Genomic DNA, 72089 nt, shown 5'->3' with positions numbered 1-72089 from the left:
CAAACAATTTAAGAATGGACAAAGGACTAGACTAGATATTTCTCCAAAGATAATATACCAATGACCAAAAAATATGAAAAGATTCTCACATTACTAATTATTAGAGAAGTGCAAATCAAAAGCACCAAGAGATACCATCTCACACCCACTAGAATGTCTACTAAAGGGAAAAGAAAACAGAAAATAATATGTGTAGGCAAGGACATGGACAAATTAGAATTTTTGCTCACTGTTGGTGGGAATGTAAAATGGTGCAGCTTCCATGGAAAACAGTATGAAACTCCCCCAAAAATTAAAAATAGAATTACCATATGGTCCAGCAATCCTACTTCTGGGTTTATAACCAAAAGAAATGAAAGCAGAATCTCAAGGAGATATTTGCACAGCTATGTTCATAGCAGATTATTCACAATAGCTAAGAGGTGAAAGCAGGCCACATGGAACTGACAAATGAGGGGATGAACACAATGTGGTACTTACACACACACACACACACACACAGGAATATTATTTAGTCTTAAAAAGTAAAGGAAGGAAATCTTGTCATACACTATAGCATGGATGAAACTTCGGGATGTCATGCTAAGTGAAATAAGCTAGTCACAAAAAAACAAATACCATGTTATTCCAAATTCTTATGAGACACCTAAAGTAGTCAAACTGATAAAACAGAAAATAGGATGGTGGGAGTGAGGGGAATAATGGTGGAGATGCTGTGTAGGGGTTAGAGAGTCTCAGTCCCGCTAAATGGAAAGACTGACTACACACAATGTGAATATACTGAACACTACTAACCCATAGACTTAAAACAGTGAAGATGGTTAAAATTATCAAATTGTATATTTTTAACATGTGTAGTTTACTGCATGTCAATTATACCTCAATAAAGCTATTTTAAAAATATATTGGTCAGTGTACATTTAGTAAGTGATTAAAAATACACACTCCAAAGTCAGGCTGCCAGGCCCTAAATCCCCACTTTGCCACCTACCAGCGGTCTGACCTTGCACAAGTCATTTAATAATTCTATCCTGTAGCTTTCTCTTCTGTAAAATAGATTGATAATAGGACCACCTTACAAAATTGTTCTTGGAATCAGATGAACTAATATATGTAAAGCAAGATCTAGTACATTGTGCTAAATAAATGTGGTGACCTAAAAGTCTTACTCTTGATGTAGTCCTCCATACAAATATTAACAGGGATTATCTCTAAGTGGTTGTTCTATTGGAGATTTTAATTATTTTCTTCTCCACTTTTCTGAATTTTAAAATCTTTTAATTATGTATATAATTTTTATACTAAGCAATATAATTTTTAAAATAAATACAAAATAAGTCAGATGATCCATCTAGCTTAGAAGTTTCTCTCTCCTGGTAATAGTAAGGAAGTAATTTCTGAACAAATGTGGGTTAGTTATTATATTTCAGAAATCCTTCTAAAATTTTTAGCACTATTTATTATTGAAAAAAAAGAGAAAGACACTATTATATGTGTATGAGAAAAACAGAGTTAACACTAACAGCCTATGATTGCTGTTATAAAAATTATCACTTATAATCCCCTAAATTTTTTAGTAGTATCATTAACTATTATTTCCTAATCAAATGTAGGCTGGGTAACAATAACACAAATAAATGCAAGACTGCAGAAGTATTTTATATAGATGCCATAACCCATTATTTTTGCAACACTGGGAAAAGCCATGATAGACTTGGTGTTGATCCTGCTTTCCCCCTGGACAGAGTGAGTTCTGGCCTGCGCTATCTTTCATTACTGTGATGATGGCCATATCCAGATGCTAAATACTCAGGGGACACTCCAGTATAGTGTTAAAGACTCTGAACACTTCATTCCCCTAAGAATGTAGCATTCCAAGAGAAAACAGGCCTCCTTCTGACTCGAGTAACATTGTGAAGGTGTGTGATACATCAGGCATCAGAATGAGAACCCACAAATTCTTTAAGGAGTTCTGTCCCTTAGTGAGTCCCGGCTCCTCTCCTTTGAACACAGAAATGGTCATATATTTTAAAAAATAATAACAAAGCTTGTAAATACACTTCAGTAGAAACAACTACAAAATATGTTCAAACATAAAGTGTTACAATAAGGTACGATGCATTAACAAGCTGTTCTAAGTGGGAATCAGAGAATAGTTAAGATAAAAATAATAATCAAGGGGAACCTGAGTGGCTCAGTGGGTTAAGCTTCTACCTTTGGCTTGGGTCACGATCTCAGGGTCCTGGGATCGAGCCCCACATCGGGCTCTCTGCTCAGCAGGGAGCCTGCTTCCCCCTCTCTCTGCCTGCCTCTCTGCCTACTTGTGCTCTCTCTCTCTCTCTGTCAAATAAATAAATCTTTTAAAAAATATAAAAAAACTAACAATCAACAGATGTGAAATGTCTTAACCTTATGAGGGGATTTATTTTGAATGGACGAGCAGAAATATTTTGTCCTTAGGGTGTTTCTTTTTTTCTATTCCTTTCTCTTCTTTCTATCCTCTCTTCCTCTCTTTCTTCTTACCTTAGTTTTCATTTCCACATACTCACAAAACACAAAGCATTAGGGTTTAAATGTCCCATTTACTTGAAACATCAACTCTACAGAAAGACAAACTTTTAACGATCTATAATAATGAATGTTATCTATATGAAAGAAAACAAATTAACGGCTTGTTTTTCCAATAAATTTGGCTCTACACTAGAATTATTTTTCCATGAAAAAAAAAGAGTTATTTTAACTAAAGCTATTTAAAAATTGTTTCTAAAATAACCAGTGCCTAAATCTGCCAACAGAATGCAAAACAGTCTGCTTCAGAGCAACAGAAATATATAAACTATGACTGCTAGTATGAATTAAAACTTATGAAATTTATTTTGCTAAGGCAATTATGTAACTCCTCTTGTTTTTTGTTTCTTTTTACTTTTTACTGAGGTGGAACTTCCATGAAGTATAAAATTTAAGTGTACACCTTGATGAATTTTTACATGTTATAGTCATGATCTACCAACCAGATCAAGATAGAGAACCCTTAAAAGACAATGTCTCTGTCAATGTTACGTGTATAAATCTTCCCTGTGGATGCTGTTAAAAATGTAGGTTACTAGGTCACACTCCTAGAAAGTCATTATCAATAGGCCTGGGAGAGCTCCCTTGAAGCTGAATATTGAGTAAGCACATCTACTTAGACAAACTCTGCACTTGAAGAAAGCCATACTTGACTCTTTGACTCTAGAAGTTTCAACCCTCTCAACTTGGAGGATTTTATTAGGAAATCTAGGTCATTTTCTACTGAGTAAGAATATATAGGACTTTTAATATCCTGTGTAGTCTTAACTTGTGTGGTTTTTTCTTTCTTTCTTTGAGCCTGTCTCCCAAATGAAGTCTCCAGTCCATGGCAAAATGAAAATTTCAAAGTCTCTATTGAGTTTTTCATGAAGTTAAATATGTTTTAAATGTTGTCTTTTATTTTGTGATTACATTCTTCTTACATTCAGGACTTTGAGATGTCATTTATTTTATGAAATAATTCTAACAGTAAAATAGTAGCGTTCACTTTTAATTTAGAAAAATAAAGAGTTAGAAACTCTGTCTACCAATTTCAAAACTTTGGACTACCAAGCCTTCAGGTCTACTCCTGAAATGTGAACTGACTGCCATCAGGGGAGACAGAGTGCCACAGCCTGTACAACTTTCAAAGTAGGGGAATTTTCTCTACCAGAGTATGTCAAATTTTTTACTGTTCCAAAAAAATGGCATTAACATCTTTTCTCTATTAGATAAGTAATATATCTCCTCTGTAGAAAACTTTAAAGACTGGGGGAAAATCCCACCAAACTATTGTTAATATATTGATTTGTTTTTTCCAATGTTTTTCAATGCACAATTTTTAAACAAGCATATATGTATAAATATATAATGATCTTGCCCTTACCACCACCTGATATTTTTCTTCAGGATTTTCCAAAGTCATTAAAAATCCCTTCAATGAAGTTTTGCCTCTGGAATATTCTACCTTATGAAAGCATCATAATTTAATTACTCCTCATTTTAAATTTTAAACATAGAGATTGTTTCCACTTTAAAAAAATGGAAATATCACTATGATTAACATTTTTGTACCTACCTTAAACCTTCCTTTTAAAACATTTCCTTAAGATAGATTGTTAAAAGAAATTGATATGGAGGATATAAGCATTTTTAATACTTTTGATATCTATTACCACTCAACTATCTATTGCTGTATAACAAAATATCCACAACCAAGTGGTTTGAAATAACAACTATTTATTATTTCTGTACATAATATTGGCTGGGTTCACTCATCAAGTTGCATTCAGCTGAAAGTTCAGTTGAAGTGGGAATACCTGAGCTGACTTCATTCACATGTCTGGCACGTTGCTAGGGTAGTTGGAATAGCTAGGGGCTGGCTTGGCCTCTCTCTGTCTATGTAGTCTCTCATCATTTATTAGTCTTTCCTGAACTTATATGGCAGATAGATTCCATGAGAGTTAAAGTGGATATTATTAGGTTTCATAAGACCTAGATCTAGAAGTCAAAACAAGTCATGGCACTAGTTCAGGTTTAGGGGGAAGAGAAACAGACTCCATTTTTTTTTTTTTTAAGATTTTATTTATTTATCAGAGAGAGAGAGGGAGCGCGAGCGAGCACAGGCAGACAGAGTGGCAGGCAGAGGCAGAGGGAGAAGCAGGCTCCCTGCCGAGCAAGGAGCCCGATGTGGGACTCGATCCCAGGACGCCGGGACCATAACCTGAGCCAAAGGCAGCTGCCTAACCAACGAAGCCACCCAGGCATCCCCAGACTCCATTTTTTATTTTTTATTTATTTATTTATTTATTTATTTATTTTTAAAGATTTTATTTATTTATTTGACAGAGAGAGATCACAAGTAGGCAGAGAGGCAGGCAGAGAGAGAGAGGAGGAAGCAGGCTCCCTGCTGAGCAGAGAACCTGATGCGGGACTCGATCCCAGGACCCTGAGATCATGACCTGAGCCGAAGGCAGCGGCTTAACCCACTGAGCCACCCAGGCGCCCCCAGACTCCATTTTTTAATGAGGAAACTACAAAATCACACTGCAGAAGGGCATGTGAGATGGGAGGCGTTGTCGTGGCCAGCTTTGGAAACAAGTGACCACATAATGCTATTACTTTATAAAGTACCAATTTATTATAAAAAGTGTAGGCAAAACACTCCTCCATCAGACTGGCATGAATTAAAAAGTGTCAGCAAGGAAGTATAGCAGTAGTAACTCTCCTATATTCCTGGTATGGATATAATCTTGAATGTCCACTCCAGAGAACAATGTGGGATTGTCAAAGGCCAGAAGTATATGCCATGAAGAAATGCGTGCACTGATAGATCAGAATGCATGTATAAGAAAGATCCTAGCAGCATTACTCATAATTCATTACAACCCCAGACTGAAAACAACCCTAAAGTTCATTGATTTTAGAATAGACTTTAAGAAAATGTAGAATATTACAAGAGCAACAAAAATGAACAGATTTATATTCAGTAAGATGGATGGATCCTTCAAACATAATGTTGAATATAAAATACAAGTCATAAAAAGATTTATGGAATTTGATTTCACTTATGTAAAGTTCTAAAGCAAATGGAAACTATTTTTAGGGACACATTTACAAGTGAATATAACTATAAAGAGCAGAAAAGTATTACCATATTAAAGCCAAAGGATGAGTTTGGCTTGGTAAGCATGGCGGAGGGTGGGCACAATGATCCAGGCAGAGGAAACAGCTGGACCAGGTGACAGGAAGGAGTTGACTGAATTTGAGAAATTTAAAGGAAATCAGTGACCAAAAGGAACAGGAATTTAGAGTCCATTTTAAGGATTTTCAGACTTCATGCTAAAAACAATGAAAAGCCATTGAGTGGTTTTACGCAGAGGACAAACTTATTAGATTTTCACAAAGAGTCAATTTTGTCTGTCATATGTAAAATAGATGAGAGAAAGTTAAGAGTAGATACAGGAATAGAGTTAGGAATCTATCTTAAAGAGCTTCGGGTGAGAGATTATATGGCTTCGAGGGGTGCAGTGACAGTGGATTAGGAAAGAATTGGAGCTGAAATGGGCTTGGAAGGTGGAATCAATAGGACTTGATGACTGGAGAGTTGGGAAAACAGTGATTTGGCGTGACTCCTGTTTCCTAGCATGATCAATAAGGGGCCATTGATGAGGAAAGGGAACAGTAGTAGACATCTGGATCTTGACTTCGGATTCCGGGGAGACATACAAGTGCAGATGCTACCCAAGCAGTGAATAAATAAATGATCTGAAGCTCAGAAGAAGTACCTGAGCCAGAGAGAAATTCGATTTTTTTTTCCTTTTCATGTACCATTGCAATAAATGAAATAGGGCATAGCTACTACCAAGTAGTAGGTAAAGTGACTCAGAAAGGACAAGTAGAAGCAAGAAGTAGTGAAACTATTAAAATTATCTATGTGCAAGGCAATGGATGTGATGTTGGACACACAGAGGTAAGATATGATCCCTAGGTTACTGCCAAGGGGACAGGACAGACACTTTAGCAGACCATATACATCTTACCTGGTAAATGACAAGAAGCACAAGATGCTCTAAGATCCAAGAGGAAGGTAATGAAATCTGGAAAGTCGAATAAGAATTAGCCGGAAGAAGAAAGTTGGGAAAGGCAAGCACGGCAGCACTGAGGCTTGAAGCGATGTCATATGTGTGTGATTGCAGCAGGCCAGTGGTATAAACACACGGAGTCTGAAGGTTGTGCAGCAGGTCAGACAAGAGAGAAAGGCCCCAATTATGGAGTCTTGCGTGCCTTGCCAAGGAGCTGGGGATTTAATTGGTAGGAATAAGAAATGAGCTGCTATATGCATGGGGAGTGATGATATGGAAAAGGGAAAGTACACATTTGATAAACATTTAGCACCGCTCTTTAATTCAAAGAGCCCGTGTGGAAGTCATATCTACTTCATCTCAGAATTCTCTCAGCTTTAGATGCAGCTGACGGATTCGGGGGGAGATGGTGGAACCCCAAGTTTTTAAATCTTTAAATTCCTACCAAAAAAAAAAAAAAAAGAAGGAAAGAAAAGAAAAAGCGAGGAAACAAAAACAAAACAAAACAAAAGAAACAACAACAACAAAAAACACAGCAACTAGGTGGTAAAGCCAAAAGGCCTGGGCAAAATTTATGACAAAGCTAGGGCACCCCAAATAAAAGCCAATGGAGCCAAATCCCTTCTCAGGGTCAGGGCGGGAGGAAGAAAGAAGCCAGCAGGCGGCGGCTGTGAAAAGGCCAGACGTCTGCTATAGGCGCTCGCAGGGGAGCTCAGGTAGGCGCAAGCAGGTGCCGGCAGGTGAGCTCCGTCACCTCCGCTGCCTACGCGGCAGTTCCAGGTTCAGCAGCCAGTGGTGCGCAGCTCGCCTGGGAACCAGCGCTTTGCCTGTTCCAGTTGGGGCAGCACTCCAGTCCGAAGAAGGGCGGGGGCCGGGGCAGGAGAGCTCCCTGCGACTCCAAAACCTTCGACTCTCCAGGGCTCTGATCTGGCGCCGGGCTCCACACTGAGGAGAAGCTGCGGCGTGTAGAATAAATCTCGGCAACAGCTGGACAACAGGGACAAAGGACAGAAAAGGCCCAGAGGGGGAGGAAACTTGGTCAGAGAATTCCAGACAGCAAGCCACCAAGGCTTTGACCACTACTCAAGAGCAGAAGAGGGAGCATGCGGAAGTTAGAAAAGATTTTCCTCCACTGGCCTCGCTGCAAATGTTCAGAAAAAAATTAATTTCCCATAGAAATGAGCACGAGGAGAGTATCGAGGGAAAATCCCATATAAAAATATAAGAAATAGGAATAAGGAGCAAACTGACATTCCTACAGACAAGCAAAGCAGGCCAGAAAGATGTGCCAACAAAACAGCTCCAAACTGTAACCAACATTTCAAAACAAGCCTAAAAGACATTGAGAAAGTGATTCAAGATGTGAGAGAACATCATCAATCAGAATTAGAAAAGCTCAGCATTGAGATGACAGAACTCAGAAAAGAATTAGATGATTAATCTGTAAATTAAAAAGAAATATGTTAATGCTTTAAAAAAGAAAGTGAAAAAGGAAATTTCTAATTAAAAAAAATTATTTTAAAAAATTAAAAAGAAATGAAGAAAGAGATTTAAAAAAAAAAAAACTGTCAAGTTAGGACACAGATCTTCTCCAGCAGCTATAGACTGGAAGCTCTGATTTTTATCTGTTGTTGCTTTACAACCTTCCTCTTAGCCATCTTTGTATCCGGGGGCCCCACTCAATTCTTGTCACAAAACAGGTACAGAATACTTTTGCTAAGTAAATGGAGCTTAATGCCTACAACAACTCCCTCATTCTTGATCTCTAGGACTCAGAGAAGCCTTAAAAGATTGATACTTGAAAGTATCACTAACCCAGCGCCCTTCTACCATGGTATTGAGTTCATTTTTCACTGTCACACAGGAGAATAAAAAGGGGAGATTTCTTTTTTAGAGCTCAAATACCAGGAATCAAGGCATTTTCACATTCTTTTCTTTTTCAATAGTCCTACCTCTCGTTGTGCCCACTGTATCCTGGTATATAAGCTCTTTGAATCACGTAAGAAATTTTCCGGACACAAACGCATTCCACCTAAATAACACATACTAATTCATTCAGAGATCCACTCAGCAAAGTTATTAAGCAACAAATAGTTTTAAGACAGTAATGAACAAGACCACAGATTAGGTTCCTGCCTTCTTGAAATCACCTTGAGGTGAGAAAGATTTAAACAAGTAAACAAATAAACAATGTCATTATAGATGGTGATAAGCACTGTAGGGAAATAGACAAGGTGTTGAAATGCTGGAGAAAGCTGTTCTAAATGAGAAAGTCAGGGAAACCTTCATAACGACATCCATAGTCTCTTATCATCTGGTTAGTTTTATAATATTAAAATATTTAAATGCTTTCCAATGAATCCCTCTTATTATTCTCCTTCGGGGCTACCTACAGGACTCCCCCCACCCCCCAACTTTTCTTTATTTCCTCCAAAAGGTACATGGGTATAGACATAAATATGCCTCATTCCTGACCTTGTAGAACTCATAGTTCAGTGGAAGGGACAGACATGTAAACAGATGAAGTAAATACATATGACAAAGTGTATACCGTAAGTATAAACAGTGTTACTGTTCTTCTACTTAACTCTTCTGCTTGGGGAGCTGGAGTCCCTGGAAAACTGTATTTCCTTGTTTGGGTTTCAGGCTGAAAATTCTGCCTGGCTCCCTACAGCATCTCAATATTTACTTTTTATTTTTTGGCTAGATCAGCAGTAACTGGACTGGCATGCAGTACTAGCTTAGTTCCTTCATAGCCAGTAGATTCCAGCATTGCCTGAGATATGTAACTTAGAGTAACATGGGAACTTAATTTAAAAGTTGCTTTCTTAGGGGCGCCTAACCCACTGGCTCAGTGGGTTAAAGCCTCTGCCTTCAGCTCAGGTCATGATCTCAGGGTCCTGGGATCAAGCCCTGCATTGGGCTCTCTGCTCAAGCGGGGAGCCTGCTTCCTCCTCTCTCTCTCTGCCTGCCTCTCTGCCTACTTGTGATCTCTGTCAAATAAATAAATAAACAAATCTTAAAAAAAAAAAAAAGTTGCTTTCTTAAAGAGTCCACATTTTTTGCAGCAAGATTTCCAAATAAATGCTAAATAGGACTTTTAGCCAGATAATTGGAGCTGGTTGTTATCATATGAGAGAATGTGTTTATCAGAAGCCTGTACTGCATTTCAGTACCTATTTCTATCAGTTAATATGTTAACCAACCACATTGGTCTGGTAATCAGGCAATAAGCATTTATTTGGACTGCAGGAATTTTTAAAGACAGATAATACCAACACAGAATATTCTATGAAAGACACACCGAATTAGAAGTATTTGAACAGATATACAGGTATTTTAATTGTGTTTTGAAGCGGCTAATGGTTTATATTAGCTTGTCAACTTTTAGATTCATCCCAATTCTTTCAGATTCCTCTGAAATACTCCCAACAACTGGTAATAGCTACTTGCCTCAAGAATGGGGTAGCCACATTCCAGGTCCTGGTGTTGGAGACAGATAAGAGCAGTGATGGTTCCCTTTGCCTAATATCCTTCACTGTTCTTATTTCAAGGTCTCAGAGTAGAATAGAATTAGCTGTCAATCCCAGCTTTATATGAGGTGATAAGTGAAGAAAGAAGGGGATTCAAGTCCTCCAAAGGCGCCTTCTCTCTCTGATACTTTAACGAAGATGACGGCAGGACAGAGGCTTCTGGAAATTCTCACACAGGCATTGGGTGGAATTAGTACATAAGGAGTTGCAAAAAGGTTCCTCCAGTGCAAGAGAATAAGGTCAAGAAAAAGTTATCTTCTGCAGATACACACTCCAAGAAGCAGTAATTATTTTCGGGGGGGGGGGGGAAGGCTTAACACCTAGATGCAAGATACGTCTGTGCTTTCAATCTAATTAAACTAGTCCATTAATTCCTCATTTACATTTCTATCATTGCACTGACCACGCTGAAGTATAACTACTGGTTTATGTCTATGTCCCGTCTACCTATGAGTTCCTTTAAATAGAAACAGCATTTTAGTCTTTTTTTTTAAACCCATAGAATCCAGCGCTGTGTCTGATACAAAATAGGAACAAATGTGTTTTGAATAAATGAACTGGAACTATAACTAAAGAAGGCAGACAGTAAAATGCAATAGGCGGGGTGCCTGGGTGGCTCAGCTGGTTAAGCACCTGCCTTCGGCTCAGGTCATGATCTCTGGGTCCTGGGATGGAGCCCCTCATTGGGCTTCCTGCTTAGCACAGAGTCTGCTTCTCTCTCTCTCTTCCTCGTCCCCTTCCCACTGCTCATTCTCTATTTCTCTCTCTCCCTCAAATAAACAAAATCTTTAAAAAAAATGCAATAGGCATCTGTATGCAGTATATAAAAGGGGTAACTGGATTACAAATAATGTTATTTATTTATTTATAAATATCCAAGAGAGCTATTAAATAAGAGCTTTTAAATCACAAAAGGATCTTAAAAAATATGTGTCCCCTATAGTAGTGATAGGTATTTATTAAACTATTCCAAAATATGGCTGAATTTCTTCCAAGAACATGTAGGTCTGGATATCCAGTCTCTACACACATTTATTCATTTCCATAGCAGCTACTGAGTACTTGTTATGTGCCAGGTACTAAGACAGGAATGCGGACTACAAAGACAGATATTCATGGTCCTTATACTCAAGTCCTTATACACACGTAGTCTTTAGTATAGAAGGAGGAAAAAAAAAAATGTAAAAAAAAAAAAGTGAGCTAGACTGTTATAGGCTGAGATAAAATTTTGTTGCCAGTAGAAAGGGCGCAGAGAGACTGATTACTTCAGATATGCCCCGCTAGTGGGAAACACAGAATGGGAAAGATGATGATTCATTGGAGTCTTAAAAAGTGAAAAGTTAGGGGCATCTGGGCAGCTCAGTGGGTTAAAAAGTCTCTGCCTTCGGCTCAGGTCATGATCTCAGGGTTCTGGGATGGAGCCCCGCATCGGGTTCTTTACTTCTCTGCTCGACAGGGAGCCTGCTTCCCCCTCTCTCTCTACCTGCCTCTATGACTACTTGTGATCTCTGAAAAAAAAATTATATATATATATATGGGGCAGAAAGGCAACTCTTCATTTGGTTAATCTTCATTCATATATATATATATGAATGAAGTGAAAAGGTGGACAATGAGGTGGGAGGGGGCAGAAGGGCATTTTAGTTTGAATGACCTGCTGGAGAGAAAGTAATGAAACAATGACATGTCTGGTTCCACATAGATTTTAGAAGGTTTTTTTTCCTTATTTCTGTAGAAAGTAGAAGATTCCATTGAGATCTTTTTTTTTTTTTTTAAAGATTTTATTTATTTATTTGTCAGAGAGAGAGGAGCGAGAGTGAGCACAGGCAGACAGAGTGGCAGGCAGAGGCAGAGGGAGAAGCAGTCTCCCTGCCAAGCAAGGAGCCCGATGTGGGACTTGATCCCAGGACGCTGGGATCATGATCTGAGCTGAAGGCAGCTGCTTAACCAACTGAGCCACCCACGCGTCCCTCCATTGAGATCTTGATTGGGATTGCATTGAATCTATAGATGGCTTTGGCAGTATTGATATTTTAGCAATATTAATTCTTTTTTTGTTGGGGGAGAAGGCCAGAGGAGAGGGAGAGACTCTTATGCAGGCTCCACATTCTGTGCAAGCCCAACATGGGGCTTGATCTCACGACCCTGAGATTATGACCTGAGTTTAAAGCAAAAGTCGGAAGCTTAACTGAGCCACCTAGATGCCCCAATATTCTTTTATTCTGTCAACATGAGGCACATTTCCATTTATTTGTATCTTCTTTGATTTCTTTCACCAATGTACTATAGTTTTCAGAGTAGTGATTTTTCACCTTGTTGGTTAAATTTACTCCCGAGAATTTTATTTTTGATGCTACTGTCAATATGATTGATTTCTTTCTTTTCTGGAAAATTTGTTGTTAGTGTATAGGAACACTACTGATTTTTATGTTAATTTTGTATCCTGCAACTTTACTGAATTCACTGATTAGACCTTAGAGTTTTGGGTTGAGTCTTAGGGATTTTCTCTATATAAAACCATGTCATCTGCAAAGAGAGGCAATTTTACTTCTTCTTTTCCAATTGATATCTATTATTTCTTTTCCTTGCTTGATTGCTCTAGGTAGAACTTCCAGGACTATGTTGAATAGGAGTGGTGAGAGTGGACACACGTCTTGTTCCTGATCTGAGAGGAAAAGCTTTCAGCCTTTCACCACTTTGATGTTAGTTCTCAGCTTGTCATGCATGCCCTTTCTTATACTGAGATGTGCTCCTCTATAGCAAAATTATTAAGAGCTTTTATCATAAATGGTTGTTGAATTTTGTCAAATAATTATATTGGAAAAAAAAAAGGCTTAAAAAACACTTAGATGTGGATGTGTAATACATACACTTTGCCTATTGAGATGATAAGATTATTTTTTTATTCTATTAGTGTGCTGTATCCCACTGATTGGCTTGCATATGTTGGACCATCCTTGCATCCTAGGGATAAATCCCACTGAGCATAGTGAATGATCCTTTTAATATGCTGCTGAATTCAGTTTGCTAGTATTTTATTGAGAGTATTTCCATCTATATTGGCCTGTAGTTTTGTCATATCCTTTTCTGGTTTTGTTATCAGGATAACACTGGCCTCATAAAATGAGTTTGGGAGTGTTCCTTCCTCTTTGCTATTTTGGAAACGTTGGTGTTAATTCTTATTTAAATAGTAAAAACCACCAGTGATCCCTGGGCTTCTCTTCATTGGGAGATTTTTTGTTACTGATTCAATCTCCTTACAAGTAATTGTCTATTCAGATTTTCTGTTTCTTCCTGATTCAGTCTTGATAAGTTGTATGTTTCTAAGAATTTGCTTTCCATTTCCTGTAGGTTGTCCAGTTTGTTTGTGTTTAGTTGTTCTAGGAGCCTCTTATGATCCTCAGTGTTTCTGTTGTACCAGTTGTGATGTCTTTTTCATTTATAATTTTGTTGATCTGCATCCCTTGTTTTTGTTCGTTGGTTAGGTTAGCTAGAGTTATCAATTTTGTTTATCTTTTCAAAGAAACAACTCTTCATTTGGTTAATCTTTTTATTAATGTTTGTTCTTGAATTCATTTATTTCTGTTCTGTTCTTTATTATTTTCTTTCTTATACTAACTTTGGGCTTGTTCTTCTTTAGTTCCTCTTTCGGTGTAGGGTTAGGTTGTTTATTTGGGATCTTTCTTGCTTCTCAATGTAGAAAAACAATAAGCTTGGTGGTTTGAGCAGAACTTAGCATGGAAAGGCACAAGGTTCTAAAGAGATAAGTTTCTAAAGAACTTGATATAGTAAGCTAAGAAGTTTTGACTTTTACTATATGAAATAGGAAGTGCGAAGTGTATTAGTGTATTAGGGCTGCCGTAACAAAGTACCACAGATTGGGTGGCTTAATAACAGGCTAGAAGTCCAAATTCAAGGTGTTGGCAGAGTTCTTTAAAGGTCTCTCTTCTTGGCTTATAGATGGCCATTTTCTCTCTGACTCTTCACCTGGTCTTTCCTCTGTATATGTATGTATCTTACTCTCCTCGTCTTATGTGGACATGAGTCATGTTTGATTAGGGTTCACCAAATGACCTAATTTTAATTTAATTATCCCTTTTAATTGTTATTTTTTAATTTATTTTTAATTAATTTATTTATTAAGGAGAGAGAGAGAGTATGTGTGTGTGTGTGCTGAGCAGGGAGCCAGCCACAGCACTAGACTCCAGGACCCTGGGATCATGACCTGAACTGAAGGCAAATGCTTAACCAACTGAGCCATCCAGGTGCCCTAATGACCCACTTTAAAGACCCTATCTCTAAATACAGTTACATTCTAAGCTGCAATGGGTTAGGACTTCAACATATGAATTTTGATAGTTGGGGGGCACAATTCAGTTCATAGCAAAGTTAGATGTATATTTATGTCATCCAGACAGTATAGGGAGGACAGGTTAGGTAAGTGCAGGATCTGGGGCAATGAGAACCTCTGAAAGACTTTCCAGTAATCTATATGCGAGATGATCAGGGACTGAACTAGAAAGGCAGAGGAAGAGGATGTGTTCAAGGGAGATTTGAAAAGAGTTATCAGGAAAACTGGTCTGCAAGCTAGAATTCGAACTTAATAGCAAAATCCTCAGTGCCCTTGACATTTTTGCCAAGGTCCCTTAAGGCAGAACTCATGTTCTGCCATTCAACATCACACATGGCACCCTCTAGGCATAAAGACCTTTCCAATGTGATCTTTGATCATGTTAAGCTTTTTTTCAAGGCCAAGCCTATGTTCCTGCTTATCTCTCTGTCTGAAACATTCTTTCCTCTTTTCTTAGCTACATCTATTCAGGTAGAGGTAGTCAAACAGTACCTTCCCCATGAAGCTCCAACTTCCTCTGGCAGCAAATCATTCCCTCCCTTGGACCCCCAAGAACCCTTTGCGCATGGACTCTCTCACACTATGCCAAGATTATTTTACATTTTGCACACCTGCTACCACCCATTAACTGTAAGCTCCATGTGGGCTGATATTGGTTTCTTTTTTTTGTTTCCCTGGACTTGGTAAAAGCCAATGGAAAGTATTTAATCAATATCTAATAAATGAATGAGAATCAAATACCCCTGAGTACCAGGTAAGGTCTTGCCTGTTCTTCTGTAATATATCTTTTTATCTAAAACACTAGGAAGAGAATAAAGCAAGAAAGTCAGATTTTCCATATTTGGGGCTAAATCTCTTATAAAAAGAAACAAGATATTTTCATAAACCAGCAAAGAAAATTCCAGGGGAAAAGCCAGGCAAATCAACAGAGTTTCCAATCTGTCACCACTTTAATCCAACTTGTAAATCACTTCTAGTTTAATTTTAAAGGACAAAACAACACTGTCTTCATTTTTTTTTAACCTTTTTTTTTTTTTTTTTTTTTTTAAAATTTAAGAACTTAATGAGTGGCTCCCACTTCCTATCTGATCAAATCCAAGTTTCCCAGTCTGGTTTTAAAGACCTTCTATAGTCTGGCTGCACTTCACTATCTAATCCACAGTCCACACAACTGTCAGAATTATTTTCCTGAAACACAGAATTATTCATTTTCATACTCAAAAACACTTTAAGCTTCCTCATGACCTCAGATAAATTTCAGATTCCTCATATAAGCTTTCTACTATTTGACCCCTGTCTTATTTTCTGGCATATCCTCCCCTAGTCTTCAATCTTCAGCTACCTTCCCAAGCAGTCTTTTTGAAATATTTCTGCCATTTTCCTGTTTTTGTTTCTCTACATACAAGTTCAAATTGTTCCTCAATCACCTGCAAGGCTCTCTTCCATAGCTGTTGTAAAAAGTCAGCAGTCCAAATACAAAAGATATCCATCCCACCAAGATTTCTCCATTCTCTCGACTCCCATTGAGAATCAGTCTCTGGGATCAGCCTGATTGGGATCCATGATCTTTTCATATTCCCTACAGTTTCTGCTAATACTCTATCCTTCCATTACGGTTATATACAGAACTATTATATCATTTCAATCAGTATGCATACAACTTTTAAAACACCCTCCCTAGACTGCACATCTATAGCTCTTTTTCACTGCCTTCCGTTCTAGTAAAATTCCTCAAAGGATATGTTTATATATGTTGTTTCACTTTTTCTCCCATCTTTTGAGCTTGCACAAAGTAACTTTCATCTGCTTCTCACTGAAACTGCTTTTATCAAGATCAATAATAACCTGCATATTTTTGAAAGCCAAAGGACAATACTCAGTTGTCTTCTTGAACCAACAGCACCAATTGACATAGTTCTCTTTGCTGCTTGAACCACTCTCTTCCTTTGGGGCCCGGGACACCACTTTCTTGCTTCTCCTCTTCTCCCCACCACCTGGCCCATCTTTCTCTAGCTTTTTTGCTTGACTTAAGTTGTCCCAACCTTTATAAATTGAAATGCCTAAGATTTAGCCTTCCTTCCAAACACTCTCATACTCTGATCTTGTCCAGTCACATGTTTATAAATTTCACCAATACGTTAACAAGATCTAGTTTTCTGTCTCCAGCTTTTTTTACCTATCTCCTAAATTCCAAATTCCTATACACCAAGGCCTAATCAGTTGTATTTAGATGTCAAATAGGCATCCAAAACATAGTATGTCCAAAACTAAACTCTTGACTTCTCTAAAACATGCATCTCTCACGCCCTTCCTCATTTTAGTAAATGGCCTCTCAGTTCTTCTAGACCTTGGTGTCATCTTTGACCGTCCTTTTTCCCATCTAATCCATTAGCAAATTTTGATAGCTCTGCATTTAAAGATTTTTATTTATTTATTTGACTGATAGCTCTGCATTTAAAATATATTCAGAATTTTGTTACTGTGCACAACTTTTTCAATGTTATCACTCTTGTCTAAGCCACCATCATCTCGAGCTTGAATTATTTCAATAGTCTCTTAACTGGTTTCTCTCTATATATGCATTCAGTTTTGCTTCAGTACTTTTATATTTAATATTCCTTTACCTGGAATCTTTCTCCTCTAGAGAGCCACAGGTTCCCTACTTCCTTCAGGTCTCTTTTCACATTCTACTTTACCAGAGAGGCCTTTCCTAATCACATTATATAAACTGGAAGTCTTTCTCCACAATTGTCTAACTTCAGCCTTGCATATTGTTCTTCATAGTATTCATCACCACTGGACAAAGTATGTATTTATCTGTTTGTATCCATCTCCTCCCCTTTGAATATAAACTTATTTAGAGAAGGTGCTCTGTTTTTATATTCCCAGGGCCTAGAACATTGTATTTGATTTATACAGAATGAATAAATAATTGCCACCTATTGGTTTGAAAGCTCCTATATAGCTTTTACTGATTATATATTCCCATTAATACCTTTCATATGGTAAAATTTCAAAATGTTAATCAAACTGAATTGCATCTTATTTCTCTCTACTTCTCAAAAATGTCCTCTTTCCTTTTTTGGCAAGTTTCCATACTGTACCTGCTTGCTTTCTTCTTCTGCTCCAGCTCACTTCTGCTGGAAGCCTTGGCTGCTATTTCTTTAACTTCCTCTTTTCCTGTCTATATTCTATTACAACCTTACTTTCTGGGCTTCCAGGAAACTTTGTACCTAATTTATAATTTAAATTTTATCATGTAAGTATGTATGCATGGGCAAAAGCATAATATATATAAGGTTATGTATTGTCCATGGTTTTAGGCATCCACTAGGGGTCTTGGAACGTACCTGCTATGGATAAGGGGGGAAGGTCTACTGTACAAGGTTACATTCATGGTAAGTGGTAACAACTATATCAACTGATCAAGAATAGTATCTCAATTTGTATACTACACATCACCATTTGGATATCTAATAGGGATCTTATTCTGTCTGAAACAGAATTCCTGATTTTAGTACCCATACCTATTCCTTTATCATTTTCTCCTCATCTACGAGTGGGAACCCAGTTTCTTATGCCCAAAGTCTAGGAATTTTTTTTAACCGAAACTTCATTCTGAGATAGTAGATTCACAGGCACTTGTAAGATCCTGCGTATCCTTTATGCAATTTCCCCCAGTGTTAACATCTTGCAAAATGATAGTACAGTCTGGCAGTTCCTCGGGTGATTAAATATAGTTGCCAGATATCCCACCAATTCCATCTTTGGATATATAACATGAAAACTGAAAACATATGTCCACACAAAAATCTGTACACAGATGTTTACAGCAGCATTATCCATAGTAGCCAAAAGAGAGAACAACCCAATGTCCACTAGTGGATGAATGGGTAAATCGTATGCAGTATAGCCATATAATATTATTTGGCCAGGAAAAGAAATGAAATGCTACAACTTGAATGAATTTTGAAAATATTATGCAAAGTGAAAAAAGTCAGACAGACAAGGACACATATTATATGATTCCATTCACATGAAGGTCCTAAATAGGGAAGTCTATACAGAAGAAAAATATTGTTGCTTAGAGCTGGGGCAGAGTGAACAAGAAGAGATGAGATGAAGATGAGGTCAGTGAGAGATAACAAGGCCTGGATAGTCTCAAGCATATTTAAGTTTTAAAAGTCATGCTGGCTGCTTTGTGAGAATAAATCACAGGTGGAAAAGAGGGGAAGCAAGGTAATTAGTGAAGAAGCTACTCTAAAAATCAATGCAAGATAGGATGATGGTTTGGACTAGGGACTTTGGAACTGGTGTGTGAACTGATTGGTTCCAGATATCCTTCAGATGTTAAAGCCAAAGGGTTTGTTGGTGAATTCAGTGCACAGTGTAACAGAAAGAAAAAAGTCAAAGATGACTCCAAGGTTTTGGGTATGAGCAACTGGACAGATGGAACTAGCATTCACTGAGATGGAGAAGAGTACAAAAATAGCAGGTTTTGATGACCTACATGGGGGAGTTTGGTTTTGGACATGTTAATATTGAGATATTGAGTAGCCTGCTAGATATATGTGCCTCTGCGGTTAATATTCTGTATTGGCTTATAATTTGGAAGTTGTCAATGTACAAACTACACTTAAAGCCCCCAGGTAGAATGATATCACCGAGGGTATTGACTTACGTAGAGAAGAGGTCCAAGAGCCTGAGGCAGTCCAAAATGAAGAGGCCTGAAAGATGAAAATGGACTAGCAAAGAAGACTTCAGAGCACTTAAAATAAAATCCATGCTCCTTACCTTAATCATGACCTTGCCCTTCTCAACGTCTTTCATCTCACAGGATATTTAGCTTTTGGAATATACCAAGTCCTTTCCTGTCTCGTGACCTTTTTGTTTGCTAAGCCATCCACCAGCCCTGGTTTTACCCTGGCTCCAGTTTTAGCCGCTTCTTTCTGTCACTACAGCTCTCACTTAAATGGTTATTCTGAGTTTTTTCCTCTAACCAGCCCCCCCTATTTAAATAGGCCCAGCCCGACCACCCCCACCCAATTATGGCTCTTACCATAATCGATAATTACTTTACTTGTTTCCCGCCTAGAAACCCGTCCACCTTAATTTAACGAAAGATTAAAAAACGATCCCTATATGCCAAATAAAACCTCAAGAATTCCTTCTACGCAACTTTCCCGAGAGCAAGGGCTTCGTTATCTCGTCTTCTGCCGCATCCCAAAGTAACCTACTATCCCTTAGCAGTCAATTGTCAGATTTTTGCAAAATTTATTAGCCGAACGGAGAGTAGGAACCGGCAAACTTGCAAACAGAAGAACTTGCGCCCGCGGCTCCGCCCAATCCCAGAGTTGCCCAAAGGAAGGGAGGATCCGCACGCATGCGCCCTTGTTCTCTGAGCGCTTCGGGCTGAATCCCACCCCTTACCCTTGGCTTGTTTAACCACTGCGCCTGCGCAACACGGACCTGTTTGTTCTTTTGTCGGCTCTGTCAATAAAGTTTTAGTGGGCAGACTCCCTTTTTACTTGGCAAGATGGCGGAGTACGACTTGACCACTCGCATCGCGCACTTTTTGGATCGGCATCTAGTCTTTCCGTTGCTCGAGTTTCTCTCCGTAAAAGAGGTGAGGGGGGCTTTGACCGCGAGGAAGGCGTGGGAGGTATGAGGCGCGGGGCGAGGCCTAGAGGCGGTGGCGATAGCCGTAGGCCTGATACACGTGTGAGGCGGCCGCGAGTTTGGTCCTGCGTTCGGGAGTAAGGGTCGGCCGTAATTTAGCATCGTCCCAGTTAATTAGCACTGCAGAATTTGGTTGTGATGAGAAGTGAGGGGACAGCAGGCAACTTAGGGGAGGAAGAGGTCTCTGCTTCTCTGCTGGAGGTGACAGTGCCAGAGGGACTTCCGCGTCAGTTCCTCTCGCAAGTCGACCAACCATTCGCCGCTTCCCTGCAGTAACGCTTGCTTCAAAAACCAAATCGGAATGTTACAGATCCTGTTTGCTCTTTCGAGAACTGTGGGAAGGGTGTGCTTGGCTTTGTTTTTGTTTGCCGATCTTTGGAATAATTTTCTTACACTTAATACCTAGTATTTTAATTTACATTAAGTTGCATTCTTCGCAGAGAGTTTTCCTGGTTTTTCGGCAAGTAGCCACTTCCTAGAAGCGTGCCGTATTTTGTCGGATGGGGACGCCTCCGCCACCCACTTCCCCTCCCCCCGCCAAAAAAGAAAAAAAAAACCAACAACCCTGGACAATTTTTTTTTTTTTTAAATTTAAAAGTGGTTTTCCGGTGTATACAGACTTCGAGTAACATGAAGGTTAGCTTTCATTTAGCTACTCAAGATACCTAGAATTAGCCTGTGATTCTGGTACCTCATTTCAAAAGGTCTAAATCCTGAAAGTTTTGAAATACTGGGCTTAGTTATACCTTGAATTTGTTGGGAAGTTGGCACGTTTTAGTAATTATAATAATGTTACTGTGTTGAAGGGACTCGATTATTGGCCAGAAAAGTAAATGAATTCTGTATCTGAAAGCGGGCTACAGCATAAGCCTACTTAGGGAACTCTAAATTTGGGGAGTGGATTTATGGCTCAACAGTAAAACAGAAGAGCTCTGCAAATAAACATTAAATTGTTGTGATAACGTCAGATCTTCCTGGAAGTTAACTGTTCATTAGACAGGTTTAGTCCTCAAATTTATCTGCTCCTTTTCTAAACACATAACGGGATTCTAAAGTTGTGATATTAGGGAACAAGCAAAGTTTATTTTCAATAAATTTCAGGAATGTAAAAATAAAGCAATATAAAGCTTTGTCATGAGAGGTTCTTTTTGGTTTTTATTTTTTAATTTCTCCTTATGTAGGATGTACTTGTATCTGTATTTTAGAGCTTGCATAAAACAGTACATTCTGCCTTTTTTTCTTTTCTGGATATGTGAGGATAATTCACCAAAGATCAAGGAATAGAAAAATGCCATATTTGAAATCCTTTATCAGCTACTTGCAGAAATGCTTCTAAATCAGCCAAAGTTCATATTCTTGTACTGTGTTCTTTACACTTTTGTCTTACAAGGCAGATACGTAACAGGAAGGAATATGTGAGTGTAAATTAGGTTTTCATAGGGTAAGACCAAAACTATGAAGAGCAGCTGAGAATCGGTGGAAAATAACTGCTCAGTACTTGCGTCTTTGTAGATAATGTTGGTAAAATGGCTGGAATACACCAAGAGGAAGACAGGTTTACTTAGCAGTTACTAAGTATAGGCCTGTCATGGAGTTGTGTTAAATCCAGGATAAAACCCAGACATCTCACCGCTGAAAAACTTACCTATCCTTTAGAGGAGATAAAGGTCTATAATTACATATGGGGGGGGGTAAAGTCAGAAGTAGGGGCAGGGTGCTATCAAAATTGGAGATTCTATTCCGTGGGCAAAAAGGACTTTGAGGATAGGTTTTAAGTTGAGTATTAGATGGTTAGGATGGAGAGACAGCGATCATGATTCCTAATAGTAACAATTTGATATATTTGTAATTTGCTGGATAATGTAAGCTCTATGAGAGCAGGATCTTTGTTTTGTTTTCTGTTGTGTCCTTAGCTGTAAAATAGAGGGGCATGAAGACTTTTAATGATTATTTAATATCTCTACTTCAGAGCTGTTTTTTATTTTAAGAAAGCCTGTCTCTGGGCGCCTGGGTGGCTCAGTGGGTTAAGGCCTCTGCCTTCTGCTCAGGTCATGATCCCAGGGTCCTGGGATGGAGCCCCACATTGGGCTCTCTGCTCTACAGGGTGCCTGCTTCCTCCTCTCTCTCTCTCTGCCTCTCTGCCTACTTCTGATCTCTGTCAAATAAATAAATAAAATCTTAAAAAAAAAAAAAAAAGCCTGTCTCATGCGTAAAGTGTTGATACTGCCACAAATCTTATGGGGTTAGAAAAATTACATGAGATAATGCATATAAAGCACTTAGCCCTCTGGGACAAAGTGAGTATTCCTGAATATTTTCCATTAGGAGGCTAGGCCATCCTGTGTGAGAGTAGAGTGAGATAAGGAATGGAAATGGGGACTGAGAAAACTGACCAAAGTATAAGGATTGGGAAGTTTGGATGGCCCAACTGAGATTGAAAATTATACATTTGTAGGAGTTGATGACAGTCACTCCTGTGAGTGATAGGAGCAGTGGAAGGTTATTTAAGTAGTGTAGAAATGTTTGGAGGTAGACTTACATGTCATTTAGAAATTGCTTATTAGCAGAGAAAAGCACAGATGTGATTAAATAGCATTATTGCCTGTTTCTGAAACATTTTATAGTCGTCCCTAGCCAGAACGTAGAAGACAGACAACTTTTTTCCAGAAATAAAGATAGACATTGAATTGTATTTAGTTGGAGAAAATGGATGGAGTCAATGATAGTACTAATGAGAAGATCTTTGAAATAGCTAAAAATGGATCTAATGGAGTAAATGACAACCAAAAAGGGGGATATAAAAATTAAAAAGAACAGAGGGTGTAATGAAGCATTTTAATGGTAATGGTGAAAGAGATGATGAATTTAAGTTGAAATCTTAGAGATGAGGTACTAAATGGAAGTTGTGGAAAGTTGTGGGAAATTTTAAGACTTGAGTTTCTCAGGAATCATCAGTATGGATGTTGGATTTGTAGAGGATGACAGCAGGAAGAAATGTCAAAAGAATAATTTCTTTTTTTAATTTTTAAAGATTTTATTTATTTGACAGAGAACAAAGATCCCAAGTACGCAAAGCAGCAGGCAGAGGGAGAGGGAGAAGCAAGCTCCCTGCTAAGCAGAGAGCCCCATGTGGAGCTTGATCCCAGGACCCTGGGATCATGACCTGAGCCGAAGGCAGACGTTTAACTGACTGAGCCACCCAGGTGCCCCTAAAAATAAGTTTTAACTGATGAACATTTGCAAACAGTTTCAATTTTAGAACACTAACTTTGTACCCCGATTAAGTGAAATAATTCCCACCCCACCCCCCAATTTCATACTTCCATGAGTAGATCTCTTTTACAAAAAAGTTTAGTCCATTATTTTTTGCTTCAAAAAGAAAAGGAATTGTGAAAACTTTTATAGTACTTATACTATCTTGTTGTTGTTGTTGTTGTTGTTGTTTTAAAGACTTGTTTATTTTAGAGAGAGAGCTTGCAAGAGAACAGTTGTCATGGGGGAGGGCAGAGTCAGAGGGAGAGAGAAAATCTCAGACTCCCTGTTGAGTGTAGAACCCCAGGTGGAGCTCTATCCCAGAACCCTGAGATAATGACCTGAGCTGAAACCATGACTCCATTTGCTCAACTGACCACCCAGGTGCCCCTAGTTTCCTAGATTCTTGCCTCTTAGCTCAAAAGTCTAGAATATTTACTGTCTGCCCTCTACAGAGTATGTGTGGGTATAAGGCAGAATTTAGGGAAGGTGATATAAGCAGCTACTGTTTTAAGAGGCCAGTAAGATCTGATGGCTGAGGAGCAGGGTTTTGAATCTATAATAAATAAGAGACAATACAAATTAAAAGCTATTAATGGAGTGGCAAGAAGAGATTGGCATGCTAGGGAAAGATGTTTTCACAAGATTAGGTTTCTATAGGGTACACTGAAAGGAAGCCTCGATTTTTTTTTTTTTTAAGTAAACTTTTTAATCAAATATAGCATTCATACAGAACAGTGCCAAATACAAGCACCGTTTTTCAAAGTGAACCCACTTACATGACCACCATCCAGACCAATAAATGAAACATTACAGATATCCTAAAAACCTTCCCCTGATCCCTCTTGGTCATTAGTCACACCTCCCAAAGGTAAGCGCTAGTCTGATCTAGAATCGTTTTTGCCTGGTTTTGATTTTACGTATATGAAATTAAGCATTGTACTGCTTTGTATGACTGACTTTATTCAACATTGTGAGAGTCATCCAAGTTGGTAGGATAACTGTAGTTCTTTGATTCGAATGCTGAATGTTAATCTGTTATAGGAGTATATTACAGTTTAACCATTCTAATGTTTATAAACTTGGCTATTACAAGTAGTACTGCCATGAACATTCTTGGAAATGTCCTTTGAATATTTGCACCCGTTTCTCTTGGGTATCAAGGAGCAGAATTACTGGATCAAAAAGTATTTTTGATTTTAGAAGATGAAAACAGTTTTCCAAAGCAGTTGTACTTCTTCCAGAAGAGTAAGTGTTCAGTTACTCTAAATCTACACCAACACTGGTATTGCCATTTTTTTTGGTTTGTGTTTTTAATGTGGCTTAATTTGCATTTTCTGTACAATGAACGAAGTTGAGATATTTGGTGTTTGTTGGCTATTTGGTTATACTCTTGTAAAATGGCTATTAAAATTTTATAGCTATTTTCAGTTCTCTCTTTTCTTATTATTTTATTTGGTTGGAGTTCTTCGTAGAGTTTGGAAGATTCAGTTTTGATCTCGTGGCTGTACTATTGGATCACCTTCATCTTTTATAGGCTTGAAATGTGGAATCTTCCTACATTTTTCTTTCCTTGACAAAATTGGATTTAATATGCAAATCTTTTGCTGAAGCTTTATCCTGATGACTGCGTATTTTAAAAAAAAAAATTTTTTTTTTAAATTTTGGTTACTATCTCCTTGAATACTATTGGATAGGATCCTTACATATTGGTCATTGCCCTAAACTTCACATTTACTTAAGTTTGCTAGTGTATCTATTTGGTCCTAGTTCTGTTTTAGTGGTATGGATGGGGAAGGATTATAAAGGATTCAAATGAATTAGTGAAAAATATATGGGGGTAGACAAAAGGCCACCCCAAGGAGAGATGAGTACCTATCATGTGGATGTGAGATGGTGAGAAAATAAAAAAATTTAGTTGATTCCTAATTACTTGGTGTGGCAAGAAAACAACTACATGTGCCTGTCGGTGGAGTTGGTGTGGTTTATCAGTTTGTTTGGGAGATCTTCGGCATACTCATTAGAACGTAATTTTCTCTTGCAGATATATAATGAAAAAGAATTATTACAAGGGAAATTGGATCTCCTTAGTGATACCAACATGGTAGACTTTGCTATGGATGTATACAAAAACCTTTATTCTGATGATATTCCACATGGTAAGTTTTGTCAGCTTCTCTCATGAACTGAGGATATGTGTTAAAGTTTTATGATTTATAAAAGAGCTTTAGTCAAAAGTCTTTAATAAACTATTTGAATGTTTAAAAGTTCTGTGAATGAAAGTTAACGTGAAGGTTACATGTCATCTAAAGTATATTATTTTCTCATCACAAAAGGTATGAAACTTCTTTAAAACGTGATTTTCAGATATGTTCAGTTCATAGTATGTAACATCAGAATTGGACTTATGAATCAGATGGTCTTCTTAGAAATGATCTGGGAATGTTGCTGGTTTTGGCCTGCTAACTTTTTCAGTTAGTATCTGCGTGCCTTAGAGACTTCTTTTCATCTTGAATCATCTGGGTAGAGCCAAGGTTCTCAAAAGTATTGTTCCCAATACCAGATCATCAGTGCACCTGGGGAGCTTGTTAGAAATGCAAATTTGGGGGTCATACCCCCAGATCTACTTAATCAGAAACTGTTGGCTGAGGCCCAGCACTTAAATTGGAGAACTACTCTGATATGGTGTTTTCTACATTCTTGTTTTCTGTGGTAATAGATGTTCCTTTAAAAAAAAAAAGTTTTCCCGTAAGTTTGAAAATGTGTTATTTCTCTTATGAACCTGGTGTTTTAAAAAATTCTAAGAATGCTTTCAATAGAGAAATACAATTTACTTTGTTTAAATTGACATTTTCCAAAATTTGATCACGGATACCCTTTTATGTTTAAGAAACGCTGTTGTGGTAGTACTTCTTAATATATAACACAAATTACTACACTAAATATTGTCACCTTTTTTAATTATAGTAAATGACAGTAGCTCTTTAAATTTTAGTTTGTGATGAAAAAGTTAACTATTTCTTAGTGAAAGTTTAAAACATGTCTGCAGGGTAGGTTACCTGCAAGTTTTCTCTGACTCTACATAATACAGTTAAAAGAAACTAGAACTGGGTTTGAGAGATTACAGAATTAGATTTATAGTGAAAAGAGATTACTGACTGGATTTAAATTCCATTCAGCCTAATTGAAAATCTATAGTCATATGTAAACCCTCTGAGTCTTTGTTCAGAAACTCTGGGATAATATTCATCTGAGAACATTCAGTGAGAACAAATATAAAAACATGAAGCTTCTGAAATGTGAAATTAGATAATTGTTCCTTAGCAGACACCCCTCCCCCAGGCTGTATCTGCATATTCCTGAGTTTTCTTTAAGAGTTAGAAGAAGATTCCCTCTTTATGTGCCTTTGCACTGCTAGAAAGAAAAAAAAAATGGATCTGGGAGACTTATTGAGTTGGTGTTGCTGGCATATGAGTATATTGGGGGTAAATAAATTTATGCATAATTTAAATAACTTGAAAATTTTCCAGAGACATCCTCATGGTGAGCAGTATAGTTTAACATTAGAGTACTCCTTTGCATTTTTAATTAGCTTTGAGAGAAAAAAAGAACCACAGTTGTTGCACAACTGAAACAGCTTCAGGCAGAAACAGAACCAATTGTGAAGATGTTTGAGGATCCAGAAACTACAAGGCAGATGCAGTCAACCAGGTAACCTCCCTTAATTTGAATTCTGAAAATTCTCTTTTCTGGATTAAGACAAATGTTAATTCAAATTGTTGGGGGAAATCAGAGAGGGAGACAAAACATGAGAGACTGTGAATTCTGAGAGACAAACGGAGGGTTTTGGGGGAGCAGTGGGGGGTGGGGTGAGCCTGGTGGTGGGTATTGCGGAGGGCACCTATTGCATGGAGCACTGGGTGTGGTGCACAATGAATTTTGGAACACTGAAAAAAATTTTAAAAATTCCAATTTTGTCTAATATTCCATCATAAAATTCATGGCTTAATTGATATTTTATCGTTTGTTTCACTTATACTTATGGTATAGGGACCAGGAATTCCTTAATAAAAAGTAATACTAATTTTATTTTTAATTTCTTTACCATTTATCCAAATCTGATTATGCTAGAGCAGTTTTGCCTTCTTCCTCTCTTTCCACGGGACATTGGCAATGTCTGGTGACATTTTTACTTATCCCAATTGAAGGGGTGCTACTAGCACCCAGCAAGGAGAGGCCAGGGATGCTGCTCACCATCCTGCAATGCATAAGACAGTACCCTACCCCAACAAAGAGTTATCCAGCCCAGAAGTGTCAGTAGTACTGAGGTTGATGTACCTGTGCCTGGGCAGTACCAGAAGGGAAACCTGAGCCCACTTTATCACTTGGCTGCATTCTCTAGTATCTTTCCAACCTCATCGCCCAGCCCAGGAAGGGAGGGTAGTGTGGAGCTGATAAGGTTATTTATTCTTAACTTCCTCTTAACTAGAAATAAACCTATTGCTTGGTTTCCAAAAAATGCATGTTGCCTCGTTCTGACTTAATTTTTATCATTAATTGAAGCCCTTTGGGTTATTAGGAATCTTTAAAACAAAATCTGCTAGAACTGAATGTTGTGGTAAATCTTAGCTGCCAGTATATTTACTAGAGAAATTGCTGAAGTTTTTGCCATGTTGTGTCTTTAGTTCATACAATATGTGACCAAAACAAACTTTTAGGGAGATGAGCTCAAGTTTTCATTTATGATTTAGGGAAGTGTTAACCAGATAATTTTAAGCAAAACACCAAATAGTGCACAATTACTATACCATATTATAATGTAATCTACTACATCACTAACTACACCATGTTTTATCTATACAGGTAGATATATACCTATTACACAGATAGCTGTATCTTACAAAGCAATAATACATAGCTATGTGTATGTGTACTATACTTCTTATTATACTTAGAATATAATGGCTTAAACCCTCAGGTCACTTGTAAGTGCACACAAAGGAACAGCTCAAATAATCCGGCTGTTAGGGTACAACAGAGCATTTAGAATTAAAGTTCTAAATTTAGTCTAGTCACTTAAATACTAGAAATTAATGTGATTACAGTATGAATCAAGATGAGTATAGATTTATTCACCAGTTATTAGAGAAGATTCCTTGCAGTTTAATAGGCATGGCATTGAGATAAATGAAAGGATGGAATTGTGTTTTAAAAACTTGCAAAGGAATAACCTCTTCCTTCTAATTCCTGTTTCTAAATTTCACTGAACATGTAACATTTTACCTCTCACACTTTTCTGGAAATACCCAGTCAACCAAGGAACAACAGTGATTATGTATCTGAAAGATAAAAGGAGTGTAACACAAAGTTACTCACTGTGATCCACAAGTGTTAAGTTTTTTTGAAATCTTACGTTAAAATTTCATCCATATTTCATATTCAGTATTATGATATATCCATGTAATTTTGGTGATGATATATTCCTTTCCCACTAAATCTTCAGGTAAAATTATGCTCTGAAAAAACATGCCATAGCATTCCCTCTGTGATAAGCATTAAGAGAATGTTTTCTTTTTTGAAAATGTCCAGTAAGCTGTACCCATCTATCACTTGTTCCTTGATGTCTTTGTTGATCACTTTGTCTTTTACCATCCTGCCTGGCAAACATCTTAGTTATTATGCAAAGCCAATTTAAGAAAGGTTCAATTGGGTTGACACTGATACAGATAATAATTACAGTAGGGTATGTGGCATCGATACGTAAGTTAAGCATAATTGATTAATTTTGTAGTTTATTTTATTCTGAAAGACTTATTTCTAGTGTTTTAAGTATTAAGGTATTTAAAGGTATTTAAATGGCTTTATGTAGGTTATGGGATAAACTTTAAAAATGCTTATTTTGTTTTCTGTGACCTATAAAATATAATAATTTTTGTTTCTAATTAAGAGATGGTCGGATGCTGTTTGATTACCTGGCGGACAAGCATGGTGTAAGTGGTATTTTAAAAATTTTCTTTAGTTGTGCTGTTTAAATAGGCTAATTAAAAAATAGTGCTGCATAGATAGGTTTGAGGCTTGAAAGAGTATTATTTCTAGATTAATTTATTAAATATAAGACCTGGTATGTTTTTGAAACTTGAGTTTTTAAAAATTGATGTTACTGGGAAAATGAGGTGCTTATATTTAACTTTAGATCATAGAATTGTTCGAAACTTTTTATTTTTTCTAGAATAACCAAGGAATAGGTACTGTTTTATATTTCTGATATATTAACAAAGAAAAATAGAACTAAATTTGAATTAGAAATGTTTTGAGCGGTAGAATTGGGTAATATTTGGCTGCCTTGTGGAATATAGTAATTCTTGATATTATCAAGGTCTTCATAAATCCCCAGTAAAGGAATTTATTACAGCCTTCTGTAGTCATTTTCCACTCTCCTTTCCTTTGTGTTAAAGTGTGAGGATTTGCAATATAATTAATTCTTTACTTGCATTCAAGTTTTATCTCTCATTTAACACCTGTAATAAGAGGTATGGCTGATCACTGTGCAAATTATTCTTTCTGGTTTCCACATATAATGTTTGGTATATTTGACAGTGTTCTAGTTCATAGCCTTCTCTTACATTACTTTTACTTTGCTTGCATTGCTAGCTTTAAAAGTTGCTCCTAATTTGGGGCTAGTTTTTCACAGAGAACTGAAATTTACTTGTACATGTTATTGTAGCAGAATCTCCAAACCCTTACAAGGATTCATGCACTTGGTAGTTGTTAAGCTCAGTCACTAACTGAGAACCTCACACCTCAGCCTTTCCCTGCAATTGAAATGCTCATTGCAACAAATTAGATATTGTTACAGTTCATAACTCTTTGAGACCAGAATTATGAATGATAAATCTGTCAGTTGATAATTCGTGTTCTAAGATTCATGTGTTCCGTCATGCTTTTGTTTTATTTATTTTTTTTTTTGTGACACTTGGGATACACTGAAAATACTGATGTCTGGGGATATTTAAAGGACTAAATGGTTTGAATTTAAAAACTCAGAGTTAAAAATTAAACTGATGCTATTTTTTTCTTTTTTAGTTTAGGCAGGAATATTTAGATACACTCTACAGGTATGCGAAATTCCATATGAATGTGGGAATTACTCTGGAGCTGCAGAATATCTCTACTTCTTTAGAGTATTGGTAAGTAAATTGTTTTTCTTCTCTCAGATTTTGTAGATTCTCCTGTTTTGTCAAAACATGTCTATAGATTTGAGTCTTTACGTAAATATTCAAGAATCCTTGGTGAAAGGAGGAAAACTTTCCTCACAAAGAACGAATAGAAATAGGAAAGCTTGTATCAGGACCTCAGAATTTGGAGGGAGATTTATACTTGTCCTTGAAATACAGAAAAGTAAGAGCTGCTAATTTATTACTTTATGTATAATTGTGTGATAAGCATTAGCAAAATTCTATCATGATCAGTTTGGTTAAATTACTCTGTAGCACAGTGAGCAGCACATTATGGATGCTTAATAAATATTTTTTTAATAAACCCATTATTCCTAATTTTAATTAGATATCTTAGGCTGTATATATCCCCTGAGTTTGTTTCAAATAACTATAAAGTTCTAATGATAATTTGGAAAAAAATTATGCCTTAATAGTAGCTTTTTTCCATTTATTTCTGCCCTTAGCTATTAGAAAATAAACTCAATGATTTTTTTTTTAATAATAGAGCAAATTTCTATCCATAAGAACCCTGTTTTGTTATTTTCATTTGTCTGTTTGACAAGCTCCTAGATTCAGTGCTTTAGTTTGGGAAAAAGGAAAATTGAATGAATGAAGCCAAAGGAAAAAAATTGGGCTTTTTTTTTTTTTAAGATTTTGTTTATTTGACAGATCACAAGTAGGTAGAGCAGCAGACAGAGAGAGGGGGAGAATCAGGCTTCCTGCTGAGCAGAAAGTCTGATGCGGGGCTCTATCCCAGGACCCTGGGACCATGACCTGAGCTGAAGGCAAAGGCTTCAACCCTCAGAGCCATCCAGGCGCCCCAAAATCAGGCTTTCAAATGAAAAAATTTTTTTCTCATTCTGCCTTCTGTGTAGGTAATTGTATCGATGCCTCTGGAGTTACCGAGATGCCCTTGTTTTAACTAGCTTCTTATTTGAGAAATTATAATTTGTTACTCATTTTGGGTTAGTCAGCAAGTACCTAAGTCTCTGATTTACCTAGTTAATCCTAGATATTGGGAAATGACCTCTAAAGACAGGGTTTTCTAATCTTGGAAGAGTCTGTTTCTTCTGTCTCTGCTTTCTGATGCCTTTATTCATTTAGCCCCATATACCTGCCAGAAAGAAAGACTTACAGCTTCTATCTTTGTTATTTTTTTGGAATTAAATATTCCTTTTTGGGGGATCTGGGAAGAGAAGAGATTGGTGTTTTATTAATACTGCTAATTCCTACACTTAAAAAGTAGTTAGCTTCATTTTTTAAAGCTACCATCCTTCCTTCAAAAGGAAATAAAGATTCTCAGTTTATTTCAAAGTTTGATTTGAAAAATACTTATTTTCTCTCAACTCTCGCGTTTTTTGAATATTCTTAATTTTACAGATTAGCTGTGGTTAGCTTGCAAGTGCATTGAAGGTAATTGGTGATGCTAAACTTGTAGTGGCTTATCAGAAAATTCCATCAGTTTTACTTTGAATATTATGAAGGATTTAGGAGAGCAAAAGTTGATTACTTTGGAAATGTAAACAGCTTAAACCAGGATTGTAAAATCAGAAGCCTGATATGATTACAGCTACATGAAAAGAGTTGGTTATTCATATCATTTGTTAATGCTGGGAGTGAATTTTGAGAATGAAGATTTAGTGTCATGTTAGAGTTCTAGCACAGTAAATTTATTGTTGCTGGTTGGTGAGTGAATGTGCCATTTTGCTAAGACATGGAAACTTAAGGTAACTGCTGGAAATCCAGATACTGAAACTCTTCTAGCATATCCACCCTTGAAAGCAGGTTGGTATGAAGAGGCCAACTGTACTGACATGGACTTGAGCCAGAGTAGTACACAGAAACTTTGGGGGATTAAAAAACTTGCTATGCTGCTACAAAAACCTTTTATCCTAACAAATATAACATATTCTAGTTTTAACAGTATATTATATTTATGTAGTGTAGTTTTGTAATTAGTCTGAAAATGTTTACAAATGATAGGTATATATGACTTAAAGGTTTGTGAAGTCTTTTTGTTTCCTTTTTTTAAATATGAAGATCCTACTTTGTTCCCTAACTTAAAAAAAATTCTCAGTTTTAAGCTTTTGCATTGTTGAAATTCAAAGGGCGTTTGGTTGGATGATTGATTACCATGATTTGAACAAAAAAATCAATGTTTTACATTAAGAGTTAAAATCTAATGATTGGGTAGTGCTTAGAAATTATGTGAAATTTATTTTAAATTTATGTCCCATCTGTGTGACAAACTTTTGAATAGCCTCGAGTTGGCGTATTGATAGGGGCTAACCAAGCTAACTTTAAACCAAGGGATAATTTTACTTCCCTTTTTCTTCTGTTTAGATAGGCACTAAAATCTATTGTATTTGTTTCAAAATCTTGTTAATAGTAAAGATTAAAAATCCTGAATTGAATTTGGGATGAAAAATGTCTGTGTTTTACATATTAGTTATTTACTTTGGTTTTTTTGTAATACCAGTTTTTTCATTTCTAAATGCTTGTCTGGTGGTTGGTTATTCTTTTAAATCTATAGTTAGGGAAACATAAAGCTATGGAAAGAACCATTGTAACTATGATCTGAGATTAGAATTTGACTCTCCAGGTGACCTATTGTAGGTCAGTTTTGTGTAAATTAAAGCTGTGTGACCCTAGAATGTACCTTTATTTTTTAAAAATTTGATGGCTTTTAGAATACATCAAGGAATATTTACATGCATCCTATTTGATTGTGTTCTAAGAAATGAATTAATTTGGAATGAAATAGTGGAGAAGAGTTGGTAAGGATTTTGAACGTTTTGGTTTTAAAAGTTACAAAAATAAATAAAAGGGATTAACACTGTTTTTTAATTATTTTGTTAAAATCTGCCTTCTCTATCCCTTTGGTCCTGACTCAAAAATATAACTCTCCCTTCATCCAGGAGATACTTGAAATAAAAGTGATTTTAAGATGCTAGAACTATTGGTGATCATATTTTAGTAGTGTGATTTTTGTTATTCTTTTCACTCAGAATTTAAAATTTATCTCCTCCAAGTACATGCCATTTGATTTGAACGTACTTTTCCTTGACTGAAGAAAGTTTTAGTAATGATGACTCTTGGAAGTTTTGGGTCTGATGTGCCCTATTTGATAATGTTGGTATAAAAGATGTCTTGTTTCATATTGATTTTCAGATATACAATTTATCACATTTTACTATCAAACTGGAATGTGTCTTGAATTGTTTGTGATTTAGAAACATAAATTTAAAAAAAAAAACTTCTAGGGATACTTGGGTGGCTTAGTTAAGTGTCTGCCTCAGCTCAGGTCAGAGGATCGAGCCCTGCATCAGCCTTCCTGCTCCGTGGGGAGCCTGCTTCTCCCTCTGCCTGCCAGTCTGCCAGCCTGCCAGCCTGTGCTCTCTCATGCTATCTCTGTCCAATAAATAAAATCATTTTCTTTAATTTTTTTATTTTTTTTTTTATTTTATTTATTTATTTATTTATTTTTTTTTTTTAAAGATTTTATTTATTTATTTGACAGACAGAGATCACATGTAGGCAGAGAGGCAGGCAGAGAGAAAGGAGGAAGCAGGCTCCCAATGAGCAGAGAGCCCGATGCGGGGCTCGATCCCAGGACCCTGAGATCATGACCTGAGCCGAAGGCAGAGGCTTTAACCCACTGAGCCACCCAGGCGCCCCTCTTTAATTTTTTTAAAAGATTTTATTGTTTGATGGAGATAGCGAGAGAGAGAGAGAGAGAGAGAGAGCGAGCGCACACAAGCACAGGGAGTGGCAGGCAGAGTGAGAGGGAGAGAAGCAGGCTTTCTGCTAAGCAAGGAGCCTGATGCGGGGCTTAGTCCCAGGACCCTGGGATCATGATCTGAGCTAAAGGCAGATGCTTAACTGACTGAGCCACCCAGGCACTCTGAGCTGATATTTTTAGTAAATTGAGCTAAATGGAAACTGAATCAGTTTAACCAGTGTGATCCAATAAGGACTTGGATAATTACTGTTTGGGGTAGAAAGTTACAGGTCTTTTAGTAGGCTAGGTGGCTATGTAAGGTATAAAATATACAGTATCTTTTTTTCCTAGAATATTTAGAATTTAATTAATTGTGATTGCTTAAACAGGTTCCAGCAACAGATAGAAATGCTTTGAGTTCACTCTGGGGAAAACTGGCCTCTGAAATCTTAATGCAGAATTGGGATGCAGCTATGGAAGACCTTACACGATTAAAAGAGACCATAGATAATAATGTGAGTTACATTTTTCCAGGGTGATTCTCTGAAATATTTATGTACCCTTCATACTTTCTGATAAGGAAAACACTGTGTCCTTTTTTTTTTTTTTGTAAAGTGGATGTTGGGGAGGGAGGAATGGAAAAAAATAAGGAGAAGGGTGAAAGGTGGGAGGAAGGGGAAAAATATGTCCAGATTAGCTTTTGTTGACTTGACATAAAAATCACAGTAGGTGAGTAGCTTGACTCGTTTCACTGAATTTCCCTGAAAGATGCTTTTGGCTCTTAGAGACAAGAACTCAGGTTTTCATTTCTCTTACAGCTACTGCACCTTTTTTATTTGTACAGTGAAAATGGCATAATTCTCTTAGTACCAGCTCAATGATAGGTCCTCAGTAAAGTCCTGTGTAGAAGGTAACAGTTTTCACCTACAGTTATATCTAATAAAACTACTTATGGAGTATTTAGTTCAGTCCTTTTAAAATGTTTTCTGAAATAAGTATAATTTATGGCTTCTGTAAAAATGACTTAGCAGACGTTATTGAATCTATTTCTTAGAGCAGGGAGGTAATTTCTAATGTTGAGGTATGTGCAGAGGGTCTGGGGGATAGGACTTAGATCATAATGGCCAGAGAGCATGCCTCAGAAGGTTCTCATTTCTAACTAAAATTTGGAGATCAGTGATGTTTATTCTCTTGCCTCTTTTTCATATATTAAGATTTCCTATGCATGTATTTTTTAACGCTCTAGTCTGTGAGTTCTCCACTTCAGTCTCTTCAGCAGCGAACGTGGCTCATCCACTGGTCTCTGTTCGTTTTCTTCAACCACCCCAAAGGGCGTGATAACATAATTGATCTCTTCCTTTACCAGCCACAGTAAGTTATTTCACTGCATAATTCTGGCTTTCGTTATATGAAATTACATGGATTTTTTTTTTTTTTATTAACTTAAAAATGTACTTCTCTCTAACATTTGAATTTGTTGTCAACCTTTCTTCCCCCTGTACATGGTAGATTGGCTTGTTAATTGAAAAAGCCTACATGGGGGGTGCCTGGGTGCCTCAGTTAAGCGTCTGCCTTTGGATCAGGTTATGATATCAGGATCCTGGGATTGAGCTCCACGGGGGGGCTTGCGTGCTTCTCCTTCTCCCTTTGCCACTCCCTCTGCTTGTGCTCCCTCTTTCTCAATAAATAAAATCTTAAAAAAAAAAAAAAAGCTTATGTGTAAACTCAAGTAAATTATTTGAAAAAGTGTATTTTAAGTCTGTTGAAGAGCTATTTAGTGTATTTCCTTTGCCAGCAGAATAGGCGTCATGTAGAATCTTATGATTCTGCCTTACCCTAGAAGAACTAAATAAGAATCTGCATCTTAACAAGATTCTAGGTAATTAACATATTAATGAAAGCTTTAGAATTAGGGCTCTGGGCCAGATTACGTGGAAGAAAATGTATACATCCCAGAATCCGTTATATCATTGCTCAATTATCCAGCCTTTGGTGCTAAGAAATTAACTACTTCATGAACTAGACTATTCTGTTTTTAGCTATACATCATTTTTAAAAATTTATTTTTCCATTTGAGCTTGAAATGCCTTTGAATCTTCTAATTCCTTATTTGGTTAGAACAACAGAAAACAAAACTTGGTAGAAAACACTAGATAATTGAAGATAATTTTTCTTTATCTCTTCCTTCAGGCTAAATATCTATGATTTTATCAAGTGTGTAATTTTTCAGACTCTTTAGTATTTTGATTGCCCTTCTAGATACTGCCAATTTATCCATAATCATCTTGAAATACGGATCTTCAAATTCTAGGATTGTTACTTGAGTTTTATATATCACAGGGGTAATATTAGCTTCTTGACCTGTATGTGTGCTTAGATAAACATAGTTCAAGATTGGAATAACTAGCATTTGGTTCATGGTATGGCTTATATTGACTATATTGTTAGCTAAATAAACTTTGTATCAACATTCTTGAGCTGTACATTTGTTAAATGTTAATCTAAGTGAAGATATAGTTGTTACATTTCACTTGATTTCTGCTTATTATTTTCTGTCAAATTATGATTTTAATGTTTTTTCTCTAAAATGCATGTATACTTTAATTTATAAAGGTATAGCTTAGATATAGATGGTGTAATACCCTTTTGAATTAAACATCAGTGAAGATTGAATAACCTGTTTTTTTTGTTTGTTTTGTTTTTTAAAGATTTATTTATTTATTTGACAGACAGAGATCACAAGTAGGCAGAGGCAGGCAGAGAGAGAGGAGGAAGCAGGCTTTCTGCCGAGCAGAGAGCCCGATGTGGGGCTTGATCCCAGGACCCTGGGATCATGACCTGAGCCGAAGGCAGAGGCTTTAACCCACTGAACCACCCAGGCACCCGAATAACCTGTTTTTAAGTTGTTTTGTAGTTTTCAAAGTCTTGGAAATAGTATTTGTGGCAATATTTTTAGAGAAGTTGATGGGATGCCCTAAACTGAGTCATATAAATAAATGTGACTTTAATTAATAAATGTGCTTTAATAAATGTACATTAAATGTTCATTTTAGTAAGATTTTTTAAGACTAAAATATTTGACCTCTTCAGGAAGTTAATATAATCAATAGCACTTTGAAAAAGAAGAGAAATTGGGGCGCCTGGGTGGCTCAGTTGCCTTCGGCTCGGGTCATGATCCTGGAGTCCTGGGATTGAGTCCCACATCAGGCTCCCTGCTCGGCAGGGAGTCTGCTTCTCCCGTTAACCTCTCTCCTCTCATGCTCTCTTCTCTCTCTCAAATAAATAAATAAAATCTTCAAAAAAAGAAAATTAAAAAAAAAAATAAGAGAAACTAAGTTATTAGTGGTAATGTAGGTGAAAAATACCCAGCCAGTTGAGAAATACCAGTATTTTTTTTATGGAGAACCAGGGAACCATTTTTGAATGGTATTTGTTCTGTTCTCTGCATTAAATGCTAAATATTCCCCTGGATCTGCTAAAAAGAAGCAGTCTTAAACAGAAATAGTCTGTTTTATTTTTCATGTTAACATGGCAATGTAAGTTCAGTATTAATAGTATTTTAACAACATGATGACCCAGTATGTTAAAATCAAACATAGGCAGAGGAGTTTTTGTAGCTGGAAGTTATGATTCTTTCTTCAAAAAAAAGAAAAAAAAATACATGGCATTAGGTAAGATAAAAGACAATACATGATCTTTGCATCCCATTTTAAGGATAAATGATAAGAGGTGAAATTTTATAATTTTACATTGTATTTCTTTTTTTTACTAGAGGTATTTTATGGTACTTAAGTAGATTAACATCTTCTAGATTCACATTATTCACTGATGTGTACTTATAGCCTCATTCTGAGCTTGTATTCCGTAAATCCTGTTTGTGGGAAATTCACTGTTGAAATTATATATATACAGTTTTTAAATTGTATTTATTATATATTTTGCCATTTGCTGAATGCCATGATATTTTGTTTATAATCTGAAAAGGTATATAAATCATAGTATGTTGAATTAAGTAAAAGCTAGTTGGAAAAATTTAAGAAACTAGAAACAATTGTACACTAAAGTAAGATCGTACAAGGGTGTGTGGTATATACTGTATATACCCTACAAAGGGTATATAATACTTGGTTCTGGTCTTTAGTATAGTAAACTCAGTTGATTCCAAGTACTTTTTTTTTTTTTTTTAAAGATTTTAATTATTTATTTGTCAGAGAGAGTGGGCACAGGCAGAGGCAGAGGGAGAAGCAGGCTCCCTACTGAGCAAGGAGCCCGATGTGGGACTGGATCCCAAGACTCTGGGATCATGACCCGAGCTGAAGGCAGTCACTTAACCAACTGAGCCACCCAGGCATCCCGATTCCAAGTACTCTTAAAGCAACCTTCCTTCTCTTGGCCTCCTATGTGTAAATTTTACAGGGTCAGAACTCTTACCACTTATACTTCTCATTATGAATTACTGATGGTATTCTGGTTTATAAATTAGTCTTGCTGAGACTGGTTCAGTTTTGTTCTTCATAAATCGACCTTTAAGCCAAATAAAGCTGCTTTAGAGTATTTGGAATCGGGGCACCTGGGTGGCTCAGTGGGTTGGGCCTCTGCCTTTGGGTTGGGTCATGGTGTTGGGGTCCTGGGATCCAGGCCTGCACTGGGCTCTCTCTGCTCAGCAGGGAGCCTGTTTCCCCCACTGGGCCTGCCTTTCTGCGTACTTGTGATCTCTCTCTCTTTCTCTCTCTGTCAAATAAATAAAATCTTAAAAAATTAACAAAAGTAAAGTACTTGGAATCAAAATGCAAAGTGAATTTGGACTGTACTGTTGTTAAGCCTAACCTATCTATCTTCACAGTAGGACTGTTCTTTCACTGGGACCAAATTATGAACATTTTTTGATTTGTCACCCTAAACATTTGGATGGGCATTTCTAAGATTTGGGGTTTTGTTTTTGTTTTTTTTGTTTTTAAAGATTTTATTTATTTATTTATCAGACAGGGATCACAAGCAGGCAGAGAGGCAGGCAGAGAGAGAGAAGGAAGCAGGCTCCCTGCTGAGCAGAGAGCCCAATGCGGGGGCTCGATCCCAGGACTCTGGGATCATGACCTGAGCCGCCGAAGGCAGAGGCTTAACCCACAGAGCCACCCAGGTGCTACTAAGATTTGCGTTTTTATTTCTCTTTTCATAATTCCATTTCAGATCAGTACTTCTCACTGTGTTCTTACTCCCATTCCCCATTCTAATTTAAATATGATAATGTCTTTTATCAAGTTCTTAAGTCTTCCTGATCTGGTAGCTTTCTCTTATCAGAGATTAAATTGATTAATCTCTTTCTGCTGTGGTGCATTGTTTATTTAATCTTCTCAGGGCAGTGATCCTTGAGAAGGACCCTTTTGAGAAGTACTTTTATGCAGCCATTACATTTTAGAGAGGCTTTTTCAGTTGTGACACTGACAGTTAAAATTTCATGCAATAGTTTAGACATACGAGTATTGGCTGAATCTGGAGTATCCAGGAAAATGACTAAAAAATCATTACAAGAAATTTGGAAATGTTGGTTAGTAAAATAGTTAAATACCTGTCTTTAATGTTGAACTATCTATGTATCTTACAGAAAAAATGTTTTCTGAGAATATTAAAAAAGAATTAAGGATATATTTCTTAGTATTTGTGGAGATTAACCAAACATGCATTCATATGAAAAGAGATTAAAAGTAACACTAATGTTAATATTTTGTCTGTGTTCTGATTAATAAATTCTGTAAGATTGTCTTAAGAGTTGATTGATATTCCCAAAATTCTGTGTGGGAGGAAGAGCCTTTTCTGAATGAGCAGATTTGACCCAGGCGTTGGCCGGTAACAAGGCTTTGGCTGTAATCTTGATATTTAGGGGGTGGGTTAAGGTAAGGACAGCTCTACCTGAAGTAAGCCATAGGAACCATTAGAAATTGGTTTTCCATGATATTACTTATTAGTAGGCCCACTCTTCCGTGTTTTTGCAGTTACCTGTGTATTTAGGAAGTAATACTAAATTTAAAAGGCTCTTTGAATATTTTCAAGTAATGAAGCATGCAAACAAGAAAAATAAAAATATTCAAACCCACTGAAAATTCTGTAATACAAGAGGGGAGCAATATGGATCAATTCCTGACAGCCTTATGGATTATATGAAATTTAGAAGGCATATAGAATATGTTTAATTAATTAGTAGATCCATTTGTTATGGATACTAGAAATACAAAGGTAATTCAGTTGAGATTGTAGAAAGTGTTAAGATAAAAATTAAACTGGGGCTCCTGAGTGGCTCAGTGGGTTAAGCATCTGCCTTTGGTTCAGGTCATGATCCCAGATCCCAGGTCCCTGCTCCACGGGGCATCTGCTTCTCCCTCTCCTGCCGCCCCTCCTCCCACTCATGCTCTAGCTCATGCTCTTTCTCTGAAATAAATAAGAGTTTTTTAAAGATCTTACTTATTTATTTGGCAGAGAGAGACAGTGAGAGAGGGAAGAGAAGCAGGGGGAGTGGAGAGGGAAAAACAGTCTTCCCGCTCAGCAGGGAGCCCATTGTGGGGCTCAGTCTCAGGACCCTGGGATCATGACCTGAGCCAAAGGCAGATTCTTATGACTGAGCCACCCAGGCACCCCTGCAATAAAATCTTTAAAAATAAAATAAATTAAAAAAAAAACTTTAGAAGTCAGTTTTAACGTGTAAAAAAAAAAATTTAAATTAAATAAATAACCTTTGCAAAAAGTAATAATACAGAAAGGTAGATTATGCATCTGGGTGGCACTAGATGTTATAGGGATTTGTCTAATTTCCTAGAACTGGGAAATTGAAAATATAGTTGGGAATTGACAAGTAGTAAATTGATTATAGTTGGCTAATTTTTTAAAGAATAACTTAAAAACAAAAGTTTAGTGAGAGTAGTGAGTGGCATTGTTTTACATTTTTGCAGACTTTGCCATTTCTGGCATACGCTACATTTTTCCTACCTGATGTTTTTTTGTCTGAAGGATATGAAAAAAGCGTAGCCTTACACATACAGAGTTACAAAAAAGCTGCTTTAGTAGTCCTTTCAGATAGTTGTGAATATTCTTTTTTGGTAATCAACAAAAGTCAACAAGTAGTAGTACTTTAAAAGTTATTATAAGTGGAATCGGAAATCTTATTCAGTTTTTTGAATCTCAGTGATTCTGGTAGCCTAAACTATAGTGCTCAGTCTTGCACCTTAATGGATCTTGTACCCATGCCTATATAATACCATCCATTGGTTGTTTGGGAAATGTTAGATCCATGAGCTATGCAGCTATTCCAAATATGTTGACATACATACAATACTAAAAAAAAAAAAAAAATCACTCATTAGTATCACCACTAAATCCATTAGAAAAGGCTCAACATACTGGTTAGTAGTCAAGCTCTTGGTGACATATTTTCCAAAATTATTCTCTTTTAGGAAAGGTCTAATTTTACCATTTGTTTTTCTTTAAGTTTCAGCTGATTTTATTTTCTAGAAAATGTCTGCCAGATACCCAGTTCTGAATAGCTTTGGTTTATCAGTGATTCATTGTTTGAAGTAAAAGTAGTGTTCTGTGAGAAAAACAGTTAAGCTTACAACTCAGTTGTGCAAGTGCTTTTCATTAAGATAACTGTGACACAGAAGTATATAGCAGAAGAGCATTGCACATACTTCCCATTAAGTCATACAAATTATTAAAAAGATTAATATGCAGGGGTTGGGTTTTTTAATTAACAATCTGTACTGCCTAATCAAGGGCATAGGTGCAACTTGCTTTTTTTTTTTTTTTTTAACTGCAAGACTGTGGTAGGGGGGGAAAAAAACAGTACTACCAGCATAGAATAATGTCATTATCCTTATTTGTTCTAAGGTACACAGAATGTCATTTGTTTGTTTGTTTACAGTTCAGTAAATTTTAGTAACTTTGCCAAGAATTGGCAGCATCACCATAGATCAGTTTTTGAACATTTTCAGCTGCCCAATAAGAATCTTTATAGCTTTGGAACTTTTTTTAAACAGAAACAGCCTTTTAGCACAATGTGGAAAATAAACTGCTCCAGTAGGATTATAGCTTTCATTTTTCACTAAAATATTGTGCTTCCTCTTCACTCTGTAAGGTCAGGTTACCATCAGTAGTCTTCCTCAATAGTAACGTCTCCATGGCGTGTTTTGAGTTTTGCTTGATTCTGACTTTTTTCATATTAGAATATACCTAGTTGGCTTGACAGATCATTGTTTCAGCCATTTTTCTTGGTTGTATATTCTTCAAGTGGTTTAGCTACTAGTAAGGATTGAGTAATTTGCATTTGTCTGTAGTTAGTATGTGCTTTTCAGTTATCTTTGATAAATACTAAAAAATGGTGAAGTTACTGGTGAAGTTTTATTTTTCCTGCTTTCAATTTCTAATGGCACAGTAATACAATTAAATGTGGTTTACTGAGTATATTAATTGATAAAATTGTTAAATTGTAGTTTATGTAGATTGTGGACTTTAGGACTTTTGTAACATAAAAAGTACTTTGTTGATAATTTATACTTTAGTCCTCGAAGTGAAAGTTTAGGTGCCAGTGCAGGTTAAATAAAGTCTTTTACATCATATATATTACCATTTCTGCAGTTATGTATTTTGAATCCAAAATGGAGATGATTTACATATTTGAAAAATGTTGAACTTTTAAATGTAACATTATATATAAAGATAAGGTATCAGGTGTAAGAGAAGTGTTCATAGACTATTAAGAGATGAGGCTTTGCCACTAAAGGTAGATGCTATTAGAGAAAAGAATACATTTGTAATAGAATGCCCTAGTTATTACTCTACAGCTGTAAAAAGAAAGATTCAAAGTTTAGTTTGAATTATATACTCCGTTGAGTGTTTTCTAAATAAAAATAACATAAGCACCGTAAGAATTTCAAGTTTTACTGTTAATAGTCAGCTGGGTAGTAGTCAGAAATTGTCCTGACTGACCTTTCCATCTTTATCTTTCCTGTTTTCTAATTGTTACTGATGAGAAAGTTCTTTTTCATGTAGGTATTTTACCTGTATTTTAGCTCAGGATGATGACCTTTACGATTTCTGTCTAAAATATAAAATAAAATAAAAATAAAAATGTGTCCTCTGAAGTTCTATTAAGTGTCCTGCATTGTTTTTTTGTTTTTTCTTTTTTCTTTTTTTTTTTTTTTTTTTTTTAAGCCTTTCAGGAAATGCACTTCTCTTTTTTTGAACCTATCCAAGCTTGCCTGTTTTTGAAGATCTAGTTCAGGTTAACTTCATCTTTCGTGAAGTCCTGTATATTTTGTCTACTTTATATTTGATACTTAATTTTTAGTGTCTTTAAAATAAATAATTTACAATTGCTGTTTTTCCTACTGGAGTATAAGCATATTTGAGGGCAAAATTTTTATTCTCTATGTTCTTGTAGCAGCATCTGGTACATGATAGACACTTAAAGTATTTTTTTCATTTTGAGGTATTTTGTCTTATCTTTTGATTACTAAATCATCTGACTTGCAATTAGAAAACCCTGTAAAAAAGTTCCATAAAACTGGAGCAGGGTTGTAGTAGAAAAAAAAGTCTGCTAAACATTTTTAATGACCTATCATGTAATTTATACTTCAGAACATAGTAAATATCAATGCTCTTACCCACCCACCCACCCCCTTAAAAAGTAATAGCGGTGCTTGGGTGGCTCAGTGGGTTAAGCATCTAACTCTTGATCTCAGCTCAGGTCTTAGTCTCAGGGTCTTGAGGTCAAGCCCATGTTGGGCTCCACAGAGCCTACGGAAAAAAAAAAATGAAAAAAGAAAAATAATAAAGTTAGATTTCAAGAATAAGGGTGTTATGGCCTCTGTTCTTAAATAGTTTATAATCCAGACAAATAATACAAGAAATAGCCTGAGAACATATTTAACTAAGTACTGATAGTATTGTGCATTATAAACACAGGGTAAGTATAACAACTACCAGTTAAGATCTGCAAAGGTTAGAAGAGTCCAGTAAAGATGAAAACTGACCCTTAAATTTCAGTTGACAGGAAGGGAGATGGTAAAGAAATAGAACAAAAGAGCACAGCAGACATATGTAGACTGTTAAAACACATCTGTGGTTTTGCTTATATTTGAACTAAAAATACATCATCACTAATCTTACAAGATTGTGAATGAAGATAACTTCGTAAGAGTCACTCTTAATCCCTACTCCCCTTCCTTGTGTACTGATCTATGTAGGTGCATACATAGGAAGGATCACTTCTGTTCACTATGTATGGAGTCCCTGCTATGTTTAGAAGTCAGGACCCATGGTAATACTATATATTAGGGATCTGGACCGTGAGCTGAATCTGGCTCACTGCCTTTTTTCTTAAGACCTGTTTTCTATCTAAGAACGGCTTTTATGTTTTGAATGGTTGAAGAAGGGGCACCTGGGTGGCTCAGTTGGTTGAGTGTCTGCCTTTGGCTCAGGTCCTGATCCCAGGGTTCCGGAATCGAGCCCAACTTTGGGCTCCCTGTCTGGGAAGCCTGCTTCTCCCTCTCCCCGCCGCCTTGTGCTCTCAATCTCTCATTCTCTCTCAAAATCTTAAAAAAAAAAATGGTTGAAAAAAGAAAAATATTTTGTGACATGTAAAATAGAGACTACAGTTTTAGTGTCCATAAATTTGTATTGGAACACAGCCAGCATCATTGATCTATATAGTGTCTTTGGCTGCTTTTAAACTGTAAGGGCAGAGTTGAGTTGTGACAGGGATCATACAATTTTGCACCCTTGTTGCTTCACACTGCTACTCAGTGATGCCATTGTGCAGTTACACCTGGCTGATGTTTCAAGGGCCCTGTGTATTGCCATACTGAACACTTTAACACCAGTGCATACTCATTATGTCAGAACAAGAAAATTGGACTTCAGATACGCTTTTAAAGCAAAGTGGAGTGGGGATTATTTTGTTTGAACTAGAAAGCAAAGCACTAAATTGACACTGTAGGTATGCTAAAAGAATACAGTTTAATTCACATTGCAAGACTGTAAGCCCTCATTATAATCCAACTGACAGCAAAGCAACTATCAGAAAAACCAGAAATTTAAAACAGTATTTCATCATAGCAGAATTTCCCCACAAAAATTAATGAAAATGAGGCTTCGAGCAGATAAGTTTCTAAGTGGCTTTTGTTTAGCCAGGTAGGGAAAGCCATTTACCAGTGGTGATTCTAAATCATGTTCAGTTGCAGCAGCCAAAGAAATAATGTCCAGAGAAAATGAACTTGTTTAAAAATATTAGCTTTTTGGTGAGGACAGTTACTCGGAGTTGAAGTTATCTGGAGCAACATCAGTCAATTAAAAAACAAGACACTTGATTTTTAGTGATTTTCCTTGGCTCTTAAGGAGTCAACAGATTTTACTAATGTGGCCCACTTGTTGATTTGAGGAATCAGTGTTGGATTTGAAGTGACTAAAGAATATGCCTTTATGAATAAATAGTCTATGTAGAAGAGCTACAGGTGAAAATATTTTCAAAGTTGATACAACACTAATTTAGTCCAACCTGAAGTGGAATATGCTAAGATGTCTTAAAACTTGGTGGCAAATATGTGTGGAGGATTAAAAAAAAAAAGGTTGTTAAAAGCCTATGGTTATTCATTACATTATTCATCACCAGGTACTTTGTGGAAAATACTTGAATCTGTGGTGTGTTATTTCAGTGTTTCTGTCTAACTGGCTTTCCTTCAAGAGAGTGAGTGGGTGGGGGGGGGGTACAGGGGGAGGAAGAAGGAGAATCTTAAGCAGGCCCCACACCCAGTATGGAGCCCAGCCATGTCAGTCCCACCGCCCTGAGATTGTCCCTTGAGCTGAAATAAAGAGTTGGAATCTTAACTGCCTGAGCCACCCAGGTATCCCATGTGGTATATTTTTGAACCATTTTTGTCAACAGTGAGCTTCTTTTTCTCCTGTGGACTTAACTGTTACCGGTCCATGAATTTTTGTTAGAAATAGAGTATCTTGACTTTCTCTACTTAACAACAGGTAGGTGGCTTAACCTTAGCAATGGCTAAGATTGGATTTTTTTCTGAATGAGAAAAATTGCCCTCAGACATTATTTTCAAGCCTTGGGTGGCTCTGGAAATCAACTTTTGCTGTAACTTGTTAATGTTTCTTAATTCACCCTAAAATTACTAAATAAAATAGTATTTATATGGAAAACTATATTGCAGTAATCACTTCAGTGACAGTTAACATAGCATCAGTAAAAAGAAATGTCCAGCTGCTTTATGTTTTCTGTTCTTTCACATGGTGGAACAAGAAAGGAGATCTTCATTCCCACACAGATTTGCAGCAGATAAGATTTTTTAAGCTCAAATTATAATTCCAGAAAGTTTTAGACCTCATTGTAAATACAAGGAAAATTTCCATATTTCAAATTCACTTAACTGTGCTGTTGAATTGGAAGTGATTTATCTGTAGTGTAATGTACCCTAAAGGACAATATGAAAAGAGTTGAACAGTTCGGTAATGCCTTCCAGGTGATAAGTATGATAAATTAAAATCCTATTTCTGTCAACTGATACCAGTTTTTGGTAGTACTAGGTTCATGAAAAACATTTACAAAGACGGAATATGTAAATTTTCATTAGAGAACAGCAGTAACAGAGAAACATTTGCAATAAATTTTAGTGTTAGGGTTTCTAACTTTGAATGCAATTAAGCAAAATTGTCCCCAGTAGATAAATGCTGTTCTTCTCATTAGTAGATAAATTATAAAAAATCATACTCCACTCTTAATATTTTGAGTTTTATCAATAAAATGTTTTGGAAATTTGTTTTTTGTTTGTTTGTTTTTTAAAGATTTTATTTATTTATTTGACAGATGACAAGCAGGCAGAGAGGCTGGCACAGAGAGAGGAGGAAGCAGGCTCCCTGCCAAGCAGAGAGCCTGATGCGGGGCTGATGCGGAGCTCGATCCCAGGACTCTGAGATCATGATCTGAGCCGAAGGCAGTGGCTTAACCCACTGAGCCACCCAGGCGCCCCATTTTTTTTTTTTTTTTTTTTTTTAATATAAGTACTTGTGCAATATTTTCAATTATGCCCCCTGGCCTGCAAAACCTAAAATATTTATTATCTGACCTTTTACTAAAGTTTTGCTAACCCCTACCATAAACTCTCAAAGAGACTGGGATATGATTTCCCAAGAAGTTACCCTCCATTAAAAACAGTGAAGATACATGTGAAGCAGTGATACAAAGCTAGGATAAGTAAAATATGTTTAACATTTTATAAAATAAATTTAGTTTTTTTAAACTGTATGGATAAGTTTATGAGTTCCAGAAATGCTTACTAAAATTACTTACTTCAAAATCAGTATTGAGGAAAAATAGTCAGCCTTTCCTGTGCTCGTGCATGACATCTCCGGCAAGAGAGTATGGAGGCAAAGAATTACTCTGAATGAAGGTTGCAATTTAAAAATTTCTACCTGAAAGTCAGGCTTAATATTTCAGATAATGAAACTTTTAGCTGATTTATTTAGTCATTTTTTTTTTTCCTAGAAACTGGTTTATTCTTGAGTGGGTGTTATTCTTTTTATTCCCTGCCTTATTTAGAGGGAATTTAAGGAGAGACTAAACATTAGCTGTTAGACTACTGTCAGATTCTGGTGTCTTATACAGAGTTCAAACAACATTTTATGGGGAATCTACAGTGTGATGAAATATAAAGATTTATTAATATCATAGTTTAGAAGAATCTGGAAGATAGAATATCTAAGCTGGATCTTGAAGGATGGCTAGAGTTTGGGCTTTCAGAGGGATGTGTTTGAGAGAACAGTCTATGGAGTGAGCTTTAAGTGAGAAAAGCGAGAAGCAGTCAATGATGGTCTGGTGGGAGATGAAGCTGGGTGGTACTTTGGGGTACCAAAAGTCAAGAGGAATGGACTTTATTGACATGTATTTCCAGGGTTGGCATAGTGCCTGATACTCAGAGGTATTTCTTGGATAAAAATTAGGGAGCTATTTAAAGAGTTGAACAGAGGAATACAACATAAACACCAAATGACAGAGGATGGCCAGCTGCTGATGTTCAGACTAACAGGATTTGTTAAATATTAGCAATGGCCCTGTTGATATTTGTCTGCTATATAATCCTTCTTTTCTAATTCCCAGTGCTACCAATTTAGCCAAAGCCTTGTAATACTGTAACAGTTTACTTTTCCCTGTAGTTTTCAATCTTTCATCATCTGAATCTTTATTTAAATGCCTCATTTTCTGATTATGATGACTGGTCTACACAGAAGGTTTTGACACATTTTTTCCAAAGGGTGAATGACTAAAAGCCATAGCTTAGCAGCCTTTTGGAACAGACAGCACATATAGGGGCCTTCCAAAATCCTTTTACTCAACAAAAATAAGAGGATTATTTACCTCTGAAATGAATTTTACAATTCACTTCATACTGGAGGGGATACAAGCTGGCATTCTCTGCAGACTTCTGTTTTTTTCATTTCCTTGAAGGTGATAGTCTTGTAATATTAAGTGTTTGCAGTTAGACGTTACTGAAGCTGTGCAGTGTAATGGGCTGTTCACATGTTTCTTTAAATCACATGTGGTTACAGATTTAGAGAAACTGGGTAAATTATTAATATTAAATTTAAAAAATATTAAAGTTATTTATATTTTTACCTTAGGTATCTTAATGCAATTCAGACAATGTGTCCACATATTCTGCGCTATTTGACTACAGCTGTCATAACAAACAAAGATGTTCGGAAACGCCGACAGGTGCTAAAAGATCTTGTTAAAGTTATTCAGCAGGTAAAAACTAAAATCTTTATTGCGTTTTATAAATCTCTCCGAGCTAGGTGTAGTATCTGTTCCTAGAGTAAGACTCATAATTCTTAAGGTAAAAATGTTTGAAAAGTAGGAAAAAGGATACATAGAGAAAGGAGCCCAGGATACTCAGATGGGCATTTACTTCCTTTAATTCTAAGATACACTTACATTAGATGTGGTATGAATGAATATTGCTCCTTGCTAGGTGGATACTTTATACACGGTATATTAGTGTTGTCTTTATTGCAAAGAGTGAAGGAGATGTGGAGCCTGGCATGTTTGTTGGGAGATGGCTTACCTACATAATTCCAGAGTAATGATCTTTACATAGAATACAATAATCGTAGTCTCCAAGTTGTACAAAAGCTGCAGCCCTACTGATTGATTTTTAGTGAGCTTCTCAGCAATAACAGTGGGTTAGAAAAAAACTTGTTTGACCTAAGAATGAATTAAATACAAAAAGACAAATTCAGCAGTGTATGAATACCCTCATACTTAGAGATGTTCTTCAGTATTTATTGACTTAAGGGACACTTTTGGTAATAGAGAAACTTGAAAGACTTTGGAATGGTTCTAGGATGAGAATTTAGAGAACTCAGTCTGGAAGGTATTATAAGCTTAAGGTGTTGCCTGGAATCAGGGTATGAGCGGTTGCTTTGAGATGACACAGGGTAATTTGTTAGAAATTAATAGTAAGGGAGGAGAAAACAGGAAGATTGAGATAGTCTAGAGGCAGTCTATCAAACGGTGTTGAATCTGATCCAGCTTGACCTTTGGCTTAATTTTACAGGAGTCTTACACATATAAAGACCCAATTACAGAATTTGTTGAATGTTTATATGTTAACTTTGACTTTGATGGGGCTCAGAAAAAACTGAGGGAATGTGAATCAGTAAGTATGAATTTTTACTTATAAATTAATAACATTCTTTAATGTTTGGCTATTGTAAGAGTTAACTTGCAGTGTTTTATTAAAACAGTATTTTATTAAAACAGTCTTAAAATGATTGTTTATAAATGTGCTGGGGTAATGACATTTTTAATGTTATTGCCATATGTGTACCCCTTTTGTTAGTATTTTTTTAAAACTTTGGCGGCATTATGTATTCACACATACACCTATGGGTGTATTTTTCCATGTCTTATCCTATAGGAGTAAATGTGTTAAGTATGTATTTATAAGATCATATAGAATTGCACATCCTAACTGTGATTCTCAATTTGTCTTATAAGTGGGCCTATCTTTAGAATTTTTCACACGATTGTACTTAACATTTGCTATAAACCAGTAAAGTTATAAGGGCATGAATTTTTTAACAATACTGTCTTCTGTTGATTGGTAGAACTTGAGCAACTTGAAGAGTTACATTTCTGGGGTTTTATTATGTTAGTTTGCAAAGTTTTAAGAAATTAAACTAAAAACTTACCTTTTAAATACATTTACCAAATCCGTAAGTTATTAGTTGTCAATTTCATTTTTGAACCTAAATGTTAACACAAAATATAAAGAGTTTATTGAAGGACTAAGATTTTATTTCTCTAAGGAAAAGAAAGTTATCATGTAAGTATAATTTCAGAGGTCACTTTCACACATTGGACAAAATATAAAATAGACTCCAATGTGATAATTTGTGTTCATATAGTTATATGCAGTGTTATTATATATTGGTGTATATTTGTTAAATATACACTAATGAAGTTAAAATATCCTCTTTTAATTATGATACTGTCTGTGGAGTAGTAGCCACCCCTTGAATTTGTTTTCCTTTGTCTATTCCCAGGTCTAATTACTTCACAGAAATGTGCTTATTTTTAGTCTGTTGTAACTATTTTAAGAAGCTAGAAAAGATATGTTATCTACAAAGAATTTATGTAGGATAATGGACAGGAAAAGCTCCTTTGTCACAAGGTTGCCCAAGTCATCATCAGTAGAATAAGAAAACATGGCAGTGCTTCAGGTTTTTCTTGCGCATTCATTTACTACTTTAAATTGTTAGAGACTTGAAAATAGTGTTCTAGAAAGTGCTATGGTGTATAGAACTTGTGATATTAGGTGAGAAAATTCTAGTAACTGGAACAATGAGTAAAGCACACAGGAAATACTTTGGGTCACATTTTTGAAAATTGCTTGTTTGTGCTATTAATTTTTTTTGTTACATTTTACATACATAGGTACTTGTGAATGACTTCTTCTTGGTGGCTTGTCTTGAGGATTTCATTGAAAATGCTCGTCTCTTCATATTTGAGACTTTTTGTCGCATCCACCAGTGTATCAGCATTAAGTAAGAACACCCTGATTTGATTTGTATTTTTCTACTTTTAAATTCCTGGAAATTTCCATTGACTGTAAAATTATACTTAATAGGATTCTAGTTAATTGGATTTTTATTTTATTTCCCTTTGCTTTAGAAGAAAAAGAAAACAATCTGATAGTGATTTATAAAAATCCTAACTTTTGTTTTTATTTGGGAATGTTACAGACTCAAAAATACCTTCTTTAGCTTCTCTGTGTGTGGCAAAGCATGATTTTTGAAAATGGTAACTTCAAGGCAGTATTATGATTGTCACTTAACCTTTTTGAAGAGTACTGTTATGCCCTGTGTAGGGAGAAAAAGGAAATAGACCGTTTTAGAATGGTTTCAGCAGGAGTTCAAATAAGGAAGAAGTTAGTGAATCAGTAATACTGTTGAAAGACCACATTTGGTAATCATTTCAGTTAATTGAGTTTGTTTTATTTAATTATATATTTGAATTCTCATATAGTAAACTCCTGTGACATCCTAAAATGTTGAAACATGGAAAGTATGGTGAATTGCAGTTGAAATTGTCTTTGTTGTGTGAGAAAATTATTGGCGGAAAAATTGTGAAACTTATATAACGTATTAGAAACTAATTTTACATATTAGAATTTGAAAAATAACTAGCGCCCTTTTGGCCACAGATGAAGTCAAACAGTAAATATGCTCCATAAGTGTTTAAAAAATTACTTTAATGTTTGCCTCTTTGGAATTGTGTGTAAACCAGAGTTTTTCTTCAGTGCCATTTGTTTTTGCTGAGGCATCCGTACTTGTTTGCCTAATTTTAGGGTTGTTATTGAAGTGGTTTTTTAGAGTTAGAAGTACAATGCAATCATGGGACTTTTCCTATGGGAATTAAAGCCTTGACCAGTTTTATTAGTACTTTATTAAAGCTAGCAAACATATAATTTAAAAAATCTGATTCTCTTAAAGAATACATGCAAATTCCTAATATGTCATTGGTTGTGAAATAAAGAGATGAATCATATGTGGGATGCTAATGGACAATAGATAACTGAATTCATGCACTGCCCTTTTTTTTTTTTAAGTTATATAATTCAACCTTGTGAAAGAGGGATGTTAATATTTTGTTTTTTCCTTGTGGACTTTCCCCCACTTCTTAGGACAATATGGTCACTTGGGTGTTTTGTTTCATCTGGAACTTATTTAATTATCCCTGCTATGATACTTTTGAAAGCAAATTCTCCTTTTTATATCTTTAGCACCTCGTATACTGAGTCTGTACAGTATAGGTGTTCAGTAAATATTTGTTAAATGAATAAATTATTTTCTTTATATTAGTGAATTTGTATTTGTCCATGATAATGCTTTCTCACTTTGGTGTTTGCTTCTGAGGTACCATGAGTAAGAAGGTTTGTTCCAGTTCTGACTTGTTCCCTTTCTTAACCGTGGACCTTGTATTCATTATTTTATGTTTATGAGATTCAGTTTACCATGTTTAACAGTAAAATAAAGTATTTGTCCTGTGTACTCGAGAGAAGTACCCCTGAAAGGTTAATGGAGTGGATAATGCTTCCAGAAGCTTTTATGTGACTTTATCATTACCTAAGAATTTTTTAAAGCTGGTATCAGTGTAGTTTTTGTGTTTTTCTTTGATTGCTGTAGTCTTTGATTCCTATAGTTTTTCAGAGTTTTGGACAAAGTCTAAAGCATTTTCAGACTAAAGTTGTGGTAACTTTCTAAAGTCCAGAAATCTTTTCTCTTTTCCAGTGATAGTGTTTCTTTTTTATTTTAGTTGTTTAAATATTTTTAGCTACCTTTGGAATGTTTTCTAACTCAGGTGATTTTGAATGCATGTATTAATGCATTTTCTTCAAATATTAAGAAAGAATTTTAGAGTTGGAAGAAATCTTAGAGAGTTTCTGATCCAGTAGCGCACAGTTACTGCATCAACAATAGGACTTTTTTCTGCAGCGATGGAAATGCTTTTATATCTATATTGTTCAGCACAGTAGCCAGTAGCCATTTGTGGCTTTTGATTACTTACATGTGGCTCAGGTTTCAAGTTCTAGAACCATGGTTTTTAAATTGTGTGTGTGTGTGTTAACAACTTGTTTTCAGATGTGACATTGTATGTATGTACATCTGTGTAGTCAAATCAGAGCCCCTTCTTGCTGTTCAGCCTGTATCTCTGTTCAGCTTTCCTCCTGATGGCCAAAGCACTTCTATGGAGTCCTAAGACTTCTGGAAACACCGTTTAAAAAAAAAAAAAAAATTCCAGTACAACTTCTTTGTTTCCTAGTGGTTTTGTAGCTCCTTATTTATAACTGGGAAGCTTAAGGCTCAGAGACATTAAGTTGCTTAGGTCTTATTTAATGACAGAACCTGGACTAATAGGTCTCTGACATTCATTGTATTGTATGTCACTATAAATTCTTTTCTTTTTGATTGTGCACAATTGATATTTTTAGAAATATCAGATTTAGACTAATTTGTCATTAGTCTTTTCACTGAAAGCCAGAGGATAATGATGGAAACCATAAGTCATTGTTTAACTTTGTGCCTCAAAATCAATTATAGAGTTTTGTTTTACAAATATAGATTTCCCTGAAGCCACCTCAGACTTTTTAGGTCAGATTTTCTGAATATGCTCTGCTGTGATGTGTAACAGAGCTCCTATACTCTACCCTCAGAGTGGTTTTTGGGAAGCACATCTGGGATTTAAGAACCTGCATCAGATTGCCAATTTTTAGGTCACATATTTACAGCCTGTTAAAGTAATGGAAAGAAAAATCAGTGATTTAATATTTAATATTTAATGCTGAGTGTGGAATTCATTAACACAGGACTCGACCTCATGACCCGGAGATCATGACATGGACTGAAACCAAGAGTTGGACAACCAACCTGTGCCACCCAGGTCATGATCTCCTGGTTTTGGGATTGAGCACTGCACAGCGGAGTCTGCTTCACATTTTCTCTCCCTCCCCGAGTGTTGCCACCGTGCCCCCCCCCCACTCCTATGCACCCTTCTCAAATAAATAAAATCTTAAAATTAATTAATTAATGAAGACTGAGCCCAATCCCTTAAAATCTGAAATTTTCTCTAGGAGGAAATCTTGGCTGGCATCTCTATTTTTTTTAAAGTGCCTGTAAATAATTCTGATGTAAAACCTCTTTTATTAATTACACCTTTTATTTTGAGATGGTTGTAGATTCACATGCAGTTGTAAGAAATAATAAAGAGAGCCCCTTTGTTCTTCACACAGTTTCCCATTTACACAGTTCATATTTCCAGTATAACATCTTGGAATAACATCTCGCAGACTATAGTAAAATATCACAACCAGCATGTTGACACATTCTCATCTATTGATTGATACATTCTCATCTATTAACCATTTCTGTAATTTTGTCATTTTTAAGAATATATAGAAACTTTTAAAAAAGCTAATGTTCATCCTTCCAGAGAGGATAAATAACAATATGTATCATGATTATGATGTAATTAGTAATAGCAGTATAACATGTACAGGTGTTCAAAGAAGGAAGTATTACAAATGTGAATGAGTGGCTCTTCTGGCCAAGCACTGGTTAGAAGGTAGGGAGCACACTCTCAGAGCTTTAAGTCCAGAGGAAGAAACATACTAAATAAAGATAAAATGACAAATTATGATAGGGATTTTGAAAAAAATATAGAGTAATTAGAATGACATGGACATAATTTGTGTGTTGGAAAATCAGAGAAGTAATTTAGATTGAAGCTTCAGTGAAGCCTAATAACCCACTGAATGGAGTATTTTTAAGCCGCAAAGTAAACTTTTTTCTGCTGTATACTAATTATGACAAATTATTCGTTATTTTGTGCTGACCTATCTTTGCCTCTAATTAACTTAAGATTATTTGATATTCTGTCTTTTCGAGGGTAAATGGGGAAGGGTTTATCTCTGTCCTCCTTTCTGTCCAACCAGTGGACACATTTTAAATTCTGAAGAGAATAGTGCATATTATAAAACCAATGGTTGTTTATTAAACAACTCTTTCTATTTGTGATTTGGAACATTCTCAGTTGATAGGTTTCTTGACTAACGGCCGTTAAGCACATATGATAGTCATATCTTTATAAAAATGCATATTAAGAATGTTTTTATCAGTTTATATACAACCTTATAGATTTGTAGGATAAGTTACCAATCTGTTTACCATAAAGTATGCAACATCTGTCAAAAAGATTGCTATGGTGGGATTTAATTTAGTATAGCTGAATAGTTTATCAGATATGGTGTGTGTCTGAAATTTAAAAGCTGTTCTAGAATAATTCTTGGACCAGTTTTCAGTTGTAGATAAAAAAGTATGGAAGTAATATTTTGAATGTGTGTGATAAACATGTTGGAGCATACATTTATATAATTTTTCTTTAGTAAGTTCGGCTTTTCACAAATGAATGTATTTGCCAACTACTCTTGTGTTTCTTTAAGTTATGAAGTCATTCTACTTTTCGCTTATTTTATTAAGTAACATTTTAGGTCTTCCTATTTTTCTTCAAGTTCTTACTACTACATAGCAATTTATATTCTTAATTATACTTCCTGATACTAAGGAGAAATATAGAAAGGTACATTTCCAGATGGAGATAACATAGTTACCAAAGCCTTTTATTATTTCTTTGTTAACTGTAAAGTAGTATGTGGCATACCTCAGACATGTTTTGGGTTTGGTTTCAGCCAGCTGCAGTAAAGTGAATATCACAAAACTAGTCAAATGGATTTTTTGGTTTCCCAGTGCATATAAAAGTTGTGTTCACACTGTCATCTTTTAAGTGTGCAGTATAGCATTATGTCTAAAAAAACCAGTGTACATAACCTTAATTAAAAATATTTCATTACTAAAAGATGGTAATCATTATCTGAGCTTTCAGTGAGTCATAATCTTTTTGCTGGTGAAGGGTCTTACTCCGATTTTAATGGCTCCTGACTGATCAGGGTGGCGATTGCCAAAGATTGGGGTTGCTATGACAGATTCTTAGAACAGCAGTGAAGTTTTCTACATCTGTTGGCTCTTCTTTCACATATGATTTCTCTGTAGCATGTGATACTGTTTGATAGCATTTTACACAGTAGATCTTTAAAAATCGGGAGTCCATTCTCTCACACTGGCCGCTGCATTATCAACTAAGTTTATGTAATATTCTAAATCCTTTGTTATCATTTCCAGTAATCTTTACCAAGAGTAGATTCCATCTCAAGAAACCACTTTCTTTGCTTATCTGTAAGAAGTAACTCCTCATTTTTTAGTTTTACCATGAGATTGCAGCAGTTCAGTCCCATCTTCAGGCTCCACTTCTTATTCTAATTCTCTTCTGTTTCCACCACGTCTGCAGTTACTTCCTTCACTGAAGTCTGGAACCTTTTGAAGTCATCTGTAAGGCTTGGAATTAACTTCCAAACTCCTGTTAATACTGCTATTTTCACCTCTTCCTGTGAATCACAAATGTTCTTAATGGCATCTTAGTGGAGAATCCTTCCTTAAAGGTTTTCAGTTTACTTTGCCCCGATCTATCCAAAGAATCACATCTATGGCAGCTACAGCCCTAGGAAATGTATTTCTTAAGTAATAAGACTAGAAATTACTCCTTGATCCATGGACTACAGAATGATGTGTTAGCAGGGACAAAAATAACATTAATTTCATTGTAGATCTCTATCAGAGCTCTTGGGTGACCAGGTGTATGGTCAATGAGTAGTTACATTTTGAAAGGAATCTTTTTCCCTGAGCAAATCTCAACAGTGGGTTTAAAATATTCAGTAAACTATTTTGTAAACAGATTTGCTATCATACAGGCTTTCTTGTTCCATTTATAGAGCACAAGCTGAGTATATTTGGCGTAATTCTTAAGGGCCCTAGGATGTTTGGAATGGTAAATGAACATTGGTTTCAGCTTAAAGTCTTCCAGCTGCATTAGCCCCTAATAAGCGAGTTGGCCTGTCCTTTGAGGCTTTGAATCCAGGCATTGACTTCTCCTTTCCATCTATGAAGTCCTAGGTGGCGTCTTCTTCCAGCGTAAAGCTATTTACTGTACCTTGAAAATCTGTCATTTGGCGTAATCTGGATAACTCATTGTAGCTTCTACATTAGCAGCTTCATCTTGGGTACTTTTATGTTACAGAAATAACTTCCTTAAACTTCGGGAACTAATAACCTCTACTAGTTTCAGACTTTTCTTCTGTTGCTTTCTTCCCCCTCAGCCTTCATAGAATTGGTAAGAGTTAGGGCTTTGCTTTGGATTAGGTTTTGGCTTTAGGGAATGTTGTTGTACCTATTTTGATTTTTTCAAAACCACTGAAAATTTCTCCCTATCAGCAATGAGGCTTTTCGCTTCTTATCATTCATGTATTCACTTGAAAAATTATCTTTTCCCCCATTAATTTGAAATGCTACCCGTATCATATTTTATTCTTTTTTTTTTTTTTTTGTAAGATTTGATTTATTTGTCAGAGAGAGCACAAGCAGGGGGAGTGGCAGGAAGAAGGAGAAGCAGGCTCTCTGCTGAGCAAGGAGTCCAATGCGGGACTAGATCCCAGGATCCTGGGATCATGACCTGAGCTAAAGGTAGATGCTTAACCCACTGACCCACCCAGGTGTCCCTATTTGTTGTCTTTTTGATAGTAGCCTTTCTAGTATGTGTGAGATGATATCTCACTTAGTTTTGATTTGTATTTCCCTAATATTTGTGATGCTGAGCATCTTTTCATGTACCTGTTACCTGTCCGTATGTCTTCTTTGGAAAAATGTCTATTCAGATTCTCTGCCAATTTTTTAGTCAAATTACTTAGGGGTTTTTTTTGCTATTCAGTTGTTAAGAGTTCCTTATATATTTTGGGTATTAACCTCAGCTCTATCCTTTGCAGTCTTTTTTCCCATTTGGTGGTAGCTTGCCCTTTCATTTTGTAGATAGGTTCTTTTGCTATGCAGACTCTTTAGTTTTATAGTTCCCCTTGTTTGTTTTTGCTTTCGTCATCTTTACTTTTGGTGTCAGATCAAAAAAATTATTGCCAAGACTGATGTCAGGGCGCTTACCACCTGATGTTCTTGTAGGTATTTATGGTTTCAAATCTGATGTTCAAGTCTTTAATCAGTCTTTAATCCATTTTGAGTTAATTTTGTTTATGGTGTAGGGATGATAGTCCCAATTTCAGTCTTTTGCATGTGGCTGTCCAGTTTCCTCAACACCATTTATTGAAGAATATATAATCAAAGAATATACCCATTGTATTCTTTGCTCCTTTGTACATTAATTCAACATATATGCATGGGTTTATTTCTGGGCTTTTTATTCTGTTGCATTTGTCTATTTTTATTAGCACCATACTATACTAATCAGTTTTGATTAGTATAGCTTTGTATTATAATTTAAAATCAGGATGTGTGATACCTATGATACCTCCACCTTTGTTCTTCTTGCTCAAGATTGCTTTGGTTATTTAGGATCTTTTGTAGTTCCATATATATTTCTTATTTAACATTCAATATCTTGTTACATCACTTGAGAAAGGAGTGCTCGTCAGCTTAAAGATATGTATAAGGGATATTTACACAAAATATTTGAATGTCTGTTTTAAGCTGCCTGTAGACAAGGTTGAGATTTTCTATACAATCTGAATAATCAGGAAATTGTTTCTGTGCTTAAGATCTTGATCAAATAGATCTTTTTCTCAAAATTCTTTATTTTGATATATTCTGTCTTTTAGTTTATTGATGAACTGAATTATTTTAAATATAAGCATTATACAGGGTAGCATAAACCAACTTTTGCTCTTTAAGCTTTAATAGGATTTTTATTTTTATTTTTAAATCTTTACTATTTTTGCATAAAATCAGTAGGCTGTAAGAAATGTCAATTTTGAGGATTTCTGTCGTTTAATTTCTTTTATTCTGTGTATTTTCATGTTATTTAAAAGAAACTGGACTGTTGCCACATTGTTTTATTCACTCTCAGAATGATTGGTAGCCTAGATAACCTGAGATGCCATCAATAATTTACTAATACTTCTTGGACTTCATTTCAGGTTTTGCTTTGACCTGATTTAATACATAAGGATCAACAAGTACAATGCAAAGCTGTAATCCCCAAAGTAGGATTATGGGTCAGAGCTTGCATATAGATATTTATGGTGCTTGCTGCATATTGCCATATTGCCCCAGCCATGTTAGAATATGAGACAAAGTATGGATGTAAAGAAAGGAAGGATGAAGAATTCTATGTGGAGTTACTAAGCACAATAGACTTTTCTCTCTTTCATGTTAAAAATCTGACCTTAAATATTTCCTTAAATAATATCTCCCCAAGCCTCCAGACTAGAATTAGTAAACTCTTTTTTGCATTGCACGTAGCTTCTTCTACTTTTTTATCTTTATACTTAGATTAGTTTATATATTTGGGGGATGAAGTGACTGTCCTCTACTCCCCATCCCCCAGCTTAAACTTTATAAAAGTGGGGAATACACTGTCTTTTGTCATTAGTATCTAACAGTTCATATTTTGTTGAATGAATGGCAAGGAAGAAAGACAATTGATTTGGTTTGGCTGTCATCTGGTACTCATGGGGGAGAATAATGAGAGGTTGGAAAGTGAGGTTGTAACTAAATTGTAGAGAACCATGAATAAGAAATTTAGAAGTTTGGATTATATTGTTTTGATAGAAGGGCTTTGTTAAAGTTTTGGAAGGAATTTGGGCATAAACTGGTTAGTTGGCAATTACCTAAAATAGATTTAGGAGAGACTGAAGAGGTAGCTTAGTTAAAAAACTGGGAAATAGTAATGGAGCCTGGACTAGGGGAGTGACCAATTTAGGAACCATACAGTAAATGTTTATTACTTGCCTCCTATAAACTGGGCATTGGTGCTGATTGCTGGATAGATAGCAGTGAACAAAGAATCTATGGTTCATGCTCTTCGGTTATATATACAGTGTATCATGAAAACAGATATTCAGCAGAAACACTACAACTTTTATGACTGCTCCAAAGAAAATAGAGGGGCTGTGAAAGTATCAAATAGATATGTTACAGTTTGCAGAGGTGTCTTGGAAGGCTTATGAGGGTACTGATTGAGCAGAGACTCATGTAACAGCTAGTTAAATGAAGAAGAAGGTGGATGAGCCTTTTAAGCAGATGACAAAGTATATGCAGAGGCCCCAAAGTGATTAAAAAGTTGGCATGTTTAATGAACAGAGAGGTATGGCTGGTGGAGAGGAGTCTTCCTTGTAAGAGTAGAATGATTAGATAAGAGGCAGTGGCTTAAAGAAAATTCTAAGTCTTCTCAGTTGTATATGGCAGCAAGAAGAGGAATTCAACAGATAACCTAGGCTTCAAAACTGAATGTTTCATTAAAATATTACTTTCTTAACAACCGTCATAAACAGGTTTTATATTATAATTTAAAAACATGTTTATAATAACAACTCCACATAATTTGTAGCTTACTGGGAATACTTTTACTGCTCCTTAAAACAAAATATAGTGATCTTAAACATTGGAGTTTTAATATATTTAGTACAGTTTCTTTTGTGTTTTCAGAGTAAAATGCTTTTGACCTCACTTTAAAGAGTTGTGTTTTGGAGGGATGTAGGAGACACACAAAAGATAAATTGCTATAGGACGTGATAAAATAATGAGTATATTTTGGAAAATCTGTTCCTTACCTTTAGAGTTGAGCTTTAGGTTAGACAGATACTTGCTAACTATAGCAGTGCAGAGACCATGAAATTTACACCTTTTTAAAATAAGTCAGGCACTAGCAGGAAACACCAGCTGTGGGAATTTTTACCAGTCAACAAAAAAAATGCCTTCTTGTTCAAGTAAATTGACACAATTCTCTATTTTTAGTAGCTTAAATAAAAGGAGGGCTAGAGGAGAACAGTGATAAAGAGAACAAAATGAAATCCATGAAATTGAAATAATGGTCATGGATTAATTGTTCTTTATTTTTGCTAAGAATGTATACTTAGAACAAAATTGATCACAAAAACACACAAAATTTTGAACACATAAATCTAGGGAGTTTTATGGTTGAGTTGGCTCATATTTATCAAGATGTTTTTAAATCAAAGCATATTTTAAGGATAAATTTTAAATGACTATATCTTTGTAGATTTAGCTTGTAATTATTTTATTGATAACCTAACTTAATTTTTACATTTTGCGTGAAATTCTATTAACTCTTTTTCAGTAAATGTATAAAATAGGAATGGCACAGATATTATTCTCATAAGGGTATTTTTTATTAACTAGGTTATTTGGGTTGGAAGCTCTGGAATTATATAATTATGTGATTGCCAATGTCTTGACTTCATTTAAAAATCAGAAAGGCTATCAGATGAGGAATTTTAGCTTATAATATTCTGAGGAAAGATTTTGTTACTGATATTCTAGTTCTCTTCATCAAATGAATGGTAACATTAGAGGGCCTGCTAAGTGTATAATGTCTTCAATGAAGAGAGGTGAAAAGAGAACAGTTAATGTCGAAAACACCCATGTATGCATACATATATCCTGTATGCTCTTAAATACTACACATGCCTACTCTTCTGTCAGCTGGGTGATTTACTAACTACCACCGAAGGGTGCCTTTGTTAGTCCTGATAAATTAAAATCTCCCTTGCTCCTTTCCCACTCTCCCTCTTTTTCATTCTGTGTATATGTGTGTCTTTCTCTTTCCTCTGAAATTCAGTGGCCACTTAGGTTATATAATGTGCAATTCCCAGAGTGCCCTCAGAGTTTACAACAAAAATATATACACTAGCCCTAAGATTTGATTATTTCACTGTATTATACTTATCACTCATGTTCCTTGTAGTGGATTTAATTTGTGTAATCATTATGCATCATAAAACCTTTTTCTCCCTTAAGTCATTATTAGTGGAGCACGTGCTAAGTGTAAGGTGCTGCTCTAGAAGCCAAAAGATTTCTGTAAATGTGGAATATGGTCCCCTCTCCTCAAGGATCTTTCAGTCTGGTTGGTGAATTGGGATAGGTCTTGCACAGTACAACACAATAGCACAAACGCGAACAGTGCCGTTATTGAGTCCTAGTATTCGAAAGAAGGCGATCCATAAATACCTGAAAGTCTCTATGCAGAGTGTGCTTCAAAGACTGTGTACATGAAACTAAGTTTTTAGACTCCATTGACAGTATTTTTACTTTTTTCATAGCATGTTGGCAGACAAGCTGAACATGACTCCAGAAGAAGCTGAAAGGTGGATTGTAAATTTGATTAGAAATGCAAGACTGGATGCCAAGATTGATTCTAAATTAGTGAGTATTAAATTAGTTATACTACTTCTGTTAAGTTGCTGACTCTTTTATACTTTTTTGGGTATTTTTCATTAGGACATTTTGTTCTGTTCTGTTAATAATTTTTGCTTTGTGTTAAGGCAGCAGCAGCCACCTTTTTGTTGTTGTTGCTGGATGAATATTGTCATCTCTGTACAATGCATGAAACTGTGTACACTAGTCAGGTAGTGTTGTGATGTCATGCCCATGATCTACCTGGGAAACTCAGTTGTAATATTATAGGATCAATTTCCCTCTGTCTCATTTTAGGGTCATGTGGTTATGGGTAACAATGCAGTCTCACCCTATCAGCAAGTGATTGAAAAAACCAAAAGTCTGTCATTTAGAAGCCAGATGTTGGCCATGAATATCGAGAAGAAACTTAATCAGAATAGTAGGTCAGAGGTAAGAACCACACATTTTCTGTTTTGTCTGGAATTTAGCAATGATATAAGTATTCTACTGGACTTCATTTGAGAACATACTAATATATTGTTCATTTCTGATTTTGTATTTCTAATTGGGGGTGTGAACATTTTTTTAAAGGACACATTACTAAACTGAAAGAATTTTTCTTAAATGTATTACAGGTGTTAAGGAAACTGAGAAAATTGTGTTCCTACTTTATTATATCTGTTTTTCTTTTCTTTCATTCTGCCTGTGTGACTTCATTGACTCCTTTTCCTGAGGGTTTACAGCACATCATTTTGATACTACCATATGATAACTTATATATATAGAGTTCTTTCAAGTGATTGAAATTTCTGTTCTTTTTAAGTCTGAAGAAATACTTTTACAAAAATGTTGGGTCTTATTATCTATTTGTGTTGATCTTTAAAAACTTGATTTTATCTGATATTCATATTTAGCTATGTCAGAAAAAATATATCCCCACTTTGGTTGATTGTGCATATTAGATTTTTTTTTTTTTTTTTACAGAGAGAGAGATCACAAGTAGGTAGAGAGGCAGGGAAGCAGGCTCCCTGCAGAGAGCCCAATGTGGGGCTCGATCCCAGGACCCTGAGATCATGATCTGAGCTGAAGGCAGCGGCTTAATCCACTGAGGCACCCAGGCGCCCCATGAATATTAGATCTTGAAGAAACTTGATTGGCCTTGTAATTTTGGAATCCCAGACCAGCTTTAATGCTTTTTAGCCATTATGATTATGTATCACTAGGGCATAGGAAGTTTTTTTGTTTTGTTTTGTTTTTTAAGGAGACAAAACAGCTTCAGTGTTTTGAAGTTTTAGCAAAAAATTCGTGTCCTTTGAATAGTTCTTCAATTTTAAAAGAGAGGAAGAATTGGGAAGTTATGTTTATGCCTTTTCCAACCAAGTTCAGAATAACTCAACCTAAGACAGCTTTTATATAATGTTCTTTTTTGTATGTCTGAGGATCAATTTGTATCGACTTTCATTACAGTACTGGTGATACTGTCATTGTTACACTTTATAACTGGTCAAAAACTGGTTTAGACGGCATGTTGATGTGTGGGGGGTTTTTTGTTCTTCTAAGTAGCATAATTGACATTTAGAAATTGTGGAGGTTGTTAAAATCTTAGAGAGTGGTTTTGGGCTAGAATATTAAAAAGGAAATGCTAATATCACTTTTTTCTAAGCTAGCTTTTTAGAAAGTACTTTCTTCTCACCTTATACATTTCTCTTTGTGTGTTCTAGGCTCCTAACTGGGCAACTCAGGACTCTGGCTTCTACTGAAGAACTGTGTAATGAAAAGATGAAAAAACTATTAAATAAAGATGAAATAATAAAACCCTTACATAAAGGGTTACCTACATTTATGAACAATTAACATATTAGAGCATAAATTTTGGGGAGTTTGAATAAAATTGGCTGTTTCATTTTATCTTGTTGTGAATTTCCTTGTATATCCAAGTGTGTGTTACTTTAACTTTTCAGTTTGGAATAATTGTAGATTCACGGGAAGTTGCAAAAATAATAGAGAGGTGTCATGAACCCTAAACCTATTTTACCTGTTGTATCTGTGTTACTGTAATACATTATCACAATCAGAATCTAGACATAGGGACAATGTGTGTAAATAGCTCTGTGCCATTTTATCACTTGTGTAGATTTGTGTAGCCTTCAGTACGGTCAAGATTAGGAACTATCTTCTTTTCTCTACCATCATGGTGTGTGGGCTCGGCTGCTACCTGAACAATAGACATTTTTATGGGGGAAATGATTTCTCTGTTACTACTTCCGCACCAGTAGGTTGGTTCAACAGTAAATATGTGAGACATTTTTTTCAGGAAAAAAAAAAGATAAAGAACCGTCATCATCATGGACCTCTCCCTCTGTGGTCATACCTACCTGTACTAGCTTTCACCCCTAGCAACCACTAATCTGTCTTACATTTCTATAATTTGTCATCAGTAAAATATTTTAGAAGTGGAATTATACAACGTATGATTTTTTTAGTTTAACTTTTTCTACTCATAATGGCCTTGAGATCTATCCAAGTGTTAAATATATCAGTAGTTTTTTCCCATTTATTGCTAAGTCTTTATCCGTGGTATTGAGGTACCACATTGTTTAACCATGAACCTTTAAGGAGATTATGGTCGTTTCCAGTTTGGGGCTAGCACAAATAAAGCTGCTGTTTCTTAATTTCTTAAAGTGGGCAGCTACAAGGACTTAAAAGGAGTGTAAGCTAAACTGTATAAATGACTTCTTGAATCTTGCAGATGCATGCGCACGCGTGCACACATGCACACACTTGAACACGTTTTGCTGGATACCCAAGATCTTTAAATATATAAAGCTCTGGTTGGGTTTCCTTTACACAAAAGTGGTTTGATTTTCACTTTGGTTGTTGAACTAAAACCTAGTCAGACAACAGACATTTCTGTTTCTGCACTCAAAAGTGGTACAAGGGTAGGAGATGCATGCATACTGGGTTTGTATTTGGCATCTGATCAGGTCACCTTCACCCCGCAGTTAAGTTTAGAGAATAGGGACAGGATTTTGGTCCATGTGCTGTGGTTTCAGATCCCTGGTTTATGGTATTGGTTCTACTAAACTAGCCAAAGGTGCTGAAGTAAGGGGGAGGATTGCTGGTTAGGGTAAGCCAAATGCTGATTTTTTTTATTCATACCTAGCCAGTGTTGTGAAAATGCCAGCTTCAAAGGATCATCTATAATACAAAATGGTCAAGGTTCATAGAGCAAGTACCAAAAAGGGGCGTATTCATAACTAGATCAAAACAGGCCCATCTTATCTTGAGTACAATAGCTAACAACATGAATCAGAAGTATGGATCTGTAAGAAATAGTTACACAAAACTAGATAAAATTACATGTTATTCGAGCTATACAGAAATAAATAGTAAGTATGTTAAGCTGCTTGTTTCCTTCTTCACCAGTGATCCAAAGACAAAAAGTTCTTAGAGGCATCATTAATAACTTTATCTTAAGACTATAGCTCAACCAAACCACGTTAATGGCAAGGATTTCTAGGTGATTACATGGCGGTTAAAAGCAAGTCTAACAGGGGCACCTGGGTGGCTCAGTGGGTTAAAGCCTCTGCCTTTGGTTCACGTCATGATCCCAGGGTCCTGGGATCGAGCCCCGCATAGGGCTCTCTCTGCTCGCCAGGGAACCTGTTTCCTCCCCTCTCTCTCTGCCTACCTCTCTGCCTACTTGTGATCTCTGTCAAACAAATAAATAAATAAAATTTAAAAAAAAAAAAAAAGCAAGTCTAACAGTTGTTTGATGTGCTTTAGTGGACCAGTAGGGAAAAACCCAGGGAGGAAAGATAGGAAGCTAATACGCATTTACTATGTGTCAGGCATTTTCACATTTATATATCTGGAAATTTTTTTTTTTAAGGATTTTATTTATTTGACAGAGAAAGATCACAAGTAGGCAGAGAGGGAGGGAGGGAGAAGGAAGCAGGCTCCCTGCCTAGCAAAGAGCCTGATATGGTACTCAATCCCAGGACCCTGAGATCATGACCTGAGCTGAAGGCAGAGGCCTAACCCACTGAGCCACCCAGGCAGCCCTATATATCTGGAAAATTTTAAGAATGAAAGCTAACACTTGAGTGCCTCAATTTTGCCTGGAAACACTGAAATTTGGGTGTTAATATTTGTGTATTATTGATGAAGAAACAGATGGTTACTCTGTGTCCCACCTACTAAATGTTAAAGCAATGAATTGAATATAGGCTTTTTCAGTTATAGCACACTGCCCCTTCTTAAATCATTATTGCCTTAAATTTACAAAGGTTTAAGTGGTGTATGGTAAGTGGGTTGTAAAGGAGGATCTTGATCCATAAAACTATTCAAGTCTCTTGGCACCATTATCTTCAAATGAGAGTAAAAGATGTTGTATTGTTTTTCCACCAGTATAATCATTGGATACTAGTGATTCCACCAAAAAAAAAATCTATTTGGAACTGACAAAACTTTGATAAACATCTCTTTGATTTTTTTTCTATTTATGGTTTACTCCGTCAGGGTTATCCATTATATGAATAATTATGTTCATTTTTCTACCACTTTTGCTTTTCACATATTGCTGCCCTTTGAACTTGAAAGATGATACCACTATAGATTCCTAATTTATCAATGAGAAATACATAATGACTATTTTTACACATTGTCTATACTTGTTTGTTGTTAAAATGTATTCTTGAAATTTGCATGGAAACAAATACCTTGTTCTGGATTTACTCATAACTTTTGATTACAGGTAAACTGTCCCAGTAAGATACTGAGCACAAATGATGTAGTGATTAATTTTCTTTTTTGTGTTCTCTTGTTTCCATTCAATAAATAGGACCGTGGGTATGTGTCAATAACATTTACAGGCACTGGGAACACATTGAAGAGCAAGTGCTCTTGAGGCTTACATTAAGTAAATAGTTTTCTTTTGTATTTTTTAAAAAGTTTCTATGCATTCCCAAGCATGTATGTTTATGCTTTTTAAAATATGAAATACATAAAAGAAAAACCAATGCTCATTTACCCAATACTCCTCCTTGCTACTCAGCTTAAGAAATAGAATGGTTCTAGAAACTTGGACAAGCTTGTGGGCCCTTTGTTGATAGTATTTTCTTCTTTGCCCTTGAGAAGTGACCACTACCATGACCTCTATATTAATAATTCCTTGCTTTTCTGTATGGTTTTGTGGGACACACCATATATGCTTAACATATTTTTGACATGTGTTTTAATTGAAATTATGCTTAGTAATCTATTGCTTGCTTTTCCCAACACAGATTCATCCACGTTGGTATATTGGCATCAGTGTATTCAGCTGCAGTTGATTCTTTTTCACTGCCTTGTGGTATTCTGTTGTCTGAATATGCCATATTTAATTCAGCCAAATATTGGCGAAACATGTTTCCATGTTCTCCTTTATCTAGAGTTTTTGGAACCAGTCTGACAATTGTGTTATGAATTGGTGAGTTAAATTAATTTGCTTTTATTATGATTACTAACCTAAATGAGTTTATTTCTACCATCTCATTGCAAGCTTTCTGTTTGTTCCACTTTGGCTTTTTTTTTTTTTTTTTTTTTTAACCCGACCCCCTATTTCTTGACTTTCTTATGGTTTGATTTTACTCTCTTCTAGCTGGGCAACTAAACGTTCTCTTTCTATTTAATGATCATCCTAGAAATTTTTAATATGTGTTTTTTAACTTAATGTCCTAAAATTAATATCTCTGCCCTCTCTAACAATATAAGGAAAATTTTTACTGCAGTAATCTTCCTCCCCAGTTATTTGTGTCCATTCTGTTTTTATTGTAACGTCTTAAGTTAGACATTGTACAATAATGCCTTTTTTCTTATTCATTCCTTTTGTAATGCAACGTTCCTCAGGTTCCTTTTAGGTTGCTTTTGCGATCTTTTCATTAGCGTTGTGAAGTTTCACTATGATGTGTCCAAATGTGAATTTTATTTATACTGGTTAGGATTCATTGTCTTCTGCTTCTGAAAACAGCTTTTGTCTTACATTAGTTCTGGAAAGTTACCTCTTTGGATAATTCTCCCTGGTTCATCAGGTTTTTGTTGTTTTTGAGTTGCCCCCAAAACCTCCCTCTCTTTCATACTTTTTATATCTGCCACCTGTGCTGCATTGCATTTTTGCATAATTTCTTTAGTTTTTTCTTCCAGTTTGTTAATGATCTCATAAACTGTATCTAATTTGCTCTTAAGCCTCCATGGAATTTATTTCAGTGATTTCATCTTTGGTAGTTTCTTCTTCTCTTCTTCTTTATTTATTTATTTTTTTTTTACTATTTTTCAATGCCAACTTATATTCTGTGAATTTATTATACATTCTGTGTTTTGAGTCCATCTAATTCTGTGCACCATTTTTACCCAGGCTATCCATCCCTTAATGAGTATAATATTTTCTGAATTACTCTCCCTATAACTATTCCTGACCCCCTGTTCCCACCTGTTTTCATGAATATTCAGTGGATGTCTGAGACAGACACACAAACATAATACTATACGGTAAGAGCTATTCTATGTGAAAGCACTTAGACTTATGAAAGATACTTTTTTAATAGTTAAGGTCAATTGAAGACCTGCAAAAATCATCATTAGCTATAATTTATGAAATGTTCAAAACATCTCTCTCTTGATCTTGGCCCTTCTTAGTACTGATGGAAATGAAAAAAGAGACAGATATACCAATGACCTCAGATGTTTCCCTTCCTCTCTACTTCCCGGTGGTCAGGAAAATAGCTGGACAACATACAAAACTGTTGACTTCCAAATTCGCAATATTGTGAACTCAGGTTTTCCAGCCTACAGTTGATCCTCACATATGACCCCTGTTTTCTTTTCCAGCTGGTAGATGTGTGGAAAAAGGATACAGGTATCCTCAAATACCCTCAAATACCCTCAAGTATCCCGAAGAGGTCACTTGGAAGCTAAATACTTCTGGTTCTAGTACCACCACTAACAGGAGCAATTGAAAACCCAAATCAGATTCACCTCCACAGTAAAAAGGTCAGAAGTAAAACAGTGAACTGTAAAGACCATCAGTAAGAAAAGTAATCAATGCCAAGGTCAAACTATCTGCTAGGATGAAGTATTTATAATTTTCAATGAGGCTTTAATTAGATTCCTACGAAATAGCCTGCTTTAAACTGTTGTTTGTGTTTTCCATGCATAATTTACTCCCGTGTCTTTTAAGTTCCCTTAGAGATCAAGCCATCATCTGGAAAAGTGTTAACTTTCTGGAGAGGTAGCACAAACACTGTATTGCTTTGTTAATTTTCCATTCTCATGTATTTAATAAACTGTTTGACTCTTAGAATCTGCAAGAAATAACATTAATCTGCATCTCCTATTTTGGTTCTGAAACTCTGGTTTTTGTGCTGGCTTCCATTTAGTCTGATAGGATCGGGAGAACAATGCCAGATTGATTCATTTGTTTTTAAGTGTTGTGAGGACAATTGAGGGGCAAGGAGAAGTTGCTCTTTTGAACTGGGAAACAGCATGGGCACTTAGGCACAACTCCAGGTGTGTGTGTACAATTGTGTCTGATTGCTTAAAGGTATATATCTAAGATTCCATGTTGATCATGTGCGAGAACCCAGCTGTTGGAGGATGAGAGGCCAGCTTTCGCAGAGCAGCATGGAGAAAAAATTGGATCACAGAAGACAGTCCTATTTAATCAGGTCTTGAAACCTGGCAGTTCTCCTAGGAGCAGAGAATACTATTGAATTACATTTATTTGTGGCCATTTTTTCTTGCCTTCTCTATTGTCCTTTAAGCACAGTAGCCATGAAATATGTTCATCTTTGTACTCCCCAAACAGTAGGCATGATAATAGATACTGTAGATATTTACTCCTTCACCACCCATTCATTCATCTTGGTACACAAGTAATGCTTGGGAAGTGCTAAAGCAGCAGCCTAGTAGATGGGACATTGCTGTGAGTCTTCTCTGGTTGGTTTTCCTTACGGAGGATGCAACTTTTTCACTTGGTTTTAAAGACAAATGATTTGTATAGAGAGGAAGCACATGTTTAGCTTTGTATCTTTGTTCAGTTAGCTAATCAGGCCAGAGCTGTTGGTCCATTTGTCCATAAGCCAGTTCGTGTTTCTCCATTCTTAGCCACAGATTGCACCTTGAACCTTTGCCAGCTGTTTCCTAAGTGCATGCCATTGGATGTGAGGGAGACCTGAAAGAGTGCAGATATATCAGCTTAAAATCATCACAGCTTTTAAAAACAAAACAAACAAAGCATAAAGCATGAATCCCATAATGGTAGATCAGAGGTTTTATCTTGGTATAGTCAAAGGTCAGTACATTGCTGCCATATGTGCTGCTATCAGAGTAAACACTACGTGATAGGGACAAAACTTAAGAAGCTGTGACAAACAAGTATTAGAACTTTTTATATCAATTTTATTTAAAAAATTAAATTTCTACTGACAAGTTAGTATAACTAGTCCTAGAAAATATCAGGTAGAATGTGGTCTCATTGATTCAGAAATTGTCCAGAACGCTACACAACCATTATGCCTTGTTTTAATAGATGATGTGATTAGAAAACATTCTTGGTTATCTAGTAAGAACTCCCTTGCCATGGGACTTGGGGCCTGTTCTTTGAAGATTTGTAGGACTCAAATGAAATTTCACCAACTATCAATAAAAATGCCTCTTTTTTGCTTCATATTTTCACTTTTACTTAACAGTCATGCACATTATTTCAAGTGAGTTTCAAAAGGACTTTGTAAGTTGAGCATTATTCTTCAGGTTTACCATTTGATTATCTGGTAAACTTTTCTTATCTGACATGAGTGACTGAGGGAACTTTGGAAAGAATAATTGACTCTAAAGTAAAAACAAAACAACAAGTATAATCCCATGGTGACCAAATTATCACATTTATAAGATGCTGCATTCTCTTATCAGAAACAGAGTGAACATTTAGGTGAATCATCACTCAACAAATTTAGAAAAAAATTATTGAAATAGTTTGCTCTCTTCTAGAGCATTCAAAGGAGAAAAAGGCAGGGGGAAGAACTCTCTTTGGCATCTCTAGATATTTGAATAGACAAGGAAGAACTGTAGCTTTTTTTTTTTTTTTAAGCTAAATTATCCTAAGAACACTCTGCTCCAACATAAGAATGCCAGTGGAATAAGAGATGGTAACACAAGATGCACCAGGAGACTCGAGGTTTTGTGTGTTTGAAACTTATATTCTACTATAATGACTAAATTGTAGAGAAGCAAAGCTAATGTGTGTGTGTGTGTTTAAATTTGCCCAATGTTTTTTTGGTTCTGTCTTCTAGGAGCAGACAAACTTCT

At 36.0% G+C, this 72089-nt stretch overlaps 1 protein-coding gene and 1 long non-coding RNA gene across 2 annotated transcripts; both read left to right on the top strand.

The window, feature by feature from the left end:
* Positions 1 to 19987: 19987 nt before the first annotated feature.
* Positions 19988 to 64655, top strand: EIF3E (eukaryotic translation initiation factor 3 subunit E). The gene is given in 14 exon segments (XM_032316005.1): positions 19988 to 20142; positions 25492 to 25606; positions 27044 to 27158; positions 29395 to 29437; positions 30531 to 30573; positions 30576 to 30634; positions 34775 to 34900; positions 35632 to 35756; positions 49059 to 49185; positions 49994 to 50095; positions 51376 to 51485; positions 62672 to 62774; positions 63063 to 63197; positions 64469 to 64655. Coding segments are annotated over 14 exon segments (1332 nt in total). The 5' UTR covers positions 19988 to 20052; the 3' UTR covers positions 64508 to 64655.
* A 2119-nt stretch (positions 64656 to 66774) lies between these two features.
* LOC116575021 lies at positions 66775 to 71624 on the top strand. Its single transcript, XR_004279563.1, has 2 exons — positions 66775 to 68217; positions 69615 to 71624. It is a non-coding gene; the product is annotated as an uncharacterized LOC116575021 (long non-coding RNA).
* The last annotated feature ends 465 nt before the right edge of the window (positions 71625 to 72089 follow it).

This window comes from Mustela erminea, chromosome 16, assembly GCF_009829155.1.
Source record: "Mustela erminea isolate mMusErm1 chromosome 16, mMusErm1.Pri, whole genome shotgun sequence".
NCBI lineage: Eukaryota > Metazoa > Chordata > Mammalia > Carnivora > Mustelidae > Mustela > Mustela erminea.
The sequence above is the reverse complement of the archived record's forward strand: the minus strand, read 5'-3'. Positions and strand labels throughout refer to the sequence as shown.